The 72,089-nt window shown below is 36.4% G+C and overlaps 2 protein-coding genes across 2 annotated transcripts in view; one reads left to right on the plus strand and one right to left on the minus strand.

Annotated features, from left to right (window-relative positions):
- Nucleotides 1-18,075: 18,075 nt before the first annotated feature.
- On the minus strand, nt 18,076-56,211 carry LOC117322870 (ribokinase-like). Its single transcript, XM_033877803.1, has 8 exons — nt 56,079-56,211; nt 52,728-52,860; nt 46,960-47,023; nt 40,593-40,655; nt 32,659-32,823; nt 29,658-29,749; nt 20,826-21,014; nt 18,076-18,313 (listed from the first exon to the last, which is right to left on the minus strand). The coding sequence occupies exons 1-8, from the start codon at nt 56,120-56,122 to the stop codon at nt 18,137-18,139; spliced, it is 927 nt and encodes a 308-aa protein (XP_033733694.1). The 5' UTR covers nt 56,123-56,211; the 3' UTR covers nt 18,076-18,136.
- Nucleotides 56,212-68,528: 12,317 nt separating this feature from the next.
- LOC117322871 (cyclin-dependent kinase 2-interacting protein-like) overlaps nt 68,529-72,089 on the plus strand; it is a 14,904-nt gene continuing 11,343 nt past the window's right edge. The window contains exon 1 of the mRNA XM_033877804.1: nt 68,529-68,679. Within this exon, the coding sequence (XP_033733695.1) occupies nt 68,619-68,679 (61 nt within the window). The 5' untranslated portion in view covers nt 68,529-68,618. The remainder of the gene's footprint in view (nt 68,680-72,089) is intronic.

A 72,089-nucleotide genomic window follows, 5' to 3' on the forward strand; every position in this document is an offset into this window, starting at 1 on the left:
TTGTGTTGTTTTCTTCTACTTTCTAATGTTACCCATCCTAATTCTTTGTGCACAATATGATGTGAGGTACCTCTACGCAATCCTGTTATTATCCTAGCAGCATCAAGTTGGACAGATTCTAAGAGATCTTTTAAGTTTTGTGGGCAATTGTCCCATACCACATCAGCATATTCCACTATTGGTCTTATATAAGAAATGTAAATAGTATTCAATGATTTTCTATCCAGCTGATGTTTCATGATCCTTAAAATATTTAACCTTTTACTTGCTTTTTGAAAAATGTCATTAATGTGATCATTCCATCTAGCATCTTCACTGAATGTAAGGCCTAAATGTGTATGAGTACGGGTCACAATTACTGGCTCATTATACAAATATATGTCTGGATGAGTAGAATTTAGTTTTTTAGAAAATAATAACAGATTCAGTTTTATTTGGGTTGAACTTGATATTTCATTTGGTGGCCCAGTTCTTAATATAGTAGTTAAATCATCTGTTAATTGCCCAGCTAATTGATTAGGATCATCATCTGTTATAGCGTACAGTGATGTGTCATCAGCAAACAGCTTAATAACATTGGTAGCACAGTCAACTAAATCATTTATATAAAGTAAAAACAACATTGGACCGAGGACCGAGCCCTGGGGTACCCCCGCATTTACAGACCTGAATGTAGAGAAAAATCCCTCAGTTTGTACCCTTTGCTTTCGATCATATAAAAAATCTTTAAACCAAAATAGCAGTTTCCCCTTAATACCATAAAGTTGTTATTTATGTAAACGTCCGTCATGCCAAACACGATCAAACGCCTTGCTTATGTCAAAGAAAACAAATCTAAGTTCTTTATATTGATCAAGGCTTTGTACAATAGTATGATAAAAAGATAACAGTTGGTTAACAGTTGAATCATTTGGCATAAACCCAGATTGATGTTTAGTGATAATATTGTGTTCTATCAAATAATTATACAAGTATTTAAAGGTTTTTTTTCCAGTTATATTACTTCAACAAGATGTAATAGAAATAGGCCTATAATTAGACACATCATTAACCGACCCATTTCCTTTATAAATAGCATTTATGTTTGCAGTTTTCCAGCGAAGGGTGATAACTCCTGTTTGAATAGTTTTATTGAAGAGTAAAGTAAGAGGAAGGGTGAAAGAAGGTTCAAGTTTCTTGATGATTTTAGGAATCATACCATCAGGACCAGGTGGCTTATCGCTATTAAGAAGAAGAAGTTCATCACTAGTGTCTTGTTGGGTAATTGTTATATTTTCTAAAGAATGTGGAAGGTTTGTTTTAATGTCAGGAACAGGCTCAAGATTTTCGGAAGAAGTAGATATGGATGTGAAGTATTTGTATTTATTCAGACATTCCGTTTTATCAAAGGGATGTTGAATAAAAGAATCTTCAATTTTAAGAGGTGGGATAGGGCTTGACTTATTGTTTATATTAAGTACATTCTTAGCTATTTTCCACCAGATGCTAGGAGTTGTGTTTTTGTTTGCTATAGATTTTTGTAAATTACCAATACATTTTTTCTTTGATTCTCGTATAAGAGTAATGGTGTCTTTCCTGACTTTCCTATAGTTTTCCCAATGGGCTGGCAGATTACTTATTTTTGCTTTCTTATGTACCCTATTCCTTTGTCTTATTTTTAATCTAACTTCATTTGTAACCCATTTTTTATCACTAGGTCTGATATTTGTTCATTGATAGCATCACACAAAACATCATAAATTCATTACTATTATGTGATTCTGATAATAATTCCCAATCTATTAAACTCAGATTCCTATTCAGTTTTTCAAAGTCAGCTTCATGATAGATCAATATTTGTTTCTGATAAGATTTTAGTTTAAACACATTATATGAGACATTGAATTTAATAACACAATGGTCACTACAAATAGGAGGAGTTACAACTACATTTTTTACCAAATTATGATTATTAGAAAAGACAACATCTATAGAGGTTGATGTAGTTGCAGTTATCCTAGTAGGATCATTTACAAAGCTATTGAAGTTAAATTTTGTTATTAATCTGCCGAGATGACTATGAGGTTGTAAGTTTAACATATTGACATTCAGGTCACCTGTCAATACTATATTTAAATTTGTGTCTACTGCTCTTTCCAGAATAGAATCCAGGGTATCCCAATAGCTGACAGCATTTCAGGCCTATAAATACAACCTAATAGAATTTTATGAGACTCAACATGGACTTCTATCCAAATCATTTCAATATCTTTATGTTCAAGGTCAACTCGCCTTTTTGTAACAATAGTGTTTTTGTGGTAAATTAACGCATACACAAACGGACTGAGACCACAATTAAGTACTTCCGGGTTCAGGCCCCACGAATGAAGTCCCCTCAAAAATGTATGTATTTCAGGAAAACAAATCAAATGCCTCTTTGAACTTGATTTTTGTAGATGAATTTAATATGGATTTATAGTAGAGATGTCAATCCAGGTTTTGTGATGTAAAACAATAATATTGATCATTTATTATGTGTGATGAGTCCTGATTTGACCTATACCCCTGACCCGGATGTATATAATCCACGTTGGTGACACATTTTGACAGCTATCATAAGAAAATGCCCAACATGCTGGGTTGAAACTTTTATATTTTGCTTCTCTGATGTTGGTCTTGGTCAGGTGAGATTGGAAAGTTGCATATGAGATTTTGGGAATTTATTATGAATTTTAATGTTACAATGAAACATATAGCGAAGCTAATTGTGGTCTTAGTCCTAATATATGCTTGGAAATAATATCATAGTCATGATCAGTTGCATGTATAAGTAGGGTATGTGAAAAAGTACAAGACGCAAACACTTGGTTGATCTAGATTCAGTGGGTTTTTCCGCTGGTTCGCTTACTTTTGTGAAATTGGACCGATAATTTTGATACAGTATAATGTCGGGAAGAAGGCTGATAGAATAGGATTTTTGTTTTTACTAACCGTTTAGCGCTCACGGTATTATAATCAACATAAACAAATAAAAATCGAATACTATGTTGAAATGAAAACATTTACGAAAAAGGGGACTCTTGCAAAGGGGACGTTTTCGTTAGGGAGGGCGCGCATGCACCCAAAGGTCGTGGCTTAACACGTGTGGACTGGTTGTGTGTATATAATTTGTCGATGTATACAAAGCAAAGGACACTTGAGTTATGTGGTCATATTTACTCCATGTTTCATAAACATACAGGTATGTAGTAATTACTTGTAGTTCAATATTAGTAGTATATATAGTATATACTTTTAGTAGGAAACTTACTTGAATAAGGTGTATATAATTACGAGTTTTCTCATTATACCAGTCTTGACGGTTTTTAAGTTGATTCCGATCGATACTATCCATAATACCCGTACGCGTACACAGTGTATGTGGTGTGCGTGTGAGGGATGGTGTGTGTGTACATGTATGTGAGCGTTTGTTTGACCCCTTGATTATAGGTCTACTAGTAATCCACTGGCAGAGAAGTAATTTTCGAGGATATGACAACAAATAATATATACAATGTATTAGGAAGTATCTTGATCTGTTGAGAGGCAATTCGCAGGCCAATTATCAAGAGGAGTAATAGATTCCTTTTATATAATAATTATGATAAGACAACCAATGTCATAAGTACACATAATGACATACATTAAATGATTGTTACATGCTTGTTTAGACACTTGTAAACACAACCGAGATTTCATTTAAGTTGACCCATTTCAACCGGAAGCTCCCCTTTCACCCAGAAGTTGAATACTTAGACACGTTATCGCATATTGATAACTTTGTTTCCCATGATAAAGGCTAACATTGTACATTGCTTAAACTACTTTGATAGATGTATTGATTAACCTATATACAATGTTAACAGTAATATAATATTCACTTGCATTCCTGACCAGTTGTTTTACATATTGAGGAAGGAATAAAAGAAACACGTTGGACATGTCTTCATTACTAGTTTGTAAACATGTACATGTAGTGCATGTCCCAGTGTGTTTCACTACCGGGATATACTTTTATTGAGACATTGCTATTTTACCTCAGATGTTTAACTAGTTGAGTTGGCAACACATTAGGTAAGGACTGTATTAAAATTGGTGAAATCAAATTAAACTGAGTTGTTGTATTTGTTTACATTCTAATGATCAGCTGATGATGGAGATCCAGTCTAGATCCGGATCTCAGTTCAGTTGATTATGTTATACATATATATTCATGTATATATACTGAAATATTGATATACGTATAAAATATATGATTGAAGCTTAGATATCCACAAATAAGTATGTAAGCAGCACAATACTAACACAGAAACACTGACAATTTTATATTGAACACTTTGTTTAACATATATATATATACGTATATGTAGCTATATACATGAATATGTACAATAGTTAGTAACGTCGACTACTTTGGGGAGGGGCACTAGCTTGTTTCCCCGCGAGGGTACGTACACCAGATCTTTTTGGGGGGGTCAGGGTATTCAGTAAGTTCCTCAAGACTAGTAACTTGACTTTGCACACCACTGTTGTCACGAATAACAATTCGCCCGTCCGTCGTCCAGGTTCCAGATATGAGTTTGCTGAATTTAAGAAATCGTGCCTTGGCAAATACAGAACTCTTGATGTAAAGCTTACAGGATTGAGATGTAGGGCTGGGTGAGCTTTCCGTCGTCCCCGAGTGCTTCTTTACAAGAACAAATCTAGCTTCATACACCTGAGCTCTAGTTCTGTACGATATGAAGCGTACAATAATATCCCGAGGGTACTGTTTAGACTTTGGCCCAACACGATGAGATCTGCTGATGTCAGCACTAGTAAGCATAACCCCTAGCTGGTTGTTGCATGAATCCATGATAAGCTGATCAGTATCTTCATCATCTGTTTCTGGAATACCCTTGAATTTAAGACAGTTACGTCTCGAGTATTGTTCCATATTATCAATTCTGGTTTCGAGAGATTTGATTTGACGATGCAGTGCTGTGATACCTAGGGAACTAAGCAAAGCGTCCTTGAATAGAGCATTATCCATTGTAGCTTGTACACTCTTCTTAATTTCCCCAGACAACTCAGTAGACATCTTGCGTGTATGATGTGTGATGTATAAAGTATGAGCCACAATATATATAGATATAATGCAGTTCTTACGTTATGTCTTCAATGTCTCAGACAAAGGAAGATGGCGGGAGAATGACTGCTGCCCACTTCAAAATTTTCAGGCTCTAGGAAATAAGAACGACATACCAACTTGGCCGGCCAGCGTAATAATTATAATGTTTGGTTACTTATCTGCCGTTGCGTACACAAAATGGTCCAATATATATCCATGAAAACCACACTGTGACAACTTTTTCGCTCAGCCAGTAACATAGTGTCCATTGTTCGACCACCGGAAGTTACTAGTCTTCATAACTGTGATAACTAAATTATTAATGAATTATTTGTAATAAGTTAATGAAATAAAGCATATTAGAAAATATTCAAAATGTGATGACTTCATTCTCTTCTGAGTTCACCTGTGTCTACCTGCATGATCAGTCAGTGTTTTGATAGTAAGTACTTTTATTATTTCAATAAAGCACACCTATGCCACTCTTGCCAACATTATCCTCTTCATATTTCTCACCTAAAATCTCAAATGTTAGCTAGACTGGAAGACACCCCAGTGGTCAGTACAGGTAAAATAAACTGTTCGAATCATGAGATGTCAAATACCTATAATATCATAGCTAACGGTCCATGAAAAAAGTTCGATACATCGAAAACTTCGATTTGCAAAAAATCGAATCGTGCATAGGTTCGTTAGTAGCGTGATATAGTGAGAAAATTCGGGACCAAGTAAAAAAATCGATAAAATCAACGAAGTTCGAATCATCGATGTTTGACTGTATACATACTTCTAATTGCAAGCTTACCGGTAATAAGTATTTATATATTAATGTATTTTAAAAAGTTTCCGTATCTATCCCCCGTGTTCATTGAAGAATTAAACAATCTGTGTAAGATAGCGTTGAGTTCTATACTTTTTTTTATCTTGGGAAAGTCTTTCTTTGATAAAGCACGAAGTCTCAGTGTGTACAACCAAACATAAAAGTAATGTGCATGATTTTTTTCTATTTATAATAACATTATCTTTGGCATTTGACTTTTAAGCCTGAAGCTACATGTAGTATTCCAAGCAATTATTTCTTTAATAACAGTGACCTTGACCATCGGACCCTTATAAGATAGAACTTGGTAACTTCTAATAAACGTAATAAGCTGCTCAGCGGAATTCATAATATAGGCCTTTTGTACTTCAATTGATTTTCAATTTATGAAAATAGTGACATTGACCTGCAGGCCTGAAGGAATAATTAAGGAACTATGCAGCAACCAAACAAGACGCCCTAGGGGCCTGTATCAATCACCTGGCTCTCTGGACCTGTTGGCTATTGGGGAAAAAAACAACATTTTAGCATGTTTGACTCCTGTGACCGCGAACGTACGTCAAGGTTATTCATTTTAACAAACTCTGTATCACTTCACCACAGCATACTACAGGCCTGCTTTTTGATCAGGTTATTGGGTTAAATTATTGAGTAGAAGATTTTCAAGATTTTTGCATGTCTGGCCCCTATGCCCTTTAATAAAGGTAAAGGTCTTTCATTCAAACAAACAGACATTTCATTTTAGGGCACCACATCTCATGATTTTGGACCATAACTACAAAGTGTGCATTTGAATGGAATAATCCCCTTCTGCTTTATCTGTCGTCATTTCCTGTCGTGTCCAGATTTATTTTGAAAATCACGTTTTCATGACTAAGCCTTGTTGGCCAAATAAAATAAAAACTTAAAGTTTCTACTAACCCGACTTAACCTTAAAAAGAATCTTGCCTGTTTTTCCAAAATCCAGTGGTTTTTTTCCTAAAAATGCAAATATTTGTTACCATTGTGTAGTCGATTTCCGTTTAAATGTCAGTTATACAAAGTATATGCAAATCAATTACACTTAAAATATAGTTATCTTTTGGTTTTCCATCCATTAGCTATATCCGTTGCTCCAAACAGTTCAATAAACTGTTCCATTGTTCTGTTTCAGATTTTCGTGTGTAACGTATAGTTTTCGCCAGATTGTTTTTAAAAAATCCTACCTACCATTTAACTAGTACCTGTAATGTCCATTCAATTATCTATTACGACCGTAATAAGATCGGAGTGAGACAAGCCTGTATTTTGATTAACTTCACTCGTGTCAAGGCTTATCAGCCCAGGCCCCGATTATGGATATTACACAGGTGTATACCGACACTGTATTCTGTATCTGTATCAGAAGGCACCATAACCATGTAGTAATAAACATGTAGTTAGCATATACAACATAGTCAGTCATTAATGTAGTTACGGCCACACAAACGCAATATAACAATGGCGACCAGGATTAAACTATGAAGAAGAAATACATGGACTAAAAATGTTCCAGTGTTAGCTACCATGCAGTACATTTGTAGTTTTATCACAAATTGGAAAAATGGCAACTGGAATACCAACATTCCCGCAATTTTCTGTACACGAAAATGCTGTCGAAATCAGATGGAAAAAATGGGTGAACAGGTTGGATAACCTATTGGTTGGCAAGAACATCAAAAACAAAGACAAGAAACGTGCATTCCTCTTACAGTTTGCTGGAGATGAAGTCAATGACATTTTCTACCCGACACAGGCAATGACTATAAAACTGCTGTTGAAAGATTAACCGAGCACTTTGCGCCGAATAAAAACACAGAATTTGAAGTTTTCAAATTTCGGCAAACAAGGCAAATGTCCAGTGAGTATATTGACAATTTCCACACCAGACTGAAACAACTAGGACAAAACTGTGAATTTGTTGATTGTGACAAGGAGATCAACTCACAAATAATTTAGGGACGCAGTTCAACCAGACTTCGGAGAAGAGCGCTACAGGAGGACATTGATCATCATAAGTTAATACCGATGGCCCGAAGTATGGAGATTTCACACCTACAAGCCCAGGAAATTGAAAAAACTGATCGTGCCTACCCAGAGTGAGAAGCCGCGAACGCTGGAAATTTTCCTCACAAGCACAAGGATAAGCCCTTTCTAGCAAAAGCAAAAGTATGTCACTCTTGTAAAAAGAAAACAATCATTTTTCGAATGTATGCAAATCGAAAAAACTTGTCAAATAAGTAGAAGACAAACCAAGTCAACCATGCACTGAAAGTTTATCAAACGAAGACTATCTTTATGGTATAAAGACAGTAAACCAGGTTAAATCAAAACAACCGAAAACTGTGGTAACTGTTGATGGATTGACTCTTAATATCCCTGTCGACACAGGATCAAGCATCAATGTCATGGAGGAAACATGCTACAACAAAATCAGAAATAGGAAAAAGCTACAGAAGGCATCAACAAAACTGTTTGTGTATGGCTCAACAACACCTTAACCTGTAATTGGAACTTTTGTTGCAAGCATAGAAAGTAAACAGAGAATTGTCACTGCGCTATTTTTTGTAGTAAAGGGATGCAACGGAAACTTACTGAGCTATGAAACGTCAGTAAACCTTCAACTCATACCTGTTATCTCTGCTGTATCGGAACAGAGAAGAGAAGCTATGCGAAAAATACGCATCAATTTTCGAGGGTATTGGGAAATTGGAAAACACCCAGGTAGATATACACATTGACGACAATGTTAAACCTGTGGCTCAACCACACAGACGTATTCCCTTTCATGTTAGGAAACATGTAGAAGCTGAGCTAGACAGACTTAAAAATTAAACATCATTGAGAAAGTGACAGGACCAACAGCTTGGGTATCCCCAATCGTCGTGGTTCCTAAACCCATAAGTCCAGGAGAAATTAGGATATGTCTAGACATGGGACTACCCAATAAGGCTAAACAAAGAGAAAGACACATCACACCGACTATCGATGACTTGATAGTAGATTTAAATGGTGCAAATGTTTTCTCAAAACTAGACCTCAGCGCAGGGTATCATCAACTAGAGTTGATAGAAAAAAACAGAAATATCACAACATTCTCAACACACGTTGGACTTCGAAGATACAAACGATTGAGTTTTGGTGTATCATCAGCAGCAGAAATTTTCCAAGATACATTACGGACATGTGTAAGATCTCAAAGATGTAAGAAATGTCAGCGATGATATCATTGTTTTTGGCAAGACCTAAGAAGAACATCACAGAAATCTCGAAGCAGTATTTCAAAGGTTGAAGGAAAAGAACTTAACACTTAACAAAAACAAGTGCGAATCAACAAGAAAAGGCTAGAATTTTATGGGTACATATTTGGAGCGGAAGGAATATCTGCTGATCCAAAAAAAGGTTGAATCAATCAAAAACGCCACTACTGCAACAAACATATCAGAGGTACGAAGCTTCCTAGGTATGACAAACTACGTTGGACGAGTCATATCCGACTATTCTACTACAACAGAACCGCTAAGGAGATTGACAAAAAGTACAACGCCATGGAAATGGACAGACAGTCAGCAAAAAGCGTATGAAAAGCTCAAACAAGACCTGACTAGTGACACTGTGATGTCGTATTTCGACCAGACGAAGCTGACTAATCTTGTAGTGGATGCAAGTCCCGTTGGATTAGTTGCTATCTTATCTCAAGAAGGAAAGACTATCGCATACACGCAAGCAGAGCTTTGACAGATGTTGAACAGCGATACTCACAGACAGAGAGAGCGGCACTAGCTAGTGTGTGGAGTTGTGAACATTTTCATCTGTATCTCTATGGTCATACATTTACACTCATCAGTGACCACAAAACCACTAGAGTGCATCTTTAATAATCCAAAATCAAAACCACCAGCAAGGATCGAGAGTTGGCGATTACGACTTCAACAATATGATTTCAAGGTTTTATACAAACCAGGCAAATCCAATGCAGCCGACTATATGTCTAGACATCCAAAGCGGTAAACATTCTGAAATAGCGGTAAACATTCTGAAATAGCGGTAAACATTCTGAAATAGCGGAAAGCTATATACGCTATATCGCAACAAACGCAGTACCAGAGGCAATGACACTCTACGAAATATGTATTGCTACTAAGCAGGACATGGAAATTCAAATGATCATACAATCTGTCAAATCGGGAGTATGGAAAATACATTACAACAGCCAAACCCTGGAAACATTGTCAATAGTACGCAGTAGCCTGACAGTTGTTACTACAAAGGATGGTGAAGTGCTGTTATGTGAAAACAAACTGGTTATTCTAAACACTCTACATCAACGAGCAACATAGCTGGCCCGTGAGGGACATCAGGGAATTGTAAAAACAAAACAATTACTGCGGGGAAAAGTTTGGTTCCCCGGTATAGACAAAAAAGTTCAAGAGATGTGTAAGGGATGTATTCCGTGCCTTGCATCAGTACATAAGACAACTACTGAACCATTACGGACGACAGAACTTCCAGAAGCTCCGTGGACTAGAGTAAGCATGGATTTTTGTGGACCATTCCCGTCAGGATCATACTTAATGGTACTTGTGGATGATTACTCAAGGTATCCAGTGGTTGAGATACTATCAAACGTGTCAGCACATACTGTCATACCAGTACTAGACAAAATCTTTTCAATGTTTGGAATTCTACAAAAGCTCAAAACGGACAATGGACCGCCGTTTAATGGAAACGAATTTCAGAAATTTGCGGAGGATTTAGGTTTCAAACATCAAAAGGTTACACCATTATGGCCTCAAGCAAATGGAGAAGTAGAGCCCTTCATGAGGACTCTAGGAAAGTCGATTCGCGCTGCTCATGCTGAAAATCGTGTGTGGAAACAATAACAATTCCGTTTCTTACGTAATTATCGAGCAATACCTCACACTACAACAGGTGTATCGCCCTAAGAATTACTGTTTGGACGAAACATTCGCATCAAGATACCGAGCATTGAAGTCAAAACTAGCGATGACTCCATTGTGAGAGAAACTGACAACAAAAGAAAACAAAAGATGAAGGAGCAATCAGATAGCACAAGGCATGCTACTGAATCAAAGCTAAAAGTAGGTGACACAGAACAAACATAACAAGCTGACAACCCCATTTGATCCAAAACCATACCGGATAAAATCTAAGAAAGGATCCATTGTGACATCTGAAAGAAACAATCATCAAATTACCAGGAATTTTTCATTTTTCAAACGCGTTATGACACCACCATCGGAACAATGCCCCGAGGAGGAGGAGGAGGAGGAGGAAGAAAGAAACATGCATGATAAACCAAGCATGAGGAGGTCCGCACGACGAAAGAAACCAACGAACCTATGGAAAGATTTTGTGTATTCATAAAGTGTATTTCAGTAGGATAGTGTGTTTAGTAAAGCAGTGAGTTGTGTATCAAAGGGCATAACAAAACCCTTAACTCACAATTAGATATTGTTATATATATATATAGATAATAGAGAAGACAGTGATCAGAGGACAATATTCAGAACCGATCTGTGAAGGAAGTTTGCATTATTTTAGAACATTACCGTAAAGTGAAATTCCACTTGGGCGTCACCATCGTAAATCACAAGAGCCTGTGTGATTTTAAACAGACACTTATTGGACATGATTACCGCCACACAGGACAGCCCCATCCAGGGCTCATTATAACAAAACCCCATATACTCCGAGGCGAGATCAAATTGAAATTTGCTGACCAAATTAATTGGTACAGATTTGACTTGGCTAAATTATTTGCTTATCGTGAATTTAAAGGCTTTTGTTTATATGAAGTCTCATTCTGTAAAATGGGGAGAGATGTAATGTCCATTCAATTATCTATTACGACCGTAATAAGATCGGAGGTAGACAGGCCTGTATTTTGATTAACTTCACTCGTGTCATGGCTTATCAGCCCAGGCCCCGATCATGGATATTACACAGGTGTATACCGACACTGTATTCTGTATCTGTATCAGAAGGCACCATAGCCATGTAGTAATAAACATGTAGTTAGCATATACAACAGTCAGTCATTAATGTAATTACGGCCACACAGACGCAATATAACAGTACCATCTTTTCCCTTTACCTGTTCGTAGAAACAAACAAGTTTTCAAATTATTGTGTCTTTTTTAGACTAACCAATGAAATTGTGTATTACATATGGGTAGACCATGGGTTCGAAATACAAGGCAAGTCCCTGGAAGTGTAAATAGTTAAGGCAGCACCGAGTACTGAGTTGATTTGTCCAAAATGTCAGATTTTTGGTTAAAAAGGTACATTATTTGGGAAAATATTATCTGTATTGATATCAATTGGGAGAGATTAAATTGACTATATTCATAATGTAAATGGCAACAAAGGAAATGACTAGGTGGCCAGTGCTGAAACAATCATAAGTTAAAAGTTTTTTATAGTAAAAAGTTACACTAGATCTACTATGTGGCGCACGAGGGAAATTAAACACAAGGCTAAATCTGCCAAGGTTGAATGCAAAATAATGAACCTTTGTTAGTAAAGGTAGTTAGATAAAGATGTTCGATTATAAACTGTGATGTGTCTTTTCTTTTGCTGGTGTCTTCAGCACTTTGGGTTTGCTTTAGTGAGGTAACTTTAAAGTTGGCATCAGATCCACAGTTTAACACTACCACAAGGTGGCAAACATGAACATACTGTAGTTATTTTGACATGAAGTACCTTACTGTTACTCTGCTACATACTAGTACTACTATATAATTGCATTGGGCGAATTGATTTTAATGAGTACTATTCCTGAGGTCCCAGGTTCAATCCGTACGTAGTACATGCATTGAAATATATCTAATTGATCTTGTATGTTGTAATACAAAATGACTTTTCCCAATAGAGCAAAGTATTATCAACACAAACTCACTGTACCTAGTACATTAAGCAGTGTCAGGGCACAGGGCCTCGTCACAATCTTATCGTCTTGTAAACACTTAGTTTATTCTATGACTCATAATTAGCCAGGGACATCCTTGATATGTCTCTTTATCCTATACTAGCTCATAACCCGCAACAGGTTATGAGTCGTAGAGTTAACAGATAAGTGTTCAAAACGATACGATATGTAGTTACGTGGTCCTGTAGTCGGGGTAATTAAATATTCTAAAACCAGACCAGTCAATTAAAAACAAGTTACACTGTACAGGAGAACTACAAATATTCCCAATGTCACGGATAAGCATTTATATCAGAAACTGTAACACGAAAGTAGGTCTAGCTCAATTAGATGCAAGCAGATAGTAAGGAATTAAGTAAGTGTTACCTTTTGTTGTATTCTAGCACATTGGTGTCTCAACAAATACGAAAAAAGATCTAGTCATATTCGATAATCTTTTGTTTTGTGTTTTGTTTTATTGAGAGTTGCAAGCGCGCATGTGCAATGAAAATTGTCATTTCCACCGCGAGAGTTACAAGTTTTCATATCTTAATATAAGTATTTCACTGCTAATGATGATAATCAACATTCGGAAACACCATAATCGTCATGTTTCTGTCGTTTACAGGTGAACATTACTTCCGGGTCACGTTCTGAAGTCATGCGCTTCCGGTCATCAAATATAATTTCCCGTGAATTTATTGGGGAATCTAATTTCATCTTTAAAATGAAATGAAATGAAAGAAATACAGATTATCTAAATAAAAATATATCAGTATTGAGTAGAAAATTAAATTCCCTTTCTAAATAATTGTTCTGATGCGCCAAACCTTAAGCATAACCAATTAAAATCAAAAGGTTTTAAAATTGAAGCTTTGCAGTACTTACTGTTTTAAACGCACAGATACTTTGATGTTAAAAAAAGATGGCGACCTGAAGCTGTCAGGCGGTTTGGATTGGAATTGAATTCCGTATATTTCGGCTAGTAAACATCGTACAATGTACCCGTGTGGTTAGATCATCTAGTTTTTTTCAATACGTATACAGAACAGCGGTTGTTTAATCGCTACGGTCATTAAACTACGGTCATTAACATAAAAATTCGGATTATTATATACATACTTATTTAAATATTCTTCTGAATTCAATTTTGTCCGAACCAATTCTCCAAAATGGTAAGAGTTATGTCAATTATGTTTTGTTCATGTTATTTGGCATGAGTCAACGGGGTGACAGCAGCAAAATGAAGTAGGTCAAAATTCTAATAGGGCTGTCATGACGTCATACTTAAAAAGATTAAAATTGCCATAACTCGAAAACCATTGAATTGTTATGATTCATGCAATATGTTATTTGTAGAATATATTTAGGGCTAACTTTTCCCCATGCCATGTTAATTCAAAATATACTTAAATAAAAAGCTCGCTAAGGGGTCAAGTTCAACTATTTTTAGATCTTTAGGACATCTGACCCAAAGGGTCAGCCCATCGTGCCGTCCGTCGTCGTGCGCCGTGCTGCTCCTCCTTTTTCCAACACAGATAAAAAAACAAATTTGATCTGAAACATAACTTGCTGCGTATAGACAATTTATGGTAATGATGCTTAATTGAGGGGTGTGTCTCTGCTGTAAGTGTGTCAGATGACCGTTAAGGCCCATGGGCCTCTTGCTTTTGTTTTTCCTTTTTTTTTTTTTTTTTGAAAAATTCTTTCACAGTATAATGCAGTATCTCATTTTGATGATTTGGTGTCTACGTTTTTCGGTAGCATTTGTCGTTAACGCGCGACGCCATTTTGAATATTTCCTTTGACATTTTTGGTATGCCGACTATTCAAATTTTAAGTTTTCTTGTCAAATTCAACCAGTGGGATTCATCTCAAACTTTGACAAAATGATAAAAAGATGATACTAACCAAGTTCAAAATCTAATATGGCCGCCATGACGTCATATTTTAACAGATCAAAATGGCCATAACTCAAAAAGTTTTCATCATACAGAGAATGAAATTATATCTTTGATAGATAATGGCTGGGGCTATATTTTATCAATTATAAGTTTTAAAGTCAGAGATCAAACGCAAAAATTCATTAAGGGTTGACTAAATTTCCTTTTTTTTTTTTTAAATTTATACATATGCTTTTAAAGATTCTTGCACAAGTCTATGCATTATTTCATTCTGATAATTTTGATGCCTTTAGTTTCATCGGTACCATTTCCCGTTCTTTTGGAAATGCCCACAATTCATACTGTACGAGTTATCTCCCCTCTTCCAACTCCTTTGTTGAAACGCAATGCCAGAATGATTAAAAACTAGAATTTTGATGAATGCCTATCAAATGTTCTAAAATAGTTTTTACGTTTGGAAATATTAGGCCTTTAGGTCATTTGTGCGAAGTAGGTGAAAATCCCGTCAAATTGTTCATGACAATTTTAGAATATTTTTGTTGACCCTTTGAGTCAGCTTATTTATAGGGAATACCATACTTTTTTCTCTCATTTTTCCAAATATGTAATTGGTTTTATTACTACAATGTTCAATATTTTCGGCATGTTGGATCGATTTCTCCGTGCATTTAACGAAAAAGGTGTGAGAAAAATAGTCCATTATATGTTAGGTATGTGGGATAGGAAACTTCTACATCCGAGGGTAGAATTTCCCTATCCCACATACCTACATATGATGAACTCTATTAATCCATATTGATGGCAAAACACTTCATTGCCATGTCTGCATGCTCTGGTAGTGTGATAAGATTCACCACAAAACCCATAGTTCTGTTGATGGAGTGATCTTCTCAGGTGTTGACTGGTGTTATGGTCTGTTTCAGTCTGTTGGTCTTCCTTTGGTGTATACTTTATGTATATTTCTCTTGTTCAAGTCCAATGAAGAATGGAACAATTGTTATGTCTAATGCTTTTAATATGAAATGACATGTTTTCGATATACTAGAAATTGTAAAAAGTGGAACACTGTTTCCTGGATAGGTAAATACAAGTGTCAACAGAGCTCAGCGCTGTTGTCCAGCCTGTCCAGAGAGAAGCGGGCAATAAAGGATGACTCCTGCATTAATGCAAATGATTTCCAAAAGTTTATTGATGATTTCCTTTGATCTGGAGTGTAGCCGAAATGTCAACATTTCTCTTTCATCAGTACGAATTTCAACGTTAGGGATAAGATCTCTTACTATGAGATGATGTGAACAAATACGCGAGGACCAAGCACAGCAGTTTGTAATGAAAGATTAATTGGTGTTTTGCGGGCTTGTGAAAATTGTCAAGTTTTGATCGAAACTATTCCTACATAGTGCGAATTTGACGCGGGAAGGCTGGTCATAACATGGATCTTCTATGGATAATGATGGGATATTCCACCACGTCATTCTCTTGATCATCAGTAAAGTTATTGCTATCAGTTTTCAAAACTTCAAGGCACGAAAGGTGCTAGAAAAGTCTTATGTTTCTAACAGTTTTCTTGGTTTTAATATCTCTCCCAAATTCACCTTCACAACACGTGCCTAAACTCCTACGTCTCATTGTGAGAACGGTACTGTATTAGGTGTTAAAAGTCTCCGTCAGATGCTATTTTGTAAAAAGGATAGAAGCGCTTAAATATAATATTTTAAATAATGGACATAGAAGTAATTTACCTGTAACAAAGGCCCAATGGACCCGAATCTCTCACCTGTTACCCGGTGATCCTTTTCATGCATAAACATAATAAAGAACAAGTATATCAGAGACTATATATATCAGGGTCTCGCAGTTATTTGAAAAGGTGTCTTTTAAATATTTTGGCCAATTCAAACTTAAATTATGATCAAGGTCATTCTTTTGAACAGACTCTCTAGCCTTCATCTGAGAACGCTACAAGCCAGATATCAGGTCTGTGGACCTTTCAATTATTGAAAATAAGACATGGAAATATTTTACGCTATTTGACTGCTCTCACCTTTAAAAGTCAATGTCATCCATTTGAACAAACTTGGTAGCCCTTCACCCAAGCATGCTACATACCCAATATAACTCCCTGTGACTCTCAGTTATTGAGAAGAAGTCATTTAAAAATTTGAGGCTATCTAACTGCTGAGATATTGAATGTTAGGCAATGTCATTCATTTGAACAAATTTGGTAGCCTTTCAACCCAGCATGCTACAGACCTAATATCAGCTCCCTGGCTCTCCTGGTTTTTGATAAGAAGTTGTTTAAACATTTTAGCCTATTTGACCCCTGTGACTTAGAATGAAGGTCAAGTCATTCATTTGAACAAACTTGGTAGCCCTTCACCCCAGCATGCTACGGGCCATATCTTAGATCTCTGGGCCTCTTAGTTATTGAGAAGAAGTTGTTTAAATGGAAAAGTCGACACCTGACGGACGGACGGACGACAGACTGACGACGGACGCCGCGCCACGGTATAAGCTCACTTGCCCTTCGGGCAGGTGAGCTGAAAAGTAATGTCAAAAGAATAATGAGATTGGAGTATATGGGGTATATTGTTGCAGATTTGTTTAGTCACTGTCGGTCATGCAATACATCATATTTAACGTCCTAAGTATAATTAACAGCGATGGTCATTTAATGACTTAGCCAACACATATCCGCATTACTTGTATGCGTGCTATGTGTTATAAATTAGGAAAGGCACGTGTGTCGGTTAAGGTTTTGAGTGTTAGGGTGGTCTGTTATATCCAGTATTGTTCAACAAGTCATTCAGGTGACCCACATTAAAATAAAACATCAACACTGCACAAATGGTAAAATTTGATCTTAGGGCAGGATTAGGGTAAGTTATAGCTTTATATACGCTAAATAACTTTTAATTTGAAAGACATTCAAAGTGTAACTTTGTTTACAAAAAAATGACATTTTTCCACAAAATGCTTAAAAAGTTAAATATTATAGGCAGTAAACTTACTGTTTTTGTATTTTGGTCTAGCTAAATCTTCCTATTTCGTTAGCATACATACTTATTATTTATTTGTTTTGTGACAACATGCGTTCTTCGTTTAGAAATTTAGTTCGTAATTAGTCAATTAGGCATGATTGATTTTGATTAAATATATAACCAAGGGAACCAACATTAATTGCACAAAGTAATGTATATACGTGTAAAAAATGATTAGGTCGGCCCTATCTTTCCGAAAGATCCTTCAGATACTTCTCAAGAAATGGCAAAAAGACAATACATAGACTTTTTATTTACTGAGATAATTCCTTTAAAATCATTAAACCTAAAGTATTAACTAAACAATTCTGTTGGTAGATCTTTCTTCCATGGAAAACTTGTTTGAGTACCGGGTGACTGGACACTGATGCTGGCCACAACAGTTGACCTCTGTATGATCTTTTCCAGGGTCAAAGAAGGTTCGTTGGAAAGATAATATGCCAGAGCTCCGACAAAGGCATCCCCAGCACCCTATAACAAAGAAATGTAGAAGCTGAACTTTGAAAAAACCATCAAAGTGCTTATTTCTTATGCAGAATTTACAAATATTGATCAAACTATTGCTAAGGTCCTGGAAGCATCTCACCCAAACTTGCCCGTAGGTGTCCTCGAAGTTCGTGATGCCAGCGTCATGCTCAACATGCTCTAAACCTGCTCTTGGAATACTGGGTGAGTTGGCCTGCAGTGGACCATGCAGAACAATAGCAGGATGCATGTAGCAGCCGCAAGTCACATATAACTCAACCCGTATGTAAATTGGTCATAGACCAGTGTTTCATGGTGTTGGTACTGCCAATCTGCTTGTGGCATGTCATTGCTGGGGGCATGGAGCGAAATATACGAAGAAAGTGAGGGCATGTTTCGGGCCAGTTACTGACAACCTGCTGGTAATCTGAGGACCATTTGCGGCCAATGTATATTGCTAGCATACCATATAATGTGTCCATTAGAGGAATTCCTTTAGACGCTGACAGTACACTGACTACAGTTGGGACGAAACCTAACAATAGGCAGTCATGTAAGCAGTAAACAAGTAACTAACTGAAAAATTTCTTCAGTTGTCCGTTTGATTTTGAAGGGAAATGACATCTATTTATTATCAATAGGGCTTCATGCAGGTACAAGTTAAGCTACATGTTTGCATTGTATGTGGGAGACCGGAACAGTGAAAGACGATCAGAAGAAGGAGGACCAGAGGATGAAAGGACAAAAGAAGGAGGACCATATAACGGAAGAAACAGAGGAAGGACCACAGGATGGAGGGAACAGAGGACAAAAGGATAAAAGAAACAGAGAGGAAGGGCCATAGGATGGAGGAAACACGTGGACCATAAAACTGAGGGAATAACGAAGAACAAAAGGGTGGAGGGAAGAGAGGAGAACCAGATGATGGAGAAAACAAAGAAGGACCAGATAATAGAGGGAACAGAGAAGGATAACTAAAGGATGGCGAAAACACAGGAAGAATAAAGGAGGGTGAACAGGGGAGGACCAGATGACGGAAGAAACAGAGGGAGCCAAAGTGTGCATGGAACATAGGAGGACCAGGTAATGGAAGGAACAGCGAATGATGACAAGATAATTGAGGGAACAGAGAAGGACCAAATGATAGAGTGAACATAAGGAAAACTAGAGGACGGAGGGAAATCAGGAGGGCCACAGGGAAAGAAAATGAGGACCAGAGGACGAAGAGAAAAGAAAAAGAGGACTTCAAGGAAGGAGGAAGCAAACAAAGACCAGAGGATCTAGACAACATAGAAGGACGAGAGGATGGAGGAAACAGAGAAGAACCGGATAAAGGAGGGAACAGAGAAGAATTGCAAGAGGACGAATGGAACAGAGAGGCAGGACTAGAGGATGGAGGGAGAAGGAAGGACAGGCGGATGGAGTGATCAGAGAAGGACAAATGATTGCGGAAACACAAACGGACGAGAGGATCGAAAGAACAGAGAAGGCCAGAGGATGGAGAGAAGAACCAGAAATAGAAGTAAAGTTACATGGTTGCATTGTGTGTGGAAGACCAGAGAACATAAGGAACAGTGAAGGAGGACAACAGAACGGTGGTACCAGAGAGGGACCAGATGACGGAGGAAACACAGGAGGATCAGAGGATGGAAGGAACGGAGAAGGAGAACCAGAGAAGGAGTAAACAGAGAGGAAGGACCACAGGATAGAGGGAACCGAGCAGGACAAAAGGATAAAGGAAACAGAGAGGAAGGACAACAGGATGGCGGAAACAGAAGAGGACCAGAGGAGGGAAAAGATGGACAAGAGGACGGAGGGAACAGAGAACGACTAAAGGATGAAGGAACAGTGAAGAACCAGATGATGGTGGGAACAGAGAAGTAAGACCAGAGGATGAATGTAAAAGAGAAAGACAAGGGAAAGAAGAGAACAAATAATAACAAGAGGATGGAGGGAACAGGAAAGGACCAGAAGATGGAGGGAACATAGGAAGGCCAGATGTCTGGAAGCTCTCATAATTCATCCAGGTGTCTGGAAAGCAGTTCACATGCAGCAACACAGCAGTACAAAGCAAGTAACACATGTCCAAGAGGCAATGTCCACACGAAACTCTGCCTGTAGAAATCTCAGTCCTTTACATACATTTGTATGAGAGAATTTACAATACTGATAACATTCATTTAAATTTTTCGGTCATGCAACTGTGTAAGAACAGGAAAACCAAATTCCTGTTGTGCACCCTGACAGGAAGCGAACCTGATACTCTAACATGATGATCTTCTCTCTAAAAACTGAGCCAAAGAACCATATGCTCCGTGACAGTGACACAGACTGTATCAAGCAGTACACAGACTGTATTAAGCACTATGTGGAATTGATACTCGTTTGTTTTACATCATTACTATGCCATTTAATCCTGGTTTATAGACCATTTTTCACAAAACCATGAGACAAAGATGAATTTTCACACAATGTATTACTATAGCAGTGAAGTTTGAAAGAAGTAGCAGGTACTTACAGTTGTATCAACAGCAGCAACAGATTGAGCTGGTACATGTTTCGGCGTCAGGTTCTCCTTTGAGGCGAACACTGATCCCATCAGACCCAATGTAAGAATGACCACTCGACAGCCTTTGTCCAATAAAGCCAGTGTTGCTTTGAAGGCTTCCTCTTTAGTTTTCACAGGTAAACCTGTCAGGATTTCTGCCTGTATAATGATGACAACAAGAAATCAATACAATATATGTGTCTATAAACTTAGAATGAACTTATTTAAGGACAATTTTGTGTATTGATAAGGAAAAGATATATAGCACAATAGTGGACAATTCTGAAAAATATAAAGGATACTGAATGGTATCCTGTTGAATAGAACATAGATTTCACGACTTGACAGAATATTGATATTTAAATGAGTGCGAAGGTGAATACAAAAGTTCGCTCAGATTGGACAAAAGCAAAAAACTTTTTCACTGATAACTATTGATCATTAATGCAACTATAGCTATATTTTTGTTAGTTTGTTTTTTGCTTCTTATTTTTATTGAATTCACAAAGAAGACTTTACCGACTACATATATCTTATCAAAAGTTATAATTTTTTAAGATTTACAAATAGCTGGATATTTTACTAATTAACAAAAATCTGTTCAATATTTGAATGATTTACTTAATCAAAAATATCTTATCAATAGTTGGATATATTACTGATTTACAAATATCTGACCAATAGTTGGATATTTTACTGATTACAAATATCTTCGTTAACATTGCCATCATGCTCTTGATTTCACTCCATGCTCTGGCACCAGTTCCAGTGCATTATATATACTTGCTCTGGCATTTCATAAATTATCTGTTTAAAACGACTAAATGGCTAGATTTTCACTTAAATACTATATAAACAAGAGCCCATGGGGCCTGTATCGCTCACCTGGTTTGATTTGACCAAATATCAAAATAATGTTCATGTTCAATTCCTTTTGTTTGTTAACCTCAAACAATCCTATATATGGTTATAGTGTGGGGATCCCATCTGCTTTAAAGAAATAATGAAGTCCAGACTCTCTGAGTTTACAACATGCATTTATAACTGTATGACTAGTAGCGATTTAAAGGAATTACCTCTATTTCCCCTATGGGGCCCCGCCCCCTTTGGCCCCTCGGGGGCCAGAGTCACCATTTATGCAAAATCTGTTCCCCTTCCCCAAAGGATGTTTCTTACTAAATTGGGTTCAAATTCATTCATAAATTTATGACTAGTAGCAATTTAAAGGAATTGCCTCAATTTCCCATATGGGGCCTCGCCCACTTGGCCCCTTGGGGGTCAGAGTCACCATTTATGCAAAATCTGTTCCCCTTCCCCAAATGATGTTTCGGACCAACTTGGGTTTAAATCCTTTCATAACATTATGACTAGTAGCGATTTAAAGGAATTACCTCTATTTCCCCTATGGGCCCCGCCCCTTTGGCCCCTCGGGGGTCAGAGTCATCATTTATGCAAAATCTGTTCCCCTTCACATAAGAATGTTTCTGACCAAATTGGTTTCAAATCCATTCATAACTTTATGACTAGTAGCGATTTAAAGGAATTGCCTCAATTTCCCCTATTGGGCCCCGCCCCTCAGGCACCTTTGGGGTCAGAGTCACCATTTATGCAAAATCTTATCCCCTTCCGCCAAGAATGTTTCTGACCAAATTTGGTCAAAATCCAATAAGAACTTTTTGACTAGTAGCGATTTGAAGCAAATGTTGACGGACGGACGACGGATGACGGACGACGGACCATGGCATAAGCTCACCGGACCTTCGGTCCAGGTGAGCTAAAAAGGGTATATGATTTAAAATGATGTAAAACGTTATGCACTTTATGTTAATTATACATTTCAAAAGTGTCCATAACAATTTGTTTAGAAAATAATGAAAAAAATAAAATAAATATGAACAACCTAGTAACTATTTCATATTATTATTTTTCGATGTATGTAAACAAATACCTATGCGTACCTATGCGCATGCGCGATGCGAGAAATTGTAAACATCATAACAAAGATGGCGAACACCCGATCTAAGTGGAAGGGTTCTGAATCAGTTTTTACCGAGAGCACGAAGAAACGAATAATCGAGAACGTGATTTTAACTTCACAAAGACAAGCACTTATCTTAGGGACAGAGCAAGCAGATGGCATCAGTTAAGCAAGGAGCCGCAAAGCTTGGCATTATCCCCCGCGCCCCGCAGATGGTATGAAAACCCAAATGCATGTATATATCAAGCTCAAAGTAACAGTTATTAAGGAAACAGTAATTTGGTTTTTTTGATTAAGTCTCCATGGTGACAGAAAAAATACCGAAAATGGAAGGTCCGCAATAGCAAAAGGCACAACTAGTCTGATATATTCAGAAAGTTTCAAGCAGCTGCGTTGAACAGTTTTGGAGTTATAGCCCAGAAACAGAAGGAAACAGAAATTTGGTATTTTTGATTAAGTTTCCATGGTGACAGAAAAAAAATCGAAAATGGAAGGTCCGCAAAAGCAAAAGACACAACTAGGGCACTAGTCTGATATATACAGAAATTTTCAAGGAGCTGCGTCGAACGGTTTTCGAGTTATAGCCCGGAAACAGTAATTTGGTATTTTTGACTAAGTTTCCATGGTGACAGAAAAAATATCGAAAATGGAAGGTCCGCAAATAGCAAAAGGCACAACTAGGGCACTAGTCTGATATATACAGAAAGTTTCAAGGAGCTGCGTCAAACGGTTATGGAGTTACATCCCGGAAACAAAAGGAAACAGTAATTTTATATTTTTTATTAAGTTTCCATGGTGACAGAAAAAATATCGAAAATGCAAGGTCCTCAATAGCAAAAGGCACAACTAGGGCACTAGTCTGATATATACAGAAATGTTCAAGGAGCTGCGTCAAACGGTTTTTGAGTTATAGCCCGGAAACAAAAGGAAACAGTAATTTGGTATTTTTGATGAAGTTTCCATGGTGACAGAAAACACTACCGAAAATGGAAGGTCCTCAATAGCAAAAGGCACAACTAGGGCACTAGTCTGATATATACAGAAATTTTCAAGTAGCTGCGTTGAATGGTTATGGAGTTATAGCCCGGAAAAGAATCTCGGACGGACACACGGACGGACGGACGACGGACGCCGCACCACAGCATAAGCTCACAAGCCCTTCGGGCAGGTGAGCTAAAAACTGTGTTTTTTAGAGAATACACTCTTTTATGGGTGTTGGATGCAAACCAATTTTTATCCTATTAAACAGTACGTAATATGCTATTGATGAGAGGAAAAATCATCAACATGTAAGTGGTGGAACATTTTCAAATCTTGGGTTGAATTAGCCTATGGTTGAATTGCCGATTTTCGACTTTCTTTAGATAATTAACAAAAACACGAGTGTATGTGCGCGCACATTCCCATCGTTCTCTCTCCAACTGGGCACTGGCAGTAGTAGTCCTTTATTGGGGCCTTATCATCGGGTGAAACGGTGAACCGTATCCAAACGTTATATTTCGTTTGGCTTTTGTGTCGAGAATGTATTTGACATCGGAGAAGGTCTGGGGAGTGCTGGTAAAGCCACACCTCATAGTTTCCGTCATCACTTAAATGTTCGGCGATGTAACCAGGAGCCAGAGATATATGATACGTTCCACACGTAATGGTTCTCAAGTAATCGAGATCGAGACGGGGAAACAGTACGGAAGATGCATCCATCTTGACAAACTCGGACCTTGCCCGTCTAGATAGATCCGGATCTGTCTTGACTCTCTGAGCTAAACCATTCGGTGTTGTCAAACGGTCCTTCATACGTTCAGCCATTAGCCTATCTTTGGCATCTCTCTCTGGAGATCTCTGGTAGATCGGTCCTCTAATACCATTCAGACAGGCTGTGACGGTTCGAAGCAAAGCCTCGATGACATTGATAAAAGCTGTTAGACACCAATTGCGTTCGGAAGAACGTCCAGTGTTTCAGACGACCATGATAGGATTCCACAATCCACCTCGATTTGGTGATAGTTCTGTCAAGATTTGCTTGGACGTCAGAATGTTGACTTTGACCGGGTTTCAGGTATGACGGCATGCTAGCATTGAGGCCAGAGGCTTCGAGAACTGGTATGACATCTCTAAAACCTCGGTCAACGACAACATTGTCATCTGGTTGTAGCCAAGTAACTAGCTTGTCCATGACTTTTTTTGTAATTGTAGCATCATTTTCGCTGCCAGTGAATGGTCCTACTGTGTCCAGAATGTAGCCATCTGGTAAGGCGATGCTCATGAATTTGAGATAGTTTCTCTTCTTCTGGCCACTGTCGGACATTCTCTGGAGCTTGTGGTTGGAGCTTTTCTGGATATAAATATAGGTGCCATCTAATATGGCAGTGGCTTTATCTCCAAAAAATGCTTCTGAAAAGACAGTATTGTGCCCGAGCAACTGTTCTCTTGTCAAGTGATCCGGACCTAGAAATTGTGGGACTATCGATGTGTCTAATGCCTGTACTATGGAGTGGAAAGTTTTGGATACACTTGACTTGGAAATTCCAAAAAGAGAAGAACACTGACTCCAGGAAATGTCGGCTTTCAGTTTTAACCAGAACAGTAATAGAGCATCGTGTGTAGTCTTGGCAAATATACCAGATGAAAGATATGGGGAACAGTGCGAGTGGATTTCGAGGAACTGATCTTTGGACCAACCTGTCCAGGCCATGCATGCCGAGTCATCAAGAGAAGAAAAGCTTATTGCAAACGCAGACTGGTTCTGAGAAAGGACGTGCGACACCTCTAGGAGGTCATTAATGATTTCGGACGATTTTGATGGTAACTGGGATTCAAAGGAACCTCTACCATCAAGGACAACCTCTGTAGACGGATCTAAGTCGTTACCAATACAGTGAATGGAGCAGACGCGGGATGAGGTGGGACACCACACTTTGTGTGAATAGATCAGGTGATGTCTTGCACGTTTTGGTAAGACTGATGATTTTGTTCCATTTATTGCAAAGGTAACAAGACAGAGACAGCATTTTGTGTGTGAAGATGATCCATTCAAAAGATGATGAAGGGTCAGCAACGGCAGGATATGGGACGGGGAGTCGTCTTCTTCCTCTATTTCCTGGTTCTGCTCGGGTTCAGGTTCAGGCTGATTTTTGTTCCGAAGATACTTCATGTAGCACTTCTGGCAAATAAGTGCGTGCTCCTTTGCTGACATCAATCCTTGTTGCACCAGCGTATCTAGGAGCCATTTATATTGTGGACTATTTACATTGCGTGCACTTCTGTTCTTATTGCCACTACGTTTCTTGAAATATAGTTGACAGCCTTCTCCAACACATTTACCCTCCATCTTGAAACAATAACGATTGGTTTATGAAGCGTCGATAAAGTAACAAAATAGCAAGCAACCGATGTTTATTTAGTCGTTAGATATCATAAAACTGTCATGAAAATATCCGCTTTGATATTCAATATAAAATTTTGTATATAATAAGCCATATAATAGGGTTTCAGACAAGGTTGTTACTCATTTCCCCTTTTCTTTCAATTTACAACCACATTCAGGCGGCGATATGAGAACGGTTCCACCACATGGAATTAGCTGATTTTTGGTACACATATGAAACAAGTAAAGCTCTATCCGATTTTGTGATGGAAATTTGCATCCAAAACTATATAACGGGAGAAAATTGCAATTTTATGGCATTTTTTTCATAATTGTGTCTCTGCAAGTGCATTGTCATCCGAGAAAATTTTTGTTTTATGTTTTATGAATAAACACGATGTTTTGGAAATATTTATCAAAAGAAATTTATAATTTAATGCGAATTTCAATTTCAAGATAACCTTCTTTTATTTACGACGTTATGTCTTTGATGCTCAAAATGACAACTTTATAAAAATCTGGGTGTCGGAAAGGTGTAAAATTATTCTTCGGAAAAGAAAAAAACTGTAGTTGAGCTAGATAAGAAATTATATGGGGGCAGGCTCCTATGGAGAATTCACATTACTGGAAACAGGCCCTTTGGAATTGAGTCATTCATGTGACAATGATATATGAGGTGTATTACTAATACATGTATTAGGAAATGGTTTAATAACTTTCCAAACTTTGAATTCCTAGAATGATTTCTGCATCTTTAAAGTTATAATATGGATGTATATCATCATGTTCAGAATGCCAAACATAAAAGATTCAAATAGTCACTGTACATGGTAGCCATGAACGAAAATATGTTCCAAAGTTCCAATTTCCCTGTTAAAGAATGTACAGTCTATTAGTAGATAATCTTATGTTCACTAACAAATCATTTGTTTTAAGAATCATATGATTAATTTTATATTGAAAATTTTGTAATTTTATTTTCCTTAAACAGCTAAATGAATTTGTACATCGTGTCAATTAAAATCATTATCCCATTTCTATGACAGATTTTCATTTCTTATCACTATTCGTAGGCTTTTTTTGCAAACTATTGAACAAATTTCCAGTAAAAATAAGTTCCAGTCAATTTACCTCAACATAACTGACACAACAATAATCTTCTTTTCCAGAGGGTTGTACAACCTCATTATGACCTATGAAATTCCGGCATGCTTCTTTCCAGTGTTTGTCAATTTTGTTTACTATAGAATAAAATTGAATGAAATTTAAATTCTCTCTAATTATACCAATTTGGAAAAGATCCTCAACTATACCAATATCTGGTATCTTGGTTATTGAGATGTTGTTAACGATTTTAGCCTATTAAACCCCTTTAACCTTGAATAAAGGCAAAGGTATTTTTTTAACAAACTTAGTAGTCCCTCATCCCATCAGACTACATGCCTAATATCAGGTCTCTTGGCATCTTGGTTATTGAGAAGATGTTTAATAATTTCAGCTTATTTGACCCCTGTGACCTTGAATGAAGGTCAAGGTTACTTGTTTGAAGAAACATGGTAGCCCTTCACCCCAGCACGCTACAGGTCATAATATCAAGTCCCAGGGCTTCTTGGTTATTGAGAAGAAGATATTTAAAGGAAACAGTTGACACTGAATGGCTGGCCGACGAACACCACACCATGTATTAGCTCTCTTCCCCTTCGGGCAGGTGAGGTAAAAATGAAATAGCAAAAGCATGTACAACTAGGGCACTTTTCTGATATGTTGAGATGTTCACAAAGTTTGGTAGGGTAGGTTGAATATTTTTCAGGTTAAACAAGAGGCCCATGGGCCTTAACGGTCCCCTGATATTTGAAATATTTCAGTTAATTTAATTGACCCTTTTTGGCCCCGCCCAGCAGCCCCTTGGGATAAGTCAGGGCCAACATGTGCATACCATCAAGTTGTCATCCCGTGCTAATAATGTTAACAAAGTTAGAATGAATTACAATAGAAATAAAACAAATTATAGTCAAAAATGCGATTTCCCTATATAAACTATAGTAAAGTTTACCCCCTCCCCAGAGACAAACTTGTTATCCCAGAGTAAAGAAATTCATAATATTAGTAAAGCGCCATAAGACACTTCCATCTCTGAAGAGTATTTGTTTTACCTTATTATGGTCTTGAGAAGAAGATTTTTGAAATTTCAGTCAGTCAGCACCAACATATGCATACCATCAAACTGCCATCAGAAGCTGATACTGTTAACCAAATAAGAATGAATTCCAATAGGAATCCTTTAAATCATAGTCAAAAATGTGATTTCCCTATATAAACTATATTAGTAAAGTTTACCCCGTCCCAAGGAGCAAACATGAGACCCCAGGGTCATGAAATTCACAATTTTGGTAAAGCACATAAAGTTCCTTCCATCTATGAAAAGTATTTGATTCCATCATATCTGAGAGTCGAGAAGAAGATTTTTTAAATTTCAGTCAATTTGACCCTTTTTAGCCCCGCCCATCAGCCCCTAGGGTTCAGTCAGGGCCAACATGTGCATACCATCAAACTGTCATCCAATGCTGAAAATGTTTACAAAGTTAGAATGAATTACAATAGAAATAAAACAAATTATAGTCAAAAATGTTATTTCCATATATAAACTATAGTAAAATTTACCCCCTCCCCAGGGGCAAACTTGTCATCCCAGGGTCATGAAATTCATAATTTTAGTAAAGCACCATACGACCCTTCCATCTATGAAGATTATTTGATTCTACCTTATTTGGGTCTTGAGAAGAAGATTTTAAATTTGAATTTCAATATGACCCTTTTTAGCCCCGCCCATCAGCCCCTGGGGGTCAGTCAGGACCAACATGTGCGTACCATCAAACTGTCATCCCATGCTGATAATGTTAACAAAATTAGATTGACTTCCACTAGAAATCCAACAGTTAAAAGTTAAAAATGTGATTTCCCTACCTAAAGTATAGTAAAGTTTACCCCTTCCCAAGGGGCAAACGTGAGACCCCTGGGTAATGAAATTTACAATTTTGGTAAAGCACCTTAAGACCCTTCCATCTATGAAGAGTGTTGGATTCCACCATATCTGTGAGTATAGAAGAAGATTTTTGAAGTTTTAGTCAATTTGACCCTTTTTAGCCCCGTCCCTCAGGCCCCTGAGGGGTGGGGACCATATAATTCACAGTTTTGGTTTACCTTTACCCACAGAAGCTTCCTACCAAATTTCATTAAATTTGGTTTAGGGGTTTCGGAGAAGAAGTTGAAAATGTAAATTGTTTATGGACGCACGACGGACGACGCACGACGCACGACGACGGACAAAAGGCGATTGGAATAGGTCATTTGAGACTTTGTCTCAGGTGACCTAAAAATCTAAGGAAAATACACACATGGAAGCAAGGACATTTAAATAGAGCCTAGCATCTTTTGAATGGGATAACAAAATCCAAGTTACCTCTGTTTCATTAGCACAGATAATGTCGCATTCAGTAAAGAGCTCATTAGCCAGTCCAGATTGTGCCGGGGCTGGGTTGAAAATACTCATCACTGAAATGTACAGACAAAAGTTTTAATGGAAAGTTTCTTCCTTATACTAAAACGTATACAATTACAAAATCCCACACCTGCATTTTGACACTAATTTGACACCAATCCACTTCAATTAAGGGTACCCAATGTACATATATCTATTGATTAGCACAATATATCATATACACTATGTGTTGGTGATCCGAAGATATAGATTTGAATTTCTTGTCGTAGTTGTACCGAGAGAAATATATATATATAGCATGGTAATGTCGACCACTAAATAATGGTTAAATATGAATTACAACAAGGAGCCATAAAGCATAGCATTATCCCCAAGCCCAACTATACATGTATTTATGCAGACCTTATGGTAGGAGATCATATTTACAGTTAACATGGAAACAGCAAAAATATCAAAAAGAAATCTTGGCAATATCATAAGCACAGCTAAAATACTAGTCTTGATATGTGTACAAAGTTTTTTAGTATCCCTGAAATTCTTGATAGAGATCAGTTGCACCATTCTCAAGTTGAAGCAATTGAAGCTCCTCAGACAGTTGCAGGCAGACAGACCAATTGGGTTTCTTCTGCGAACGTGTTTCACAGAGAGAATAATTCAAGTTTCTACCACAACACCCTATGTTATTCCACTCTTAAGCCTCTGTATAAACACGGAGAAGTCTGGACTGACTTGATTCCCTTTTAGAATATGAGCTGTTTTAACACAATAGAAATGTTTCATAGGTCTTTCCCACTTTCCACAAACTGTACCCGTTGTTTCCAAACACTGACAAGATCAAGGGAAATGCATTAAAAACACATTAAGCCTTAACTGTCACCTGAATAATGATGTGTACACTGATAGATGCTTTTAAACCAACATTAAACACATCTCATCCCGGTGACCATGTAACTTAGGTCAAGGTAATTCATTTGCCTACTTGCCCAATATCATGACTCTTGGCCTCTTTGTTATTGAGATGTCATTTAAATGATTTTAAAACATTTGACCCTTTGACCTTGAAAGTAGGTCATCAATTTGAACAAACTTTGTAGCCCTTCATCCCAACATGCATGCTTTTTACCAATATCACAACCCTTTACCTCTTGAATATTGAGAAAAAGTAGAAAATGAAAAACCATTTTACGATGCACAATGCTGACACGGGACAAAATGAAATGGCAATAATCACTCACACTTCTTCCAGTAGGTTATTGCAACATATACAAACTATTCAGAAATGCTGAAGTAATATCAACAAGCATAGCAAAATGCTGCATAGAGAATATGACAGATCCAGAGGGCCTGTATTGCTCAAATGATTAATTAATTTAGCTTGTTGATGTCTAACAATGTTATATATCGTTATGGGGTGGGGATCTTAACTGCTTCAAAGATATAACCAGGAAACAGCGTCTAAACTCAACATGATTGTGTTTTAAGAAACAAAGTCCCTTTGAGTGGGGAAATACCCCTGCGCCTACTTTTATATCAGGATTGTGTTTGTCCGTTGATGCCAAGCAATGCTATATCTGGTTATGGGGTAGGGTTTTCAACAGTTTCAAAAATATAACAAAGAAACTACATGTAAGTCCTTTTTGGTGAGGAAAGACTGCAGGGCCTATTTTTACAATATGATTGTGTTGATCTTTATTTCTTGATGTCCAACAATGTTATACACGGTTATGAGGTGGGGATCTAAATGGCTTCAAAGACATAACAAAGGAAGTAATTCTTTAGCGGTCGGAAAATACCCCAAGGTCCTATTTTTGCAACATGATTGTGTTTATTTCTTGATGCCCAACAATACATTGTACAGTAATGGGGTGTGGATCTCAACGATTTCAAAGACATAACAAAGGAACTAAGTCTTTATGGGTCTAGAAAACATGACTGTGTTTTATTTCTTGATGCCCAACAATGCTATATATGGTTAAAGGGTGGGATCTCGATTGTTTCAAAAATATAAGAAGGGAACTAAGTCTTCAGGGTGGGGAATGACCCCAGGGCCTACTTTTACAACAAAAACATGTTTGTGTTTTGATTCCCAGCAATGCTATATATGGTTAGGGAGTGGGGATATTAACAGTTTCAAAAATAAAATAGGTCATTTAGTCGAATTGCTCACTTTTGCCCTGTCCCTGGGAGTCAGTCCCATCATTTGTATAGATTTTAATACCAGTCACTAAATGATGTTACCACAAAAATAATAATATCAACATTGCCAAATGAATCCCTTTTGGCCCCTGTCCCTCAAGCCCCTGAGGGGTCAGCCATATCATGTATATAAATTTGAATCCTAGCCACCTAGAGATGTTACCCCTGAAATATCAATGTCATACAGTACATTGAATTTGCTTACTTCCAGAGAAGGCGTCAATATTGCCAAATGGACCCCTTTTGACTCCATCCCTCAGGCCCCTAGGGTTAACCCCACCAATTGTACAATTTTGAATCTCCACCCCATTGGGAGACTTCCAGTCAAGTATGATTGACATACATTGTTTAGTTTAAGAGAAGTTGCTTATATCAATATAGCCAAATTGACTCTTTCTGTCCCCACCCCTCTGTCCCCGGGAGATCAGCACCACCATTTGTACAATCTTCAATCCCTATCCCATAACGATGCTACCAGGCAAATATGAGTGATATCCATTGTTTAGTTACAGTGGAGGAAAGGTTTATATCAATCAAGCCAAATTGACCCTTTTTGGCCCCTGAGAGGTCAGCCCTGCCATTTGTACAATTTCAATGTCAACCACATAGAGATGTTTCCAGTAAAATTGTGTTTCATTCAAATCAGCTGTTATAAAGAAGTCAATTGCTGACATATGGTCTTTCGGACCAAAAGAGCAAATCATAATTTTCATCCAAATTTTATTGCATTGAATATAAAGAATTTTGTGTATAATGTTTGACATACCGTTGTGCTTTTTGGCAAGTTTCAAAGCAGTAAGTGTGGATTGTGCTGGTATTTCTAACTGGCAAATAATGATCTTGCTTTCTTTCACAACATCCTCTGCAGCCCTGATGTCATCCCCTGTTAACAGCAGGTTAGCCCCAGCTACAATTACTATGGAATTTTGACCTACAAAGACAAAGCATTGAATAGTAGCATCAAGTCGATATGAATACAATTTGAGTAGCAGACAACTAGAAGGTCATCACTTAGGGATTAGGTAACACTTTCATGGCTCATGATTGAGAGGTTATTGGTGGCAAGTGTAATCTTTCAAAATCCTGTAGACACTGATGTAGATAGATGTTCTTAAAGGTATTTCTGTATATGATGAATACACCATCTTTGTCTAGAGAGGAGCTGACAGAAGAACTCTTAGTTATAATCAGGCTTTGAGTGAGTAAGAAACTGAGGAAGTCCTGGTATGTTATTTCAGAAGGTTAGGTATATGGATGAGTGGCATCCTCCTGATGTGTCTCAAGAAGAAATTTACGGTTGTACATCAAATAGTTATCCCACCGAGGTATAGGAAAGATAGTCTGAGTTTGTCTCACGATTGACCTATGGCAGAGCTTTAGGCGTGATAAAGACATATAACAGGATATTAGATCATTTCTCTTTGCCCAAGTTGAAACACAATATGGCTGAATTTTGCAGGTCTTGACATACATATCAGGTGATAGAGAAATCCAATAAGAAAATCCCTGTAGCAGATTTGTACCCTATTCCACCTTTTGAGGAACCTTTTAGAATGATCATTACAGACTATATAGGTCCTGTACCCAAAATTAAGTCAGGGAATGAGTATCTTTAGAATATTATCTGTGCTTCCACACACTTCCCTGAAGCTATTTCACTCATGAATATTAAAAATATAGTCAAGGCTCCGGTTACATTCTTTACACTGGTTGGTCTTCTAACAGCTATTCAATTCGACCAAGGGTCAAATGTTATGTCTGGTATTTTCCAACAAGTCATGTACCAAATCCAGATCAAGCAGTAAAAGTCTAGTGCTTATCATCTAGAGTATCATGTTGTTGTTTTTGGTTAGAAAGTCTGTAAAGGAATCCCTTGGTTGCCGTCCCTTTGAATTTGTGTTCTGACACACTGTTCGTTTTCCTTTGAAAATCCCAAGGATAACAATTTCAGATGACGATTCAAATGTTAATCACTTGTAGTATGTGTCTAACTTTAAGCAAAGATAGACAAGGGCATGTGAAATGGCGAAAGGAAATTTGGCAACCACTCAAACAACAAGGGCCAAATGGGCCCGAATTGCTCACCTGCTATCTAGAGGTCCTTTTTATTTATGAACATAATTAAGAACAAGTGTATCAGAGACCAGATAAAAGATCTCAGGGTCTGGCAGTTATTTAAAATGGTATCTTATAAATATTTAGGCTAATTTTAACTTTTTTTAAATTAAATTAAGGGCCTCTTGGTTATTGAAAAGTCCCAGCATGATACATGCCTGATATAAGTTCTCTATGGGTCTCTTGGTTATTGAGAAGAAGTCAACGCCGGTCAGGCGGACGGCAGCCGGACGCTGCGCAACGGTATAAGCTCACTTGCCCTTCAGGCAGGTGAGCTAAAATGAAAGTGAGGTAGTAGAAAGATGCCGGAGCAAGAAATTTTGATCACGGTGACAAAGTTTTGGCTTTATTGCCAACTCCTTGTCAGCCTTTGCAAACTCGATAATTCCGATCTGATGTGGTTTAGAAAAATATCGGTAATTTAAACTATGTCGTACAAACTCTAGGGAGGCACAAGAAAATTCAAATAAGTCATATCAATATGGTTAAAAAGTATGTAGATAGACAAGAGGGCAACGCTCTCTCAACCTGTTGCTACTTTGGCCTCTGTACCATTAAAATGTGAAGGTGCATTCATCAAGAAGATTTAACTGGTGGTGTACAAGATGTAGTTGTAAACTGTGATAACAAGTAACGGAATTCAGATTTGCTTGCAAACTTTGACGAACAAGAGGCCCAGTGGGCCTGTATCGCTCACCTGGCTCTACAGAAACTTTGAAGTTGATCTAGATGATTTATGCAGATACCTAGATGATAACCAATTGATTTAAATATCAGAATAGGCTAGGTTAATTTATTTCAATCAATATTCTAGTCATTCAATTCAGCATACTATTGGCCTAATATCAGGCCTCAGAGTCTCTTTGCTATCGATAGATCATTGTTAAAGATTTAAACTTATTTGACACATGTGACCTTTAATGTAGGTCAAGGTTATTCATTTGAACAAATTTGATAGAAAATCACCCCAGTATGCTACAAGCCCAATTGCAAGTCCCTGGGCCTCTTTATAGAAAAGAAGTAGTTTGAAGATTTTGGCATATTTCACCCATGTTATCTTGAATAAAGGTCGAGGTCATTCATTTGGAGAAACTTGGAAGCCCTTCATCCCAACATGCTACATGCCTAATAGCAAGTTCCTTGGCCTCTTGGTTATTGAGAAGTTGCTGGAAGATTTCAGCCTATTTAACCAATGTGACCATGAATGTAGGTCGAGGTTATTCATTTGAAAAACCTTGGCAGCCCTTCACCTCAGCATCCTACATGCCCAATGTCAAGTCCCTCGGCCTCTTCGGGCAGGTTAGCTGATAACCACAACACTTAACACCAGTGTACATACACATCCGGGAACCATGTGGATTTATCACAAGGTTTTTATAAGTGCTGGACCTTTAATCTTGTCGTGCATTTCTCAAAATTCAGAAACGAGCCCCTGTGAGTAATTTCGTATATATTTAGAAAAGTACTAATAATCATTATGTGATAGCTACATTTTTTTATGTGACAAAATGCTAACATTCAAAAACAATCTAGGCCGAACTTAACTTGCAGCCAGAACAAAATTTCATCTCTGTGACCCTGGATATAAACAAAGGTCATCCATTCACACAAATAAGGAAGCTCTTCATCCCAGTATGTAAGATACCGGTACTTCATTTCAGCACCTACAGGCTTGATTTCAGGTCCCTGAGTCTCCTGAATGAACATAAATATGTTGGTAGAGTGATCCCCGATCTGCCAGAGGTTAACGTTTGGATAAACGAACTGCTTTTAACTCTGATAAAGAGTTTATAATTGAAACAAAAGCCAAGTACTGTTACTTCAAAGAACGAAAAAATGATATCAAAAACATTTGATATTACCAAATGATAATTTTCTGTATCTAATTTGATTGATATTTGTTGTGATTAATCCTGGGTATTATTTTTTCAGTCTTAGATTTGTAGTCGACAGAAAAAGTCAGATTTAAGTTGAAAATATCAATATGCTGTAACCCCACGCAATGTGTGAAAATATTCTAAGTCCAAAATAAGTACAAAAAAAGCACAATGGCAATAGCTGAAAAAGTCCAAAAAAGTAGCAAAAAAGTACATCCATATTGTCAATCTTTCAAAAAAATTAAGTCAGATTTTAGCACAAAAAAAAAGTACAGAAAAAGTACCCTGAGAAATTTCAGAGTCCAAATTTAGTACAAAAAAAGTACTATGGAAAATGTCAGAGTCCAAATAAAGTACAGAAAAAGTACCCTGAGAAATTTCAGAGTCCAAATTTAGTACAAAAAAAGTACTATGGAAAATGTCTAAGTCCAGAAGAGTACAAAACAAGAGGCCCAATGAGCCTGTATCGCTCACCTGGCTCTACAGCAAATTTGCAGTTGATTGAGGTCATTTCTACAGATACTATGCTGATAAACAATTTATTCAAATATCAGAGTAAGCTAGGTTTATTCATGTCAATAAATATTCTAGTCCTTCATTCCAGCATACCATTGGCCTAATATCAGGTCTTGGTGACTCTTGGCTATGGCAAGATTTAAAAATATTTCACCCCTGTGACCTTGAATGTAGGTCAATGTCATTCAGTTGAACAAACTTGCAGCATGCTACAGACAGGCCCAACCTCAAGCACCTGAACCTGTTGGTGTTTGAGAAGAAGTCGTTTAAAGACTTAAGCCTATTTGACCCATGTGACTTTGAATGAAGGTCAAGGTCATTTATTTGAACAAATTTGGTAGCCCTTCACCGCAGCATGCTACAGGCCCAATATCAAGTCCCTGTGTCTCTTGGTTATTAAGAAGAAGTTGTTTGAAGATTATAGCCTATTTGACCCAAGTGACCTTTAATGAAGGTCAAGGTCATTTATTTGAAAAAACTTAGTAGCCCTTCACCCAAGCATGCTACAGGCCCTATATTAAATCCCTGGGCCACTTTGTTATTGAGAAGTTGTTTGAAGATTATAGCCTATTTGACCCATCTGACCTTGAATGAAGGTCAAGGTCATTTATTTGAACAAACTTGGTAGCCCTTCACCCCAGCATGCTACAGGCCTAATATCAAGTCCCTGTGTCTCTTGGTTATTGAGAAGTCGTTTGAAGATTATAGCCTATTTGGTCCATGTGACCTTGAATGAAGGTCAAGGTCATTTATTTGAACAAACTTGGTAGCCCTTCACTCCAGCATGCTACAGGCCAATATCAAGTCCCTGTACCTCTTGGTTATTGAGAAGAAGTCGTTTGAAGATTTTAGCCTATTTGACCCATTTGACCTTGAATGAAGGTCAAGGTCATTTATTTGAACAAACTTGGTAGCCCTTCACTCTAGCATGCTACAGGCCCAATATCAAGTCCCTGTACCTCTTGGTTATTGAGAAGTCGTTTGAAGATTATAGCCTATTTGACCCATGTGACCTTGAATGAAAGTCAAGGTCATTTATTTGAACAAACTTGGTAGCCCTTCACCCCAGCATGCTACAGGCCTAAAAACAAGTCCCTGTGTCTCTTGGTTATTGAGAAGTTGTTTGAATATTATAGCCTATTTGACCCATGTGACCTAGAATGAAGGTCCAGGTAATTTATTTGAACAAACTTGGTAGCCCTTCACCCCAGCATGCTACAGGCCTAATATCAGGTCCCTGGGCCTCTTGGTTATCAAGCAGAAGTCGTTTAAGATTATAGCCTATTTGATCCATGTGACCTTGAATGAAGGTCAAGGTCATTTATTTGTAAAAACTTGGTAGCCCTTCACTCCAGCATGCTACAGGCCCAATATGAAGTCCCTGTGCCTCTTGGTTTTTTAGAAGAAGTCGTTTGAAGATTATAGCCTATTTGATCCATGTGACCTTGAATGAAAGTCAAGGTCATTTATTTGAACAAACTTGGTAGCCCTTCACCCCAGCATGCTACAGGCCTAATATCAAGTCACTGTGCCTCTTGGTTATTGAGAAGAAGTCGTTGGAAGATTATAGCCTATTTGACCAATGTGACCTTGAATGAAGGTCAAGGTCATTTATTTGAACAAACTTGGTAGCCCTTTACTCAAGTATGCTACAGGCCCAATATCATGTCCCTGGGTCTCTTGGTTATCGAGAAGAAGTCGTTTGAAGATTATAGCCTATTTGATCCATGTGACCTTGAATGAAGGTCAAGGTCATTTATTTGAACAAACTTGGTAGCCCTTCACTCCAGCATAATACAGGCCCAATATGAAGTCCCTGTGCCTCTTGGTGTTTGAGAAGAAGTCGTTTGAAGATAGCTTTTTTTTTCTCCAGTCCCCTATGCTTACCTTGTTGCTTTTTCCAGAATGCCTCAGGCTCTAAACTTACGGTTAAGACATGACCCATAGCCAAGCTGATCGCAAGTTCAAATCCGCTGTCGTTCAATTTTGTTTTTAATTTTTTTTTATATATTTTGTTTTTCAACGACATAACTTCTAGAGGAGTATATTTTTAAAATATTAAATAAGAATATTACAATTATAATTATTTCCACTAACTGATTTTATAATACAGATAAAGATACATTATCTTTACCAGTGCAGTAATGTTTGGTGAAATAGGGTTTATTCATAATTCTAACACATTTGACCTGTTTGACCATTGTAAAATGGTAAATGCATTCATTTGAACAAGGTTTTAGTAATATATGACTGAAGGTCAAGGCAATCCATTTGAACAAGGCCTGTAGCCCTTTATCCCAGCATGCTACAGATTTAATATTGGGTCTCTGGATCCTTTATTTATCAAGAAGATGTCATTTCAAAGATTTTAGTATATTTGACCCCTGAGGCCTTGAATGAAAGTCAAGGTCATCTATTTGAACAAACATTGTAGCCCTTTATCTCAGCTTACTACATACCTAATTGGTTGTCTGGACCTTTTGCTAACAAGAAGTCCTTTAAAGATTTTAGCATATTTGACCTCCGTGACCTTCAATGAAGGTTAAGGTCATCCATTTGAACAAACTTTGTAGCCCTTCATTCAAGGATGCTACAAAATTAATCTTGGGTCTCTGGGCCTTTTTGTTATCAAGAAGAAGTTGAAAATGTAAATTGTTTACGACGGACGCCGCCGACCAAAAGGCGATCACAATAGGTCATCTGAGACGAAGTCTATTAAAAATCTTTAAAAGACATCTTTTCAATAACCAAGAGGCCCAGGGAGTTTATTTTGGATCTGTAGCATGCTTGAATGATGGTCTGACAAGTTTGTTTAAATGAATGACCTTGACCTACAACTGTATATTCAATGTCAGGGTGGTCAAATAGGCAAAAATCTTTAAACGACATCTCAATAACCAAGAGGCCCAGGAGTTAATATTGCGTCTGTATCATGCTGAGGTGAGGGACTACCAAGTTTGATCAAATGAATGACCTTCATCTACATTCAAGGTCACAGGTATCAAATTGGCTAAAATACTGAAATGACCTAAATAGCCAAGAGGCCCATGGAGTTGATATTGGGTCTGTAGCATGCTTGAATGACGGTCTAACAAGTTTGTTTAAATGAATGACCTTGACTTACATTCAATGGCATGGGGGTGAAATAGGCAAAAAATTTTAAACGACATCTTCTCAATAGCCAAAAGGCACAGGTAATTCATATTGGGTCTGTAGCATGCTGAGGTGAAGGGCGACCAAGTTGTTCAAATTTTGTTCATATGAATGTCCCTGACCTTCATTCTAGGGCACTGGTGTCAAATTGGCTAAAATCTTGAAATGACCTAAATAGCCAAGAGGCCCATGGAGTTGATATTGGGTCTGTAGCATGCTTGAATGACGGTATAACAAGTTTGTTTAAATGAATGACCTTTACCTACATTCAATGCCATGCGGGTCAAATAGGCAATAGACCTTCCCAAGGTCACAGGAGTCAAATAGGCTTAAATCAAGATTTTAGCCAATTTGACACTTGTGACCTTGATCGCCCTTGAAGCCCTTTACCCCAACATGCTACAGACCCAATATAAACTACTTGGGTCTCTTGGTTATTGAGAAGATGTCGTTTAAAGATTTTTGCCTATTTGACCCCGTGACCGTGAATATAGGTCAAGGTCATTCATTTGAATAAACTTAGTAGTCCTTGGCACCAGCATAATACAGACTTAATATCAACTCCCTTGGATTCTTGGGTATGGAGGTGTCGTTTGAAGTTATAGCCTATTTTATTCCTGTTACACTGAAAGTAGGTCAAGGTCATCAATTTGAACAAACTTGTTAGGGCTTTATCCAGACATGCTACAGGCCCAATACCAGTACCCTGGGACTTCTGGGTATTGAGAAGAAGTCGTTTGAATGAAAAGTTTTACGCAAGACACATGAAGGACGGCTTACGACGCAGGACGATGGACGAAGCATGATGATTTTCGGGTCGGATGACCTAAAAACCTATTTTCTAAAAAAACTTAAATTTCGACGATAATAACATTTGGGTAGAAGTAAGCGTGGTTGAGAGGCCACCAATTACATGCCTTAGAATAACAATCAAAGTCAACTTCCGGTATTCAATAGGAATCAAATGTATATTGTTTAATGCGTAATTAATGCATGCTAGTGTCTACCTATTTGGGATACAGTTGTCATGTATTAATACCTTCCTGATTCACACATATAGGCGCCACACCTGTCCCTGCTTCAGATGTTACTCCAACATATTCTGAAAAAAAGGGTAAAATATATTGTCAAAACTTGTTATGTTACATGACATAAATCATAATTCAGAAAGTCTACTTTTTAGATATAAGTAAGAAACTTCAACATCGATCATTGTGACGTCACGCCAAGGATAGACATATACGAGGAAGCTCTGTAGTCATGGTGGAATTTTTTTATCAATATTTACCAACGTATGCAGTAAATCTTATTGCCAAAGTCACTACTGACCACGGTCAGTAAAGGTCACAAGCTGAAACCAACTAAGACGCGATTAAAATCGTATACAGGACATCAAATGATTCCTGTTGGTGTAGCACAGCTGAAGTGTAAGACATTGAAAGACTTATAAACTTTGAAGTGGTTGACTGTACTAGAATGGGTCTTGATAGAATTCACAATATTGAACACACAGACGGGGTAAATGAAGGACTTATACCAGATGATATCTTTCAAGAATTCAGTGATGATTTTCATGGTCTAGGATGTTTGCAACATGACATCACAATAGACCCCTTCGTGAGACCAGTGGTTCATGCTCCAAGAAAAGTGTCAATAGCACTAAGGATCCCAAAGATCTCAACACGGCAATACGAAGAGAACGGACATGGTACAAGACATTGACGGATGCGAAGCCATAATAGACGATCTCCTTGTATGGGGAAAAGATATGGAGGAACATGATCAACGCCTCAAACGAGTGCTGGAAAGGGTGCGTGAGTATAACCTCAAACTAAGCCCAGGAAAATGTCAATTCAGATAAGAAAGCGTGACCTATGTTGGACATATATTGACATCAGAAGTCGTAAAGCCTGAAAAAGAAAAAGTGAGAGTCATTCACGAAATGGCACGTCCAAGCAAAGTTACCGAACTACAAACCTTCATGGGTTTCATACAATATTTGGCCAAATTCCTGCCAAATCTATCAGAAATAAGCGCCCCAATTCATGAGCTTCTAGTAAAGGACAAGGAATGGCATTGGGATGAACCACAAGAACTTTACTTCAAAAAGCTCAAACAACTTGTGTCGAAAGCACCAGTACTAAGATACTTCAATCCGAAGGAACCGGTAACACTTACAGTGGATGCAAGCTCGAAAGGTCTGGGAGAGGCCGTAATTCAAAATGCAACCTATCGCGTACGCGCTCTGACAAAGTGTCAGCAGAACTATGCCCAAAATTAAAAGGAGGCACTAGCCGTTGCATTTGGTTGAATAAAGTTTCATTGATATATATTTGGAAGGACAATCACTGTAGAAAGTGACCACAAGCCCCTAGAATCAATCTTCCGCAAGCCGTTGTACCAAGCCCCAGCACGTCTACAGAGAATCATGTTATCTGTGCAGCAGTACGACCTGGTGTTGAAGTATAAACCAGGCAAGACTATGTTTTTGGCTGCAACACTCAGCAGAGCATTCGTACAGGACTCGGGTGATGACCTCATCCCTGATCTGGCTATTAACTCTGTCACTTATCTACCGATGTCAGCAGATAGGTATAGCGAATTCCAAAACGCCACAAAATTGGATGAAACACTTATGTCAAAGTGTTGTGAATTCAGGCTGGCCACAGTTAAAAAAAAAAAGGACATACCAAAGGGGCTTCACGAGTACTGGCCATTCAGAGATGAAATCTCGTGTAACGATGGAATAGTCTTCAAAGGACACAAAGTTGTGGATACTACTAAAATCAGAGGCTCCATATAAAGGTCTCCTAGCATATAGAAACACGACATTGGTTCGTCGCAAGCACAGATCTTTCTCAACAGCAGGTAAAAAAGGACATACCGACTACCTCAGCACTCTAGCAGCCAGCCACCCAAAATGGCATTGACGTACACGAACGCCAGAGGACGCGAAAGGCGCGCCAAAAACAACATGACCGACAAGCTGGACCACCTCTTCCAAATTTGTTCTCGGGAGAAAAAAGTGGTTGCGAAACACCAAGGACAGTGGGTTCCAGCAACGGTTGTCAAAAAACATATGACGCCAAGGTCATATGTAATCGAGTCCGCGTCAGGTCGCAAACTCAGGAGGGATCGATTGCACCTCCGCCCCACCAACGCATCTAACATCGCTACCCAGAAGGATCCAGTCCCATGCACAAAAGTCTCTGGACAGGATTTGGAACCACATGTGGCACCACCTCCATACTTGGCGGAACCACCTTCCCAATCTGGAGACACCTGCACACCTGTGATGACCAAATCAGGTCGCGTCGTGAAATCGCGAAACCCCATGAACTTGTAAATATATGTGTTTCGTTTTGGCGTCAAAATCAATCAAAACGAACTGTTGCGTGTTAATTGTTCAAAGTGAAATGTTATTTTGAGGACAATATTCCATAAACATTTAATTGTGTGTTTAAAGCTAGTCACATTAAGATTTCTAGTCAGAGACTTTTATCACAGTTCTAGTTTATTAAAATAATGAGTACCCCATACTAAATTTATTTCATAATCACAGATTATTCTATGCAGAATACATTTAGCATCTTTGAATATATCATAAAATGACAATTTTCATTGGAACTTAGTCAGATTTGAATTATTGAAATATTTGCAAATTATTAAGTCGGTTCACGTTGTCTGGCGATAATGATTCCAGGTAAGGCAACTGTGATTAACGAAATAATATAGTTCAACTTTGAATATTCAAATGATCTTTTAATTAAATGCTTTCACCTGAAATATCGAGACAGTGAGTATAATAATCGGCCAAATAAATAACTGATTCCCATACCAAGTATGTGTTGCATACAGTAAGCTGATGGTTTTATGTGTTCATATGGTTATCCTCCGTTTTAATTCTAATTTTGCATATACTTGGCAACGTATTTCATCAAATGGTCGATGTAAAAGTATTGAAAATATATAATTATATCCGTAGATTATTCAAAAGAAAACAATTTAATTGACCCGATCATGAGTGTATATGTATATATATTCAGATCTAGATATAAGCACAATTGGTGGTGTGGGTTGTAAAGTTATAAATATAATGTCTGTTTACATGGTGTTACGTCCAATTGCAAGTCCCAATGACTAAGGGGGAGGGGGTGTTACTTTCGTATAATTATAGTTCATCATCGAATCAAATGTTCATCATATTCTGCCAAAAATACTAAAGTGTATGATCTGATTCGGGTCCTCACCGATGTCTTGACATTAGCAAAAAACAGAATCATAGTTACCGGTATATGACTTCAGATCTAGAGCGTCAGAACATTGGGGAAACTAGAACTGTCGCCAGGATGGCTGACTGATACCCCCGCAATCTGCACGAGTCAATGGTGAATTGAAACTGTTAATTAGAGGCTAACTAAGATAACCCAGTAATAAAGTGACCAGTTGCCATAGCAACCATAATTTTGAGAAAAAGAAAGTGGATGCATATCTACACATGGTCCTCTATATTTATGTGAAGTTTCATTGAAATCGGCCCTTCGGTTAAGGAGGAGTTATCCGGACAAACTTAAAGTTATGGTTCTTATCGGAAAACCTGTTTATAGTGACCAGTTGCCATAGCAACCATAATTTTAAGAAAAAGAAAGTGGCATGCACATCTACACATGATGATTAATATTTGTTTGAAGTTTCATTAGAATCGGCCCTTCAGTTTAGGAGGAGTTGTCCGGACAAAATGCGTCTACAGTTATTTTACACTTTGTTCACGTGTGATAAAACAGAAGCTGAGCAAGTGCATTGCATATGGTATAGATGTATATATGTATATATACAGACAATAGACAAAAGTGTTTCAAATATATTTTAGTTTCCAATTTATTTAAAAATCAGCCAGCCACTGAATGTTTAATGGTCATTAAATTGGTTTAAAGCTCGTATTGAATATTGAATGACAATGAAAAGCTTTCATCTAATATATTGTTTTGAATTTTTTATAATTTCATATATTTAACGACAATGAAAAAAACATTCTAATGATTTGAAAAGTTTTGAATAGCAATGAATTGAAAAAATGATGACCATTAACATATCTCTAAAGTAAAACAGGATAATACTACTATTAAAACAAGAGCCCATGGGGCGTGTATTGGACGAAATTTTGTTGAATTCCATTCATAACTTTATGACCAGTGGCGAATTAAAGGAATTGCCTCAATTTCCCCTATTGAGCCCCGCCCCTCTGGTCCCTGGGGGTCAGCATCACCGTTTATGCAAAATCTGATCCCCTTCTGCCAAGGATGTTTCTGACCAAATTTGGTCAAAATCCAATAAGAACTTTATGAGAAGTAGCGATTTAAAGGAATTGCCTCAATTTCCCCTATTGGGCCCTGCCCTTCTGGCCCCTGGGGGTTCAGCATCACCGTTTATGCAAAATCTGATCCCCTTCTGCCAAGCATATTTCTGACCAAATTTGGTCAAAATCCAAAAAGAACTTTATGACTAGTAGCGATTTAAAGGAATTGTCTCAATTTCCCCTATTGGGCCCCGCCCCTCTGGCCCCTTGGGGGTCAGAGTAACCATTTATGCAAAATATGATTCCCTTCTGCCAAAGGTGTTTCTGACCAAATTTGGTCAAAATCCAAAAAGAACTTTTTGACTAGTAGGGATTTGAAGCAAATGTTGACGGACGACGGACGGACGACGGACGCCGCCCCATGACATAAGCTCACCGGACCTTCGGTCCAAGTGAGCTAAAAATTACTTGTAATTAAATTAACAATTGAAATAAATGGCTTCAGATTTTAATGTTTAACATCAAATATATCTTACGTATCATCACTTCATTTTCAATACTGACCGATAACTAGTACCTATCATTGTTTCACTGTCAATACTGACAGATAACTTACCTATCATTGTTTCACTGTCAATACTGACCGATAACTTACCTATCATTGTTTCACTGTCAATACTGACCGATAACTTACCTATCATTGTTTCACTGTCAATACTGACCGATAACTTACCTATCATTGTTTCACTGTCAATACTGACCGATAACTTACCAATCATTGTTTCACTGTCAATACTGACCGATAACTTACCTATCATTGTTTCACTGTCAATACGGACAGATAACTTACCTATCATTGTTTCACTGTCAATACTGACAGATAACTTACCTATCATTGTTTCACTGTCAATACTGACAGATAACTTACCTATCATTGTTTCACTGTCAATACTGACAGATAACTTACCTATCATTGTTTCACTGTCAATACTGACCGATAACTTACCTATCATTGTTTCACTGTCAATACGGACAGATAACTTACCTATCATTGTTTCACTGTCAATACTGACAGATAACTTACCTATCATTGTTTCACTGTCAATACTGACAGATAACTTACCTATCATTGTTTCACTGTCAATACTGACAGATAACTTACCTATCATTGTTTCACTGTCAATACTGACAGATAACTTACCTATCATTGTTTCACTGTCAATACTGACAGATAACTTACCTATCATTGTTTCACTGTCAATACTGACAGATAACTTACCTATCATTGTTTCACTGTCAATACTGACAGATAACTTACCTATCATTGTTTCACTGTCAATACTGACAGATAACTTACCTATCATTGTTTCACTGTCAATACTGACAGATAACTTACCTATCATTGTTTCACTGTCAATACTGACCGATAACTTACCTATCATTGTTTCACTGTCAATACTGACCGATAACTTACCTATCATTGTTTCACTGTCAATACTGACAGATAACTTACCTATCATTGTTTCACTGTCAATACTGACAGATAACTTACCTATCATTGTTTCACTGTCAATACTGACAGATAACTTACCTATCATTGTTTCACTGTCAATACTGACCGATAACTTACCTATCATTGTTTCACTGTCAATACTGACAGATAACTTACCTATCATTGTTTCACTGTCAATACTGACCGATAACTTACCAATCATTGTTTCACTGTCAATACTGACAGATAACTTACCTATCATTGTTTCACTGTCAATACTGACCGATAACTTACCTATCATTGTTTCACTGTCAATACTGACAGATAACTTACCTATCATTGTTTCACTGTCAATACTGACCGATAACTTACCAATCATTGTTTCACTGTCAATACAGACAGATAACTTACCTATCATTGTTTCACTGTCAATACTGACCGATAACTTACCTATCATTGTTTCACTGTCAATACTGACAGATAACTTACCTATCATTGTTTCACTGTCAATACTGACCGATAACTTACCTATCATTGTTTCACTGTCAATACTGACCGATAACTTACCTATCATTGTTTCACTGTCAATACTGACCGATAACAACACGTAGATCTTACCTATCATCACTTCATTGTCCTTAAAATTCTGAATGTAATCTTTTCCAAAAGTGTCATCTCCAACCTAAAGTAAAATCAAATTGGTAATTAATATCTATCCACAAATAAGCCCCCTTCTTTAATTATGCAGAATCATTAATTTATTCAAAGTACTAATTACTTACATGTAAGTGTGTCAAACCAACTGTACATTATGGTTTTCAGAGTCATGATGAATGTAATAGTTTAAACTGTCCTGATGTAAATAATGGTTTTAATGTTCTTCAAGTTTCAAACAAACTTTTACTTAAGAAGTTAAACATTTCTTGTTTCAAACAAATCTCCATTTAAGTACTTAAACATTTTACTTATTTTTTTTCAAACTAACTTCTACTTTAGTACATATCGTTAACATTCATACTAAAGTGTGCCAAACCAACTTTTTATAATTAAGTAGCTCAAAATTTGAACTTTTGTGTTTAAAACCAACTTATACTTAATATACCGTATTTGACCTAATAAGGGCGCCCGCCTTAATAAGGGCGCCCCTACCTTTTTTCAAGGAAATAAATCTTTGACTGAGTGTCAAAATGGTGTTCAAAAGTAATAATTCATGTGAAATGTTTTGCTACTTATGTGTTCAGTTTTCCTCAGCAAATTAAGGAACTGGAACACATGTTTTCGCCACATTTTGTGTATTCCTACAGGCTACAGATGACATGTCAGTGCAAAGAGCACCCAAAACTAACACACATACAAATAATAACTTACCATCTTTATTTGAAGATAAAGTAAAAGACTTCATTCTTGTTGATAAATAACTTTTGTTCAGAACAGAAAGCTAGTAAAAGACATTGTAAATCAATTATTAGGTCAAAGAAAACGATGTCTGATATGATCTGGGAAATCACCTGTTACTATAAATAGAACACAAAAGAGTTCCATTTGAACATCAATGGTGGAACACACGTTCTCTGGTCTAAAGATCAGCTGGCATGGTTTACAAGTTTACAGGAGTATTCAAGTGATGTTTAAGCTTAATATATGATAATGAATAGATATCTTCATCTGGAATATTTTTATGACTGAATATTTTACCGTTTCCACAACCTTGGGTATTCTGCTATAAGGTATAGTCTGTTTCATAAAACTTCAGAATAACTAATCTTAATAAGGGCGCCCCCACTGTCAATTACCCGCGCCCTTATTAGGTCAAATACGGTACCTGAGTATACGATATGATACGCATTGCGATACGCTAACATGATACATACTGCAAATACAGGAGTTTCTGCTAATTTTTGTTGAAAGTGTGTAATGTCTTTCAATATCTTATAAACAAAATTGCTTATTCCTTCTTATTTTGTGCTTTTAATCTTTTGATCTTAGAAGAGTGGCATATTAAAATTAAGATAGACGAACTTTTAAGATTTTTACTTTTTTATTCAACAAATATATCTAAATTATACATTTATCCCATCTATTTTAATCAAAAGACATAACGCAACTTGTACATATATCAGCACAATACAGCACAATACCAACACATTTATCTTTTGGATGTTGTGATTGTTTGTTTTCATCATGCTCATTATAAAATCACCAAAAAGAAATTTATTTGATTTTACATCGACATTGAATAACATCAGAGGCCTATTATAAATATCCACATATGCACACAAGTACTTGGTCAGTACCCAGTCAAACAACGATTGAATACTTAATTCATCGGAGAACTCAGTATCAGTACCGTAATAACACTTGTTTCACAAAATACCTGTATTTGCAAGAATAAAAACATTAAAATCTGACAAAAACAACAAGTGAAATTCATACTCATAGGTTTTTTAACATGTAATTCCAAACAATACGGTCATGATTCATTACTCAAAAAAGTTTTGATAAAGTATCGGTATCTTATCATATCGTTTCGTTCTAACATTATCCAACCCTAAGTGTGAGACATATCAATGCAATACGTCATTCAAAGTAGATGTGCACGAAAATATATTGAACTCTGTTGATTTTCGCAAAATTTATCAATTTATTGAAAATACTGTTTGAAGAGAGAACCAACTGCGAGATGCTGAAGTTACCTATGGATGAGGACAAACGTTACACTTCAAGAAATACCGTTCGCATAACAACCAAGTGCAAATCACTTTTTTTTTTAAATGTATCGATAATTTCATTGGTTATGATATGAATATATGTATAACAGTAATGGAGTCATTTGAATATCTTTGAATATTGGCCTTTAAATCTTCTGTTGAAACTATCTGCAAAAATCTGCGGGCTATCGCATATATAGGCGGCCATTTCAGGGTAAAATACCAACAATACTTAAGTACTTAAGTACATAATGGGTTGTCTGACCATTATATGTCATTGTTACTTAAGTGTGATTTTTTTCCTGTAGGTGACAGTTTAATTTCTTGGCACTAATCAATTAAGCGCAAAAGACATCGCGAGAGTTTCATTCATGTCTATATTATTATTGACTCTTCCAAAAAGAAGCTCTGCGATCGGATCGGCGAACGATAGGCGTACTATCAAATATGTTATGGGCAAATAGCTCGTATTTGAGTGTTCCAGCCTAGTGATGTAAACATTACAACTGATCATATCAACTCTCGGTTCGTGTTTCCTTGTCGGGGAGATATCTACTGATATTAACATTGGCACTACTAAGGCTGAAAAGATAGCCATTGACAAATATACTTTAGGCAGCTCTCAAAAACGTTTTTAGAACATCTGACTTTATGTCGATAGCTAACTCCTGTAATGTACACGGCGCACAACGTGGTTGTCAAAAGTATCATTCAAAACTGTAAAACCATTAACATTGTAGAGATCTAGATGGAACATTTATTATACATACATATATTTAAGCTGACAATAAGATTATAATACAGTATGTACAGGATAAACAGAACACAATCCTTTGACAGTCGGCTCATAATACAATAATGCAATATAAATCATCATTATTATGATTTTATAGCTCTATTTTTTCTTTGAAAGAACATTTTTGTGTTTTTTATTTTCATTGTTCATCTTATTCCTACTCAAAATTTGTAACTGTGACTATGTTCACGTCATGTATTCAGCATATCAACAATTGTCTGTGTTCTTGTTATTTCTGTTTCAAATTGAATTATATTAAAATGCACAGATTACGTCTTAAATGTAAAAATACGTAGTAAATGGTTAATAAAAGATTAACCTGTCATGTAAAACCATATTAACGGAACAGAACCCCGTGAATAACTAAAACTGTCGCCAGAATGGCTGACTAATACACCCGCAATCCGCATGAACCAATGGACAACTGGAACTGTTATTTAGAGGCTAACTAACAAAACATGTACATGCCCTTATTTCTGAAATTCAGAATGGCTGGAGTATGTGTTGTTCATAATAAAGAGAATTCAGTCATAAGTTTTGTTGAAATCAGTCCACAGGTTTTGGATGAGTTGTCTGGACAATAAAAACCTGTTTATTGTGACCAGTTACCATGGCAACAAAAATTGGAATTTAAACAGTTGCATGAAAATCTACATATGGTTTTCTCTATTTGTGTGAAGTTTCATTGGAATCGGCCTATCAGTTTAGTTTTCCGGACAAGATGTGTCTACAGACAAATGGACGGACGTACATACAATATTGAGTTATGGGGTGCAGCCTTTTGTCTGTGAACTTGTAGGGTGCAACGCACAAGTTTTAATGAGCTATGGACATTGCACTTAATTTCCGTTTATTCCGTCACTAAAAATGAACATGCGCAGTGAGATTTACTGATGAATTATTGAGAAAACACAAAATTACATTAGATTTCATTTTCTATAGGCGACGAAGTTATTTGCACAGAATGTATATCGTAGTGAGTATGGACGGACAGACGGACAGACAACCCGACTCCAGTATACCCCCGGCTTCGTTGCGGGGGTATAACAATACTATTCTTTTACACAACAGTGTGATAGATAGTTGTTTGTTGATCAGTATAATAATTAGTCTTTGAAAAAGCAATTCAATAGTTATTAGTCTGCGTTACCTGGTTACGTGGAAGTTTGTTTGACAGTTAAGGCCATTATATTCATCAGGACGGTTACAAGCATTATGTTCATCCGGACAGTTTAAACCATTATTTACATCAGTATGGTTGGAAACACTTTGTATAAAGGTTCTTATGTAGAAATGTTTAACTATTAAAGTGGAAGCTGGCTTTAAACAATAAGTAGAAATGCTAAACCTAAGTGAAAGTTGACTTTATGTATAACTACAACTATAAGTAGAAGAACAGTTTAAACCATTACACTGTACGTCCATCAGGACTACGAAAACCATTTCGAAAATATTCTATTAGACCCCTCTCCCCAACATGCTACAGGCCCAATATCAAGTCCCTGAGCATCTTGGTTATTGAGAAGAAGTCGTTTGAAGATTATAACCTTTTTGACCCATGTGACCTTGAATGAAGGTCAAGGTCATTTATTTGAACGACCTTGGTAGCCCTTCACTCCAGCATGCTACAGGCCCAATATCAAGTCCCTGGGCCTCTTGGTTATCGAGAAGAAGTCGTTTGAAGATTATAGCCTATTTGACCCATGTGACCTTGAATGAAGGTCAAGGTCATTTATTTGAACAAACTTGGTAGCCTTTCACCCCAGCATGCTACAGGCCCAAAATCAAGTCCCTGCGCCTCTTGGTTATTGAGAACAAGTCGTTTGAAGATTATAGCCTATTTGATCCATGTGACCTTGAATGAAGGTCAAGGTCATTTATTTAAACAAACTTTGTAGTCATTCACCCCAGCATCCTACAGGCCCAATATCAAGTCCCTGGGCCTCTTGGTTATTGAGAAGAAGTTGTTTAAATGAAAAAGTTGACGCCGGACGGACGGACGGATGGACGGACGACGGACGCCGCACCACGGCATAAGCTCACTTGCCCTTCGGGCAGGTGAGCTAAAAAGTATACTTTTTTCGAGCTTTTTCGAAAAAGTAGGAAAAAAGTAGTTATAAAGAATGAAAAAAATATACTTTTGTGTACTTATTTCGGTATGGGATCCCTCCCCAACTTTGACACCTAACTGGTATACTAGGCGATGGGGCTTATTTGTAGAAAGTATATTACCTTACTTTGACATTGTACAGACAGTTATTTTTGATATATTGCCTGTCATTTAGCATCACCTTACCATTTTATTTCACATTTAGGTCCCTTTAGGTTTTTCAGATGGTAATTTGGTTTGCCTTAAGTTCTTCCCTTACATAGAGCACAACCCGAATACCTTATCCTCATTTTTCACATTTACTCTTTTATAGAGCCATATAGGCAGTAAAATGAACAAGAGGCCCATGGGCCTAAACGGTTATCAGTCCCTGATACTGTTGTAGTAGTATTGCACAATTAGTAGCAGTTAAGTTGTAGACCACTGGGATTTTGCAATATTGTATGTTTGCCATGGCATCATCTTGGATATGCATAAACTCCAAAATAAAAACATGTGGACCAGTGGAATAGTCTAAAATGTATTTTTCAAGATGACTGCGATGGCGGGTATCCTGGATTTCGGACCGAACCAGAAAATAACAACACATGGTCAGGATCATTTCAGGATCATTTTCCGTCAGAAATAACACGTTCACTACCGTACTATTGAATGCTAAATAGGTAAGTCAGGTAACCTAAAGACTTATTTCTTCTATCCATGCACCAAACATTACATTCACATTTTGGCACACAGATGCTGGTGTCCGAAAATAACACTTGAGTGTATATACCTTTGCTATCATAGCTGTTTTGGCTCCCAATCTTGCTGCAACAATGCACTGGTTTGCTCCTTTTCCACCAAATCCTATTGCAAATTTGGTACCATGTAAAGTCTCTCCTGGTTGTGGTAATCTTGGAACATAGCTAAAAAAGAAGAAAATATCCACATTCAGTGTGCTGTGTTCTTTATATAACACAAAGTTGTTATATAGAGCTTTATTTCATAATGTATAACATAAGCTTTTGGAACATTCAGGCTCAGCTTACCTTAGAATTTGTACTTAAATAATTAAATCAGTATGATTGAGATATAGAAGTCTTGACTAGAAATTACTAACATTGCATACATTCTATATAAAACTTTCCAAAAATCATTTTTGCTGAAATCAATTAAATCACAACAATAATTCTTTTTTTTTCAAATATTTACTGATGAGGAAGTTTAAGCTGAATGAATGACAGACAGTAATCTGACATGTATGATTGCAATATCTATCTGAAGGTCTTTTGATATTTTTTTTTTCAAGTGATAACTAGAAATTATTGGCTAACAATTTGACAAACTTCAGTCAAAAAATGACCTTAATGACCTTGAATGAAGTTACAATGTACATATGTACTTACTTAATAGCCCTATATCCCTGCAAACTACAGAACCAATAACAGGTGTCTTAATTGGCCTATTGGTTCTTGAAAGAATGCTATTTAAAAGTGTTTTACCTATTTGACCCTTGTAACCTTAAATCAAGGTAAATGTCATTCATTCAAACAAACATGTTAGAACTTCATATAAGCATGCAGCAGACCCAATATGAAGTCCCTGGGCCTCTTGGTCTATTCATAAGAAGTCGTTTAAAGATTTGAGCCTATTTGACCCCCTGTGACCTTGAATGTAGGTCAAGGTCACTCTTGGGGGGTGAGACAGGGGAATCTCAACCCCAGGGGAAGTTTCTTAAGTTGCCAAACACAAGGCTTGCTGAGTGTTTGGCAGTTTAATTATCTTTCCCTAAGGATTGAGATTCCCCTGTCTCACTTCCATGGGGGGCGAATGATTATTTTTCTCTTACCCTGTTTACCCTCTAATATTGAAGTTTCAATGCAAGGAAATGTTGACGTGACCTAATTGAATTGTCGACGTGACGTCAATGTATTGTACTGTCGGCCATGTTGTTTTCTGATTGGTCTCAAAATGCAATATGCATAACTAGGCACCAAGAGGAACCTACAAATGAAATTTGAGAAAGATCCCTTCAGTGCTTTCTGAGAAATAGCGATAACAAACTTCAATTGTCAAAATCCAAGATGGCTGTCTGTCGGCCATGTTGTTTTCCGATCGGTCTCAGAATGGAATATGCATAACTAGGCACCGAGGGAAACCTACATATGAAATTTGAGAAAGATCCCTTCAATACTTTCTGAGAAATAGCAATAACAAACTTCAATTGTCAAAATCCAAGATGGCTGCCTGTCGGCCATGTTGTTTTCCGATCGGTCTCAAAATGCAATATGCATAACTAGGCACCGAGGGGAACCTACATATGAAATTTGAGAAAGATCCCTTCAATACTTTCTGAGAAATAGCGATAACAAACTTCAATTGTCAAAATCCAAGAAGGCTGCCTGTCGGCCATGTTGTTTTCCAATTGGTCTCAAAATGCAATATGCATAACTAGGCACCAAGAGGAACATACATGTGAAATTTGAGAAAGATCCCTTTGGTGCTTTCTGAGAAATAGCGATAACAAACTTCAATTGTCAAAATCCAAGATGGCTGCCTGTCGGCCATGTTGTTTTCCGATCGGTCTCAAAATGCAATATGCATAACTAGGAACCAAGGGGAACCTATATATGAAATTTGAGAAAGATCCCTTCAGCACTTTCTGAGAAATAGCGATAACAAGAATTGTTTACGGACGGAGGGACGACGGACCACAGACGCAGGGCGATTTGAATAGCCCACCATGTGATGATGGTGGGCTAAAAAGTTGACGCCGGACGGACGGACGCCCGCCGCACAATGGCATAAGCTCACTTGCCTTTCGGGCAGGTGAGCTAATAAATATGTTTTGGTCTGTGTCGGCCATAATTGTAACTGCATCAGAGCCGCTTTGCTTGAATGTTCATCTGTGTCACCTGCTCACTTTATATACTGTTATAACTATAATTAGCCCCTGGGGTCCCACAACAGAGGTACACATATATGACACCCTGTGTATTACCTGGGCTAACTTGTGGAAACAATGAATTACAGATTAGATGATTTAATAATGCTTTAGATCTTGTATTGATGTTAACTGTTTCAGCACAGTTGGGGGGGGGGGTCAAGATTTTATGGGGGGGGGGGGGGGGGGGGGGGGGGGGGATCAATATTTTGACCCGGGTCGGTATTTCATGGGGATCAGAATTATATAGGACACCGGCAAACTAGAATCAAGTTTGCCCTTTAATATTATCCTAACGCAGAAATCAGAAAACGTGCATGCTTCTACTTCTAAATGGTAATGACTAACTTCAACAAGTTGAAGATAATGTCATGAGAGAGAGAAGAAATGCAGTCGTTTCCTACATTAGAAAGCCAAAAAAGATGTGTATATAGGTATTACTGAATTTTGGGGGATCTATACTGACAGGAGGGCAGTCTTAAAGGATTCAGCTGTTGGACAGGAGGATATGATATCGGGTGGGATCTTGATTCACTCAGATATTGTATGTGGAAAAAATTATTGTTTTCTGGCCATGGTTTGTGATGGGTATGCCTTGATTGCCTGTTGTGTTGGCTGATGGCTATTTGGTTGTTGGTAATTTTGTGCATCAGACAGAGTCTCCAGTCTCTACGTCTGTCAGCAAGGGGTCACCATTTGAGTTGTTGCAGCATATCAGAGACACTGGATGTTCTGCGAGTGTATATGTTCTTGTTTAGTACATAGCGAGCAGCCCTTCGTTGTACCATCTCAATACGTTCAATGTTTCCCTGGGTGTATGGATCCCACACAGAACAGGCATACTCTAGTGATGGACGAACTTGTAGGCTTGTGATTTTACAGATGATTACCATATTTCTATGTTTCTACAGTGTACGTATGAAGCCAAGTGTGGAATTTGCTTTGTTTGTGAGGTTTCTAATATGTGAGTCCCATTTCAGGTTTGATTGTATTGTGACACCCAGGTATTTAGATAGGTCTACGTGTTCTAATGAATGGCCATGAAGGATGTAAGTGTGTCTGATTGGTGTTTCCCCTTGTGTACAGATAAGACATTGCACTTGCTTGGATGGAAGGCCATTTCCCATGTTTTTTCCCATAGCTTGTCCAAGTCTTGCTGGAAATGCAGTAAATGATATTATCAATTATCAAGATAATAACCTTATGAGATCTGTATTGCAACTTCCTATGACTGTCACGTCCATATTTCCGTAGAAACTCCGCTAAATATCCAAGTTGTTGTGGAAGGCGTTCCTTGTCATTCACGTGCGTGTGCTAGATAACATTCGGAAACGATGAATATCAATCGGAACACCTCGCCTGTGCTGGCCAAAAATCCAATCCACCTAATGGACATCGGTTTTAACATCACCTCATAGTTTTCATATATAATTTATCGGATAGATTGGCCTGATATAGTGTATTATTAGACTTGCGCAAGTCATATAGGGGGTGTCCATTTGGTAGATGTCACCAAATACAAAGAATAAATATATATATAGGGGATGTCCATTATGTGGATGTTACCAAATACAAAGAATATATAGGGGATGTCCATTAGGTGGATGTCACCAAATACAAAGAATATATAGGAGATGTCCATTAGGTGTATGTAACCAAATACAAAGAATATATAGATGTCCATTAGGTGGATGTAACCAAATACATAGTAGACGTCCTTTAGGTGTATGTAACCAAATACAAAGAATATATAGGGGATGTCCATTAGGTGGATGATACCAAATACAAAGAATATATAGGAGATGTCCATTAGGTGGATGTCAACAAATACAAAGAATATAATTATAGGGGATGTCCATTAGGTGGAAGTCACCAAATACAAAGAATATATAGAGGATGTCCATTAGGTGGATGCCACCAAACACAAAGAATATATAGGGGATGTCCATTAGGTGGATGCCACCAAACACAAAGAATATATAGGGGATGTCCATTAGGTGGATGTAACCAAATACAAAGAATATATAGTAGATGTCAATTAGGTGGATGTAACCAAATACAAATTATATCTAGGGGATGTCCATTAGGTGGATGTAACCAAATACAATGAATATATAGGATATGTCCATTAGGTGGATGTAACCAAATACAAAGAATATATAGGGGATGTCCATTAGGTGGATGTAACCAAATACAATGAATATATAGGGGATGTCCATTAGGTGGATGTAACCAAATACAATGAATATATAGGATATGTCCATTAGGTGGATGACATTTAAAGCAAAGAAAATAAAAGGGGGTGTCCATTAGGTGGATGACATTTAAAGCAAAGAAAATAAAGGGGGTATCCATTAGGTGGATGCAAAAGTTAGTTCCACAGTAGAGTGATAGTAGGTTAAATAGTTATTCTTACTATTTTAGTGAGTAAGGCATTATTTCCCAGGAATAATATTCACCAGTAACTTGCAATCCAGCAGTAGTAGTATTGTATCATAAAAGGAAGAACTATCTTGAACTCACTTCTATATATCGTTTTTCATCCTAATGATTAGAATTATAAAGTATATTCAAATATGTTGTATTGATTGAAGCTCTTATACTAAGAAAGCTGTAGAAAATTAGAACGTACTCATAGATACGCGTGTATTATTTTGGAATAAAATGTGTTTAGGTGGTTAAGTTTTTGTGGAAAACTATTTTTAAATATAGGCTTTACCATTTTATATATGGTACCTCATCAACAATTGTAACACGATTCCTGTCTGATATATAACATAATGGTTAAATTTAATATAGAATCATTCATTAATGAATTTGTCCTGTTTATATACGTACCTCCAACAATGTGCTGGAATCGTTTCATAAATATTTTTTCGTATGATTTTATTTTCTATGATGGAGAGCTAATGTAAATACAAGGAATCCAGGAATAAACCCTATATTACAGTTGAGCACTAAGCAAATATACCAGCAGCATTCATGGGACCTTTTATAATTGTTCAAACACTCGATGTTTTGTGAAAATGAAGCAGTTAAATGCAAATTATGTGTAATCATTCTGCATTTTTACTAGAATGTCAATGTATATATTTAAGTCATGATAAAATGATGGGTGGTGCTGTTAATGCTTTAGAAATTCTATCATATGTAAATATTTTCAGAATCAGAAGATGCTTACTCTTCCGGAACACCTGGTCGTATTCTCTGGTCATCACTTGTTGACCCTCAAGTTCGGATTACGGTTTTGTTGATACTTCGGTGTTCTCTGTTTTTTGTCGGATAGCATCTCACTATATAAACATGGTTATTTGATGTATTGATGTGGATCAAAAATGTCCTATGTATATTTTTTATGTAAATACCTTTAACCACTTTCTGCAAATAAAACTTGGTAAAATTACAGGAGTTTTCAAGGGAAACAGGATACATTTTTTTCCATGAATCCGAATGGTTAGAGCAGGTATTTTGCTCTAATCAAAAGTTTGTGCTGAACAATATCGATAATTGAATGCTTCTTGAGTAGGTTCTTTGTTTTCATAGCCACTTGGCGATGCCTTCTTTGCTTACATATGAATTAAAGAACTCCACAAAAATATAGCCTTAAATCGAACTGGAAGTGGCATTGTATATTGACAAACACAAAATAAGTCATAGTCAGTCGCAATAGATTCAAACAAGTGAAAGCATCACCTAATAATGATTTACTTCCAGACCAGAGGGATACATGCATTCCAGCAATGCCGAGTACATGCAAGGACATTCATCATTTGTGACAATTTCAAATAACATATATCAATGTATACAATTTCTTATTGAACAAAACATTTTATTCTCACCCATCATCATGTTTACCTCAAACATAGGTGCATTTTTACTATCATATCTTCTGCGTCACTGTAAATAAAATACACACTCCTTCAATGCATCTTGGCAAAGCAGCAAAACGGTGTTTTCGCGTTCTCTGCATTTTTTACCGAGATTCGATAATAAATCATGTTTTTTTAACATTGTTCTCGACATACTTAATGTATAGAAATGATAAGAAAATAACCAACAACTGAACAGCTGTAATTCTCTTTATCAAAACCACCTTCTCATGAACCGTGATCATTTAAACAGCATCAATTATGTTTAAAAATTGTTGGTAAAAATAAAATTTCTTGTACAATTTCGACCATATGGAAGAATAAATTGATTTTTGAAATTTCAATGCACATTCTCTGTGCAAAGAAACAATACCAAATTCTTTTCCATTTGCGTTTTAAAGTTAAAAAGGAATAATGTTAACCTAAGAAAAAAAAACAATTATCTTAACAACATAGGTAAGTGACGAAATATTAAGTCAATATATATTGGATGCAACGAAATTTGTACTACCAACGATGCCAACGGTGGGGTTAGTGTGGATGCATATATTACTGGAAAAATATGGTAATATTGAATGTTTTTATTGGGCCAATTAACGTGAAAATCAGTTATTTATCCTTGATACAGCCAACAGGTCCTAATCTATAATGACCAATTTTTGGAAGGAACCTTTTGCACGAAAACCTGAAAAGCTTGAACATATTCTGTTGCTTTGTTTCATTGAGTGCGACACCGTCGAACCTATGGTAACAATATTATATCTCACATAGGCAAGTTTGCACGAAAATTTGAAGTTCAGGTATTGGTCTGTGTAGGTCTTATTTTAGATACCAATAATTTTACGGTACCGCCTTCTTTCATAACTGATGGAGTGTCCAGAAAAGTCATAGGGCGTTGGTTTCTTCTTCACAAGTGAAGTTGATGTTATTACTGGCATCAATGGTATTGATGTGGGCGGTCAGCTTCTTCTGTGACCCCTTCTTGATTATCTCAAGTATGTCATCAGCGCACCGTTTCCAAAACTCAGCTTGCATTCTATAGGTGCTATGGCTTTCGCTTCTTGCTGCAGATGTTCTATTAGCAACTTTGCCACAATAAGTGACACTGGGCTCCCCATGACAGTGCCGAAGCGTTGCTGATAACTGCTCGAAAACTGGAATATGTTGTTGTAATCACAAACTCTAGCAATTCCATTATGTTCTGAATCTGGAGGATTGTATTCTTCTGCCAAGATCCGTCGGATTCTAGGGGCTTCTAAAAGATTCTGATTGATTCGTGGATGGGTGTGTTGGTGGACAGAGAGACAACATCGTGTGTAATTAATTCATCATCTTCCTGGATCATGATCATAATATATTTTTCGTTGATAAATTTTATAGTGAATCACATATACAGAGACAGGAAAATTTTTAAAACTAATGAAAAACAATAAAAGTCCTGGATCAAATGGTTTACTACAGAATTTTTTTAATGTTTTTGGGGAAAATTGGGTGAGTTTATAGTAAGATCAATAAATTTCGGTTATCATACAGGGCAACTTTCTATAACTCAGAGACAGGGAATAATAACTTGTATTCCAAAAGCAGATAAACCTAGGCATTTCATTAAAAATTGGAGACCTATATCATTATTGAACATTGTGTACAAAATTGCATCCGGTACTATTGCTAATAGGATAAAAACTGTTCTTAATAAACTGATAAATGATGATCAAACTGGTTTTCTTTCGGGTCGATATATCGGGGATAAATACAAGATATCATGCATTATATTGAGGAGAATGATATTCCAGGCATGATTTTAATGATTGATTTTGAAAAAGCCTTTGATTCTGTGTCTTGGCTATTTATGGAAAAAAGTTCTGCGTCTTTTTGGCTTTGGTAATAGTATTGTAAATTGATTTAAAACTTTACATAATAATGTTCAATCAGCTATAAATCAGGTTGGAAATATATCTTCTTTCATAGATATTAGGAGGGGCTGCCGACAGGGGGACCCGATCGCCCCATATCTGTTTATACTTTGTGCAGAGATTTTGGCAGTGAAATTGAGAAATAACACAAATATAACAGGTATTAATGTTGAAAACATCCCTATCTTATTATCACAGTGTGCCGATGACACTTCCCTTATACTTGATGGGTCAGAGAAATCACTAAAGGAAGCAATTAAAGAATTAAACGAATTTGCAAAAATGTCTGGGTTAAAATGAATATTGATAAAACTCAGGTGATATGGATTGGCAGCAAGAAGTATAGTGAGGATTTTTTTTTACCTGAACTTTTGCAGTGGGGAGAGACAAAATTTGTGTTGTTAGGAATTGAATTTAGTGTGAATCTTCATGAAATACCTAAACTTAACTTTGACTAAAAGCTCATTAGACTGAAATCTTTAATTAAAATTTGGACCAGAAGATCATTAACACCTATTGGAAAAATTCATATAATTAAATCATTGCTCATTTCACAATTCAACCACTTGTTTATAGCATTACCTAATCCAGATAGTAAATTTGTTGACAAACTCAACTCATTATTATTTGAATATTTATGGAATGGGAAACCAGACAAAGTTAAAAGAGAAATCATTACTAAAAGTTATGCAGATGGGGGATTGAAGATGGTAAATCTTACTGCATTTATTAACTCTCTTAAACTTACTTGGATCAGAAGACTCTATCAAACTAGTGAAAAATGGCAGGCTATACATAAGACTTATATCAACACTGATCTTCTTTCAAATTGTAGTTCTGAATATATTAAAATATGTGAAAATAAGTGTAAAATAAATTCTGGTGTGATGTTCTTAAGGCATTCTACTTACTAAGTTAAAAAAAACCATGATAACATCCTTCAGGAAAACATGTTGAAATCGCCCATCTGGTATAACAGTAAAATCAAGATAGGTGGGAAAGGTATTTGTATTATAAATGATATAATAAAGGAGGTTGACACAGATTGGTTTTATACATGTGAAGAATTTATTGAAAAATACCAAGTAAATACAAATGTTTTACAGTATCAAAGTCTTGTATCTGCTACTAAAGAATTTATTACTTCATCTAATGCACACAGAAAAGGAGTTGCCAATCCTTACATTCCTTTCAATTTGCTTTTTTTTCTTATAGACAGGAAAGGGTCAAAAAAAAATTTACAACTCTATAATCGAATCAGACACTATACCATCTGGCACTAGAAAATGGAATACCATCTTCAACAACATAGACAACCAGATGTCGGGTAAAATATATAAAATGCCTTTCTGTGTCAAATACAAAATTACAGTGGTTTCAGTTCTGAGTAATTCACCATATCCTAACAACAAACTCACTTCTTTTTAAAATTGGTCTAGTTGTCTCCCCTCTATGTATACTATGCAACTCTGAGCCAGAAACAATAACTCATATATTATGGGAATGTGAGGAAGTGCAAAGTTTACTTGAAAGTTTTGACACATTATTGGAAGCTCTTTTAATTCCTTTCTCAGTAAACAAAACATCTTTTCTATTTGGCCTTCTACATCAGAATTTCCTTCCTAGTAATAGAGTGGATAATGAAATCATAATTATCATAAAGCAGTATATTTATAGAATGAGATGTTTGTATAAATCATTAAATATAAATGCTCTTATTAATTCAATAAAAGATAATTATATGATTCAAAAATACATTGCCATTGGCAAAGATGAAAAAACAAAACTTAAATTTGAAAACGAATGGCGAAAATGGGAAAAACTTATTAAGTTATAATGCTTAATTCATCTGATATAGTTATTCTATTTATGCTTCTATGTATTTATTCATTTATTGGTACTTGTACATATAGTAATTTTTTATTTTTATTTTTTTTATGCTTCTATGTATTTACTCATTTATTTTCTCAGCCTCAGCCCTTCAAAAAGCCGAAATGTTATCTTTGTAATATAGTTCTATAATGTGAAATACAATGTATACATGAACATCTATTTGTGTGAGTGTTGGTTTAGTACTGTTCCTCCATCTCCATCTCGCCCCAACCTACCCTGTTTCTTTTTTTTCCATTTCTCTATGCTGTCTTTTCTCTTGTTCTTTGTTATTTTTCCTTAGAAGTTATCAACTCCAATTCCTTTTCTCTTATAAATGCAATGCAATGTACTTATTGTTTTTTTTTAATCTGCATCTATCTTCTAAAAAACTTTCTGCTACTTAATTAATTTCCTTATTTTAATTCTTTACTGATATCTCATTACTTCTCATTTATTATGATTCATAGATAGTAGACATATGTGTGTTTTGTTCGTTTTTTTTCTCTCTCTCCCTCTCTCTTTATCATGCTGTAGTATGTATATACTTATGATATATACATGGAAATATAAATATGCCCCTAGCAGAGATTTTCCTAGTGTGCTATGCGTCTGTGTGCTTGATAAGATATGAATACTTTGAGATGTATGTACTACGTGTGTTTTTAGAATGTTAGATCTTATAAATAGGGTTTTGTGTACGTATGTGTGAGTATGTAAAGGAGTATTTGTATTTTATGTACTTTGCATTGACGATAAACTTGAATAAAAAGATCGTTATAAAAAAATGTTTGTAGTGAATCTCTTTCTGCTTTTATTATGTTGCTCAGTGGCAGTTTTGTTGATTTCAAAACCCCCGTCACCTTGCATCTAAATTGATAAGCCTCTGCAAAGTTCCTGCCTGCTCTGTGGATATATAAAAAAAACAACAACTGGGATTTTATCTGGAACTTTTGCATAGTTCATACCCTTAGACCGTTAACGAGTAAAGTTCTCTCGCTATTGGTGAGCTCATTGTTAGATATTATATTATATAAACTATCCATTTTTTCAGCGTAGAATCATTAAGATCTATATCTGTATTTATGTTGTTTTGTGTTCATTTCTCTACAAGACGGTTTAATCTAATCAAGTGGCGTTGTTTGGTCTTTTTAAATAATCGTTCACCTATGCGTTTCATGTTCACATACCCTACTTTATCACTCGATAAGCGTTCGGTCAGTGTGTCAATGCGTCTATTTTGTTATTGACTCTTTCTCATTACATCTGTCTGTTTTGTTATATTCATTCATTAATTTGATATTTCAGGTATTGATGGGCATCTGATATTTAGACTTGAAGGTGTTTTATGCAAGTCTCTATATCATTTTCACCAGGTGATTTCTGTATTTCACTAACTTCTTTTCTAAGCTCGTACCTTGTGCTTTGACAATATTTTGTCCGTAGCTTGTTTGGATATTTCGAAACATTTTCTTCTGGTTGGAAAGTAGGGTTTATGTAAGAAAAAAGTAACACAACCAATGAATGTTGATACGTATCAACATTCATTGGTTGTCTTACGAAGAAAATGTATAGAAAATCACCACTGCAATTTAGAAATCCATGTATATTTTTGCCAGTTTTTGAGGGGTCTCTTGATTTTCGCGAATTTTGGTACTTATAACCCCTAACGCATTTGTCCAACTTGGTATATTTAATGATTCTTTATAAATAACAACAAAAAACTGCTTAGAGAGCATTTGAAAACCACTCGTTGGGCAAAGAAACTTGATACATGTAATATGATATTTGTATTGCACTCAGATTGTAACTAAGACATTTAAAGTGTACACGGTTTCCCGCGAGCGTAATCAAGCCAAAGTCTATTAACATTGTGGTTTACGTAATAATACATAAAATAATTATCAATTAACAGGCACTCGTTTGATCAAATGCTCTTAGTACTGTAGCAAAATCAATGACGCCAATGCAACCCCCTAAAATCACCATTTTGCTTAAACTACATCACAAATATGAAACATTTGGGTAAGTCAGGAGCTGTATTCAATATTGAAATAAGGAAAACAAAACACATTAACAGTAACTTCAATATGGGATTGCAATACTTTAATCTCAAAATTTCATGACTACAATGTCCTGGTTGAACATGAACATTTTTTTTCTGGAGGAAGAAATAAAAACAATAAGAAGAGAATTAAAATATGTATTACTACTAAGCTATACCATGATCGATTTCCCGATCACAACTTTCTCGTTCTTGATAGTAACACCCCTACTTCGCCAACTGATGGTGTGCACATGTTGCAGATGATTCATTATTCCAGGGCTTGGCACACAACAACAAAACCAGGGATTCGACTGACGCAGGTTGATGAAGACTATAAACAATTTGTATGGTCCCCATCTTGGTCTCATAGGGAAATATTATGTGTTCTTGTATGATTTGTAGGTTGACATTTTCGAATATGCTCATCAGTATGCCTACTTGTTGTGATCGAGGATGATGCCTCAGTTCTCACTTTGAGGCTATGACATTTACCTGGATGTAAGCGTAGCATGTGTCGTACAAGAGGCAAAAACCCTTACTCTTCCGAAACACCTGGCCTTGTATTTTTTCAAAGATATCTATGTTAATATTTCATTTGTTCATATTTTGCCCCTATTTTGATAGAGTATGAGTCCGGAATATTATTTTGTTGAGGCTTCGGCATTATCTGATTTTTTTTCTGATTTTTTTTTATTTGGTAGTACGAGACACAACAAATATCGATACAAAAGAATAAGTCACAATAAATCTGCAATTTTTCAATATTTTGGTAGATGAATACTTTCCAAACATTCCATCGTAATTTCTACACAAAAGTCTCAGTAGAACAACAAAGAAAGTTGTATGATAACATCAGGATGCATATATTACTTCATTCAAGTTTACAATAATGAATATACATTGAATTCAGTTATATACATGATGATATGTATCTCAAAGTGAGAACTGAGGCATCATCCTCAATCACATAATAATAATAGTGGGGGAAAAAAGGAAAAAAAAACAGTTACAATGTAACGAGAATGTTACTGCTTCCGAATGCGTTCTTGCTTTGCTCTAATATCAATTGTTTGCCTTTCCCCTATTTAGTGAACAATTTGGTTCGTGCGTATCTGCTGACAGTAAAAACTGGTGGAGAACAACTGCGCATACGCCTTTCGTAACATACTGTTAGAAATATCTATATTTTCCTAAATTGTTTTCACATATCCGATATGTTAGCTCCAAAAATATCACAGAAAGAAGAATCAGATGAATTAGTGTTGCATCCACCATAATTTTAGTGGTGTTACTAATATATATATGCATATAAATCCGTGAGTAACAAGCATCAACTAAATTATAATACGAACTCAAAGTAGAATAAACTTCATGTAGGAGCAATAGCATAAACAAAGGGGAAAAAATTCTGCTTCATTCGACGACATCCGCCTTGCAAACATACCGGGTTTTCATTTTTTTCGGCATATTGTATCTATTTCTAGATTTTAAAGGTGCAACCTTATGTCATCTTATATGCCACATAAAAGTAAATACCATGACTTCAAAGTGATATATCACACATCATTCTTTATCACATCAAATAGGCATACTAATGAGTGCATTCAGAAACATCCACCTTTATAGCATACACGGATACGGAATATCCCTCAATGTGTATGGTTGTCTTTTTCATTTGAAGTCAAAGCTTTATTTCATGGTGCGGCTGCATATTTGAATATATAAGATCATGCAAAAAAAAATCAATGATAGAGGAAAGATTAGTATTCAAGTAGCAGCAATTTGCTTATATTGTATTTTAAGGACTTATTTAAGGAATTATTATCCAGTTATCTCTCAATCTTAATATCTTAAATAAAGGCATGGGTCAAAGAAGTAACAGTAGTTTCCACTATGGTTTAATACTGAAGTAAAGGTAGGCAAAGGGATTAGATTTTTTATGTAATATAGTTGATAAGGGTAATAGTTCTCTCTACTCCTATGGACATTTTTGTCAAGTCTATGATTTTCGACCGTCATGCACATTATTTCATGATCTGCTAAATGTAGATATATCCATGGTGCTTTTATTTCAAATATCACTTTTATAACCAAATATATTCATGAATGGTCAAATGTACTCAATATCGATGTCGTAGATTTTAAAAGATTACAAAAATATCATTTTTACGCAACAAAAGATGGGACCCTTATGTGGTTCCAATATAGAATTACACATATGATATTGGCAACCAATAGCTTATTTACAAAAATCAGTATTCTTGATATTTCCCTCTATACGTTTGTTGGAATACCTAAATTATGAATGATATATGTCATGAAAAGGGATTATCTACGCTATTGAAAAGAACATGATACTCATATCTGGAAACTTTAATGCATCGCATGTATATACACTTTTAACCATCTATTTATCTATTTATGTTGCAAACTTCATCAACGCGACACTTCTCCGAGATCAGGGTAATGGAAATTTAATGGAATTTCAATGAAGAAAAAATATAACGGAAAATGTGCCGAACATACATCATCAGTGTATATGACTATCAAATAAATATGTATCTTATGAAATCATTTCTATGCTAAAAAAAACAAAGAAAAACAATTCTTGTATTTGGTGACATCCACCTAATGGACATCCCCTATATATTCTTTGTATTTGGTTACATCCACCTAATGGGCATCTCATATATATTCTTTGTATTTGGTGACATCCACCTAATGGACATTCCCTATATATTCTTTGTATTTGGTGACATCCACCTAATGGACATCCCCTATATATTCTTTGTATTTGGTTACATCCACCTAATGGACATCCCCTATATATTCTTTGTATATTGTGTCATCCACCTAATGGACATATCCTATATATTCTTTGTATTTGGTTACAGCCACCTAATGGACATCTCCCATATATTCTATGTATTTGGTGACATCCACCTAATGGACATCCCCTATATATTCTTGGTTTAAAATGTCATCCACCTAATGGACATCCCTTATATTTTCTTTGTATTTGGTGTCATCCACCAAATAGACATCCCTTATATTTTCTTTGTTTTAAATGTCATCCATCTAATGGACATCTCCTATATATTCTTTGTTTAAAATGTCATCCACCTAATAGGCATTCCTTATATTTTCTTTGTATTTGTAATCATCCACCTAATTGACATTCCTTATAATTTTTTTGTATTTGGCACAATGGACTTCCCCTATATATTCTTAACATTTGGTGACATCCACCTAATGGACATCCCTATATATTCTTAGTATTGGGTGTCAACCACGTAAGGGACATCCCTGATATTTTCATTGTATTTGGTGCCATCCACATAATTGACATCCTCTATATATTCCTAGTTTTTAATGTCATCCACCAAATGGACATCCCCTATATATTCTTTGTTTTAGATGTCATCCATCTAATGAACATCTCCTATATATTCTTAGTATTTGGTGTCACCACCTAATGGACATCCCTTATATTTTCTTTGTATTTGGTGTCATTAACCTAATGGACATCCCCTATATATTCCTAGTTTTAGTGTCATCCACGTAATGGACATCTCCTGTATGTTCTGTATATTTTAGTGTCATCCACCTAATGGACATCCCTTATATATTTTCTTTGTATTTGGTGCCATCCACCTATTGGACATCCCCTATATATTCTTTGTTTTAAATGTCATCCACATAATGGATATCCCCTATATATTCTTTGTATTTGGTGCCATCCGCATATATAATGGACATCCCTTTTATTATCTTTGTAATTATGTCATTGGTGTGGGGGAAATGTGCACTTTTCTGTCGGACTTTTCCTTTTCTTATAAAATACTAAGTACTGTACGGTAATAGTCTAATAATACACTATATCAGGCCAATCTAATCGATAAATCATATATGAAAACTACGAGGTGTTGTTTCAACCGATGTCCATTAGGTGGATTGGATTTTTGGCCATCTCTCGCAGGATCGACGCGAGCAAGGCTGCACGCCACCAGACGTTCCAAGCATATCTAGGCTACTTATTGATATGCAGAAAACACTAACTGAGGGATCATCTGATGACAATTTCTCACCAGTAAAGGCTAAAGGTATTCCATTATCGTCCTTACGGCTATGTCTTACGATTGGCCCAAATGGTAACATTCCATCTACCCCTCAAAAATGCAATGGGTTAACTATATATCTATTTTCTTCGGGAACTCTTCGGGTTTTACCCACCTAATATACCCACATAAGAATGTAAACAAAAATTAGGTTCAACATGCAACTCCTCCTTTCTTATGATTCTGTCCATTGGGACGGTGTTAAGATAAATATATTAGATAAGATTGGATTTATTTTATTTCTATTTAACTGTCTGAAAGGGTTTTCTCTCGAGTGATATTACACAATGTAAAAGCGGTTAACGGGTAAAAGCCGAAAAGTGTCGAAAAGTACCGTAATAGCCGAAAAGGACTTGAAAAGTGTCGAAAAGGAGCACTAATCGTTGTGAAGTTGGTCTATATTTATGTTTAGTGACATATTCTACTATGTAACAAAAGAATTAGCACACAAATGTATCACGATCTTTACAAACCGTCTTCAAAATATGTCAAGTGACGGGCGCGTTGACGTAACGGAAAATGACGTCTGATCGGTCAGAAAAGGACTGATTTTCGAATATCAAGATTTAATTTAAACAATCAGTGATATTACGATATTTGTCTGTTTACTAGAGAAGCAAATTTTAGTAAAAAGCACAACTTGCATTGGTCCGTAGAACGTTTTTTTAGCTGTTTTTCGAGACAGCCCGGCGTGTTTAGGGTTGCTTTTCGTCTGACTTGAAGACAGATAAGAGCGTGTCTTTCATAACTCCTAAATAAATGCTAAATAAATCTGATTTATTTTATAAAATATCATTGTATACAAGCGTTAAACTTACCTTGCAAAACCAACAGTAATGTATTGCATATTTCTATTTGAATGTGCGAGTGTACTAATACGAAAGCAAATCCGGAATCCGGAAACAAATGGGAAGGTATGCAACACGACTAGTTACACTTCAGAAAATAGTTCTTTCGGTAGAACAATTTCTTTTTAATAATTAAATTAGAGCACACTGGGGTATTATCGACCGTTTAAGGGTAAATTCACTGCATCCGAGAGTTGCACTGTCACATACTGCTCAAACATCGATGATCCGATAGCCTCATTGACGAGCCATATTAATTGACCAACTGGATGCACAGACGTGTTATGACCTTGAGATAACCTTCGGTGTTATTCAATAATATACGCAGGGTATTATCGACCACTTCCGGGTATTATCGACCGTAAGAAAACTTTTTAAAGAATTGATAGTTTAATTTTTTTTTATCGACAATATTTTCATCCAAACTTGCTATAACACACTCCTCGGTCATATACGAATCTTCTTTTAAAATCATAGTTGTAACTACAGAAATGTATAAGGTATAGGGTGTCGAAAACAAACTATGGAAACAAATACAAAATGTAAGTTGTTTCAAGCTACATGTATATAGGCCTTACAGACAGAAGTTGCACCAGGACCTGCAGTATGCCTGAATATCAGCATCCCGATTCAGGTTTATGAGAGTTGCATCGTTGCTGTACGGAATCTACTACCATAAACTGATATTTATCATCAATCTGATACGTAACCAGGTGCTAATTATTTTCAACTGTTTTGTTGATATGTTAATATGTTACAGTGGGATTAAAGCTTGTATCTGATTCATTAGGGACTGTTCTGGTAAATAAATATTAACACAAGTGTATATAAAAAAGATATAATCTAATAAATAAATCCTTTTATTGTAAGTTTAAATCCATCAAATTGCCAATTTGATTTTGAATATACGGGTTATTTTGGTTACAATGCGCTGCATATCTTAATTCTAATTGATCAATTACAACAGAAAAAAAATGAAATACGTGCTGGTGAGTGTATTCGAACTCGTATTCAATTTCAGAACAAATTCGTGGAACTATCACTTTATTTTCTCTTTTTTAACCATGACACTATCGAACAAATAGTTTACTAATGAGTCAAATATTTATATAGCCTGTATAATGTCAAATCATACGTGCGGAACTCCCATTTATTTTTTTATTTAGTCAACGGTCGATAATACCCTGCGATTATAATTTCATCAGGGTATTATCGACCATCCCATTTTTCTTGTAGCTGACATGACTATCCCATTTTTCATAAAAAACATTAAAAATACTCATTCATATACAGTTCAAACAATAAAAACTGGCAGACTGTCTGCGTGTGCATGTTAAAAAAAACACTTTCATTTTCCCTTTCCAGTTAAATTATCCCGTAACGTTACGTTGTTTTGAAAGACCCGCGCTTGCCAGTTTCAACAATGTTATCCATTAGGAATTTAAAGGCTCTCAGAAATCTAAGGAAAACCTCAAGTTATTCCGAAGGGAGTATTCTAAGTGATAGAAGCGATTGAATGACAAGACAAAGCTTCTTACGACTTATATCAAGCTTTAATGAGACAAATGGTCGATAATACCCAGTGGTCGATAATACCCCAGTGTGCTCTATTAATATTTAATAAAACATTAATTTTGTGCTTTTTGCATTATTACATTTTTTTTAACATACAAATCTTTCATGTGGTGTGACAATTTTAAAGCATTAAATGATGTATAAGCAGGATCTGTTAGTGCCTCTTCTAATTGATCTGGATCAATATATACATAAATGATGGAAGTCTGATCCCAGATCCCTTTTTAATTTCCTCTACAGTGTATAATGTTGGAGAAGGTTGACACATAATTACAAAATCTATAAGAAACTACACATTTCACTGCAATATGATTAAATATAACAAGATAGAATTATTCTCCCATCTAAGATATGCCTGCATATTCTGAATTACTAGATAGCTTTTGAATAACATTGAAACATAATTTTGTATGATTGACCATGAAATAACAAATGTAACTCCTAATAATTTCTGTAAATTAATTGGTTATGGAAGTAGAAATTCTTATTATTTTTATATATATTAAACATGAAACATGTTGACAGTCATGACATATAAAATGAAGGGTCAGTGTATTATCTATTTTTTTTAAACAAATGTATTATTGCATTATTTATAATTTTGAGATACACTGTATTATTGGATGTGTGGACATGATATAAGTGTCATATTTATATATTTAGTCTGTGTATTCTGTGTGTACTAAGTTTTATTGTATGACATAATTGTGACAACTATTTACTGACTATGTCTTGGTTTTTCCTGTGGATTTTCTTGAAATGTACCAGTCATGTACACTTAATAGCTAGTAGACTAAATTTTTTTTTACATATTTTTCTCACAGCTTCAATTTCCATAAAATCTCTTGAAATCAGTATGAAAAAAGTGAGCAAATATATTATCAGAAAAACTAGGTATTAAAATTGTATTACTCTACCTTAACATAGAGACAAGAAATTATTACACAGTACTCTACTTGGTAATATTTGTAA

This window comes from Pecten maximus, chromosome 3 (genome assembly GCF_902652985.1).
Source record: "Pecten maximus chromosome 3, xPecMax1.1, whole genome shotgun sequence".
Taxonomy (NCBI): Eukaryota; Metazoa; Mollusca; class Bivalvia; order Pectinida; family Pectinidae; genus Pecten; species Pecten maximus.

Coding starts and splice junctions, on each gene's coding strand:
- LOC117322870 (XM_033877803.1), bottom strand. CDS start 56,122: ATGGACGTGACAGTCATAGGAAGTTGCAATACAGATCTCATAAG. Junction 52,861..56,078: donor TGCAATACAGATCTCATAAG/GTTATTATCTTG, acceptor CTTCTTTTTTAG/CTATGTTCCAAGATTACCAC. Junction 47,024..52,727: donor AAACAGCTATGATAGCAAAG/GTATATACACTC, acceptor ATTTTACTTTAG/GTTGGAGATGACACTTTTGG.